Source organism: Carassius carassius, chromosome 25 (assembly GCF_963082965.1).
Source record: "Carassius carassius chromosome 25, fCarCar2.1, whole genome shotgun sequence".
Classification (NCBI taxonomy): domain Eukaryota; kingdom Metazoa; phylum Chordata; class Actinopteri; order Cypriniformes; family Cyprinidae; genus Carassius; species Carassius carassius.
The window spans coordinates 8,608,197-8,659,219 of NC_081779.1; the positions used below are offsets into that span (position 1 = coordinate 8,608,197).

At 43.0% G+C, this 51,023-nt stretch overlaps 2 protein-coding genes and 1 pseudogene across 2 annotated transcripts; 2 read left to right on the top strand and 1 right to left on the bottom strand.

Moving 5' to 3' along the window:
* The first annotated feature begins 459 nt into the window (after positions 1-459).
* Positions 460-9,238, top strand: LOC132104087 (C3a anaphylatoxin chemotactic receptor-like). The gene is made up of 3 exons (XM_059509302.1): positions 460-626; positions 1,293-1,812; positions 8,285-9,238. The coding sequence occupies exons 2-3, from the start codon at positions 1,294-1,296 to the stop codon at positions 8,777-8,779; spliced, it is 1,014 nt and encodes a 337-aa protein (XP_059365285.1). The 5' UTR covers positions 460-626; position 1,293; the 3' UTR covers positions 8,780-9,238.
* A 15,979-nt stretch (positions 9,239-25,217) lies between these two features.
* Positions 25,218-28,542, bottom strand: LOC132104860 (uncharacterized; annotated as a pseudogene).
* A 1,050-nt stretch (positions 28,543-29,592) lies between these two features.
* LOC132104088 (C3a anaphylatoxin chemotactic receptor-like) lies at positions 29,593-32,152 on the top strand. The gene is made up of 3 exons (XM_059509303.1): positions 29,593-29,887; positions 30,436-30,961; positions 31,057-32,152. Exons 2-3 carry the CDS (start codon positions 30,437-30,439, stop codon positions 31,552-31,554), a joined length of 1,023 nt encoding a protein of 340 aa, XP_059365286.1. The 5' UTR covers positions 29,593-29,887; position 30,436; the 3' UTR covers positions 31,555-32,152.
* The last annotated feature ends 18,871 nt before the right edge of the window (positions 32,153-51,023 follow it).

Genomic DNA, 51,023 nt, shown 5'->3' on the forward strand with positions numbered 1-51,023 from the left:
TTTATTCCACAGGTTAAAGTTAAATCACTTTAATGATGCTTTTCTTTCGTACACACAAATCTTTTTTTTCTTCTTCTTTTTTTTTGTTCACAAATCGTTAATTGAAGCACTGGAGTTGTATTTTATTTTTTTTATCAGCTGTCTGGACTCTGGACTCTGTTTGGATTCTGACGGCACCCATTCACTACAGATGATCCATTGGTGAGCAAGTGATTTGAATGCAAAATTTCTCCAAATCTGTTCCAAAGAAGAAACAAATTCATATTCATTTTGGATGGCGAATTTTTATCGATTGATTTATTTTTCAGCAAATATCCCCTTAAATTCCTTCAGAGACATAGCATAGTAAACACATTATGTAACTATGTTTCTGTGTTTGCTCATCTGTCTCCTCCCTCTTCCTGTTTGTCTTCTCTTTATCTGTAGAAGACACTTAATAATCACGTTCACAGTAGAAAAGGGTTTAGAGAGAAGAAGAATAGCTGGAAGTGATGTTGATGAACCCATCACTTATTTATTTGCACTCATACTCGGTCTCTGCTAGACACATTCACAAATTACTGTGAAGTGGTGTTTTTTCAAACACTGATTGTGCTAACTAGTTCTTTGAGCAAACTTTCACTGAGGTAAGAACACCCACATCAATTGACTATCCAGTTACTAATTAATATTTTTTTTAACTATATTTTCCAATGCAATATATGCTGTGCAATGGTTTTGTTGCATTTTTGTATTTTTTATAATACTCATTTAATGAGCTTTTTCAAACATACGCTGTTAAATTGCCCATCTCTGCCTTAAATTGTCATGCCACATATGCGTTTTTCTTATCCGTTTTAAGATGAAAGGAAAACCACAACCAACTCTGATGCAATGAAAGTTTAAGATAGATATTTTGCAACAGACTCAGAGTAAGAGCTGGGTGGCTTCTTTCATGTGAGAGCCCCATATGGCTGGTTTAAGCTATATTTAAAATAAATAACAATATTTAAACTGTAATGTCAATTGTACTTGAATAATATTTTAATAACCACCCCATAAATATACAAGGAAAAAGTTGTATATAGAAGAAATAAATTGTAGATGCTCATATACTCATATTTACTAATTTCTTGAATTGTAGTTCTTAGGAATTATTTAAACATATTTTACACCTTAAAGGTATAATTTCACATGTACATGCATTTCCTGAGAATTTAACTGGTGAATCTGGCTAATCATTTCATCTGTGAATTAATTCAAATGCTCAGTTTAAACAGAAATACTATATATAACTTTTATTTTTCTCTCAGAATGGCCTCCAATAAAAGTCTTCCTTCGCACTATACAGTCAACACTGATGCCATTATGAATAATATTACCATTGTCCTCTACACCATTACCATTATCATCGGCGTCACTGGGAACTCTTTGGTCATCTGGGTGGCTAGCAAGCGTCTGAAGCCCAACGTCACTAATGTATGGCTGGTCAATCTCGCTGTAGCAGACCTGATCTTCTGCTTTACCCTTGTACCTTCACTCCTCAAAAAACTTTTCTATGAAGACTGGCCTTTTGGAGCCTTTTTCTGCAAGTTCAGTGGTTTCTTCAAGTACACCAACATGTTCTGCAGTGTTTTTCTTCTGGCTGTCATCAGTGTGGATCGAGTGCTCTGCATCTGGCGTCCAGTGTTCACCAGAGAACGACGGACGTTATGTGCTGCTCGTGTGGTCAGTGTGGGAGTTTGGATCGTGGCGGTGATCTTTAGTTCACCATACTATGTTTACCGGCAGGTCTACCCTGGTGACAAAAATTTGAGCAAGTGCTCAATGGAGGTCAGAACAACTTTGGAATTCTGTCTGAATTTAAAAATGGTTTTGAATAATTATCAAAGAAACTATATTGGCATAAATCATAATATTGGATTCAATAATAGGTTGAATAATTTAATTATATAAGTTACATTCATTGATAGCAGACAAAACAGGAAAACTATGAATTTGATTACATTCACACACATTTTGGTTATTTATTGGATTTACAGCCGCATTCTATAACTGAGGTCTCACCGGTACATTTTTAGGATACTGTACACAACTGTATTTTCAAAAAAGTCAATGCTGTTTGAATGGAACATACTGGACATCTAGTACTGAATGTCACATTATACAGTGCAAAAGAGCACTGTTGGGAGTCCAAGCCAAGAGTCCTGCATGCAGGCAGGTATTCCGATGGGTGATCCGCTAATATTTGAAGTAACGGGTGGAATAATATTTATGTTTCAGATTCGGTGTGGGTCAGACTGGTGACAGGCATGGGGTCCAAAAGCCAAAATGATTTTAACTCATTCCATTACGTTTAGGCAGCTGCTTTCATATGGTCCCATGCTTGTGTTCACGCTCTGTCTGAAGACCATTAGAGGCTTCTGATTACAGCGCGATTTGCAGCACTGAGTATTGTAGCTAGTTGCCCTTCCACTGATTGACAGTTGTAGTGATTATACTAAAGTCGGCATGAAAAAGAAGTTGCGTTAGTCTTTTCTTCCCTATTGTGATGTATATCCGAGTGAAGCAGCTTCTGGAATGTAGGGCGGGACTTCACCCTTCTGGGAGTTTGATAAAGAGACAATCTGACCAATCTGACATTTTGTCTGACATACAGCTCAAACAGGAGCGTAAGATTAACCTCAGTGGACTATGGTCAAAGCCCTTGGAAGGCAAGCCTGAAACCTAAAAAAGCATAACGGCTAATGCTAATGCTGTGGATAAAGATATACATTGGCGGTACGCAGGGAAGGAGACCAGAGGCCTTTGTACGATTGGCTGAGGCAGAGAGCTGCACGGGTCCGATTTTGTAAATCCGCACCCGCCCGTACCTGCAGTGCTTAAAACCGCATCCGACCCGTTTTCCGACAACAGCACTAATTAAAATCCGCACCCGACCCGCTTAAAATAGAACCGGCACCCGACCCGCACCCGAAATCAAATCAGTTAGGCCAATCACATTAGACAAACTTTTTTCGAATTTTATTGCCAGGTCATACAGAAGATCCATCCATCCATCATCCATCCATCATCTTCCGCTTATCCGGGGCCGGGTCGCGGGGGCAACAGTCTAAGCAGAGACACCCAGACTTCCCTCTCCCTAGCCACTTCTTCCAGCTCTTCCGGGGGGACCCCGAGGCGTTCCCAGGCCAGCCGGGAGACATAGTCCCTCCAGCGTGTCCTAGGTCTTCCCCGGGGCCTCCTCCCGGTGAGACGTGCCTGGAACACCTCCCTGGGAAGGCGTCCAGGAGGCATCCGAAATAGATGCCCGAGTCACCTCAGCTGGCTCCTCTCGATGTGGAGGAGCAACGGCTCTACTCTGAGCTCCTCCAGAGTGACCGAGCTTCTCACCCTATCTCTAAGGGAGCGCCCAGCCACCCGACAGAGAAAGCTCATTTCGGCTACCTGTATCCGGGATCTTGTTCTTTCGGTCATGACCCACAGCTCATGACCATAGGTGAGAGTAGGAACGTAGATTGACCGGTAAATCGAGAGCTTTGCCTTTCAGCTCAGCTCCTTCTTCACCACGACAGACCGGTACACCGACCGCATTACTGCAGAAGCTGCACCGATCCGTCTGTCAATCTCACATTCCATCCTTCCCTCACTCGTGAACAAGACCCCAAGATACCTGAACTCCTCCACTTGAGGCAGGAACTCTCCACCAACCTGAAGTGGGCAATCCACCCTTTTCCAACTGAGAACCATGGCCTCGGACTTGGAGGTGCTGATTCTCATCCCAGCCGATTCACACTCGGCTGCAAACCGTCCCAGTGCACGCTGAAGGTCCTGATCTGAGCAGGCCAACACGACAACATCATCCGCAAAAAGCAGCGACGAAATCGTATGGTCCCCAAACCGGACATTCTCCGGCCCTTGGCTGCACCTAGAAATTCTGTCCATAAAAATTATGAACAGAACCGGTGACAAAGGGCAGCCCTGCCGGAGTCCAACATGCACCGGTCTGAACAGGTCTGACTTACTGCCGGCAATGCAAACCAAGCTCTTGCTCCGGTCGTACAAGGACCGAACAGCCCTAAGTAGGGGGCCGCCGACCCCATGCTCCCAGAGCACCCTCCACAGGATGTCGCGAGGAACACGGTCAAATGCCTTCTCCAAATCCACAAAACACATGTGGACTGGTTGGGCAAACTCCCATGAACCCTCCAGCACCCTGGAAAGGGTATAGAGCTGGTCCAGTGTTCCATGACCGGGACGAAAACCACACTGTTCCTCCTGAATCCGAGGTTCCACTATCGGCCGAATTCTCCTCTCCAGTACCCTGGCATAGACTTTCCCGGGGAGGCTGAGAAGTGTGATCCCCCTATAGTTGGAACACACTCTCCGGTCCCCCTTCTTGAAAAGAGGGACCACCACCCCGGTCTGCCAGTCCAGAGGTACTGTCCCCAACCGCCATGCGATGTTGCAGAGGCGTGTCAGCCAAGACAGCCCCACAACATCCAGAGACTTGAGGTACTCTGGGCGGATCTTAACCACCCCCGGTGCCTTGCCACCGAGGAGCTTTTTAATTACCTCAATGACTTCAGCCCGGGTGATGGACGAGTGCTCCTCCGAGTCCCCAGCCACTGCTTCCTCAACGGAACACAAGTCGGTGGGATTGAGGAGATCCTCTAAGTATTCCTTCCACTGCCCGACAATATCCCCAGTTGAGGTCAACAGGTGCCCATCTCTACTGTAAACAGTGTTGGTAGGGCACTGCTTCCCCCTCCTGAGGCGTCGAACAGTTTGCCAGAATCTCTTCGAGGCCAACCGATAGTCTTTCTCCATGGCCTCACCGAACTCCTCCCAGGCCCGATTTTTTGCCTCCACGACTACCCGGGCTGCAGTCCGCTTGGCCTGCCAGTACCTGTCAGCTGCCTCCGGAGTCCCACAAGTCATCCAGGCCCGATAGGACTCCTTCTTCAGCTTGACAGCATCCCTTACTTCCGGTGTCCACCACCGGGTTCGGGGATTGCCGCCTCGACAGGCACCGGAGACCTTATGGCCACAGCTCCGAGCAGCCGCAGCGACAATGGAGGTGGAGAAAATGGTCCACTCGGACTCAATATCTCCAGACTCCCTCGGGATCCGGTCGAAGCTCTGCCGGAGGTGGGAGTTGAAGATCTCTCTGACAGGGGGCTCGGCCAAACATTCCCAACAGACCCTGACAGTACGTTTGGGTCTGCCGAGTCTGTCCAGCTTCCTCCCCTGCCATCGGATCCAACTCACCACCAGGTGGTGATCAGTTGACAGCTCTGTCCCTCTCTTCACCCGAGTGTCCAAGACATATGGCCGAAGGTCTGATGACACGACCACAAAGTTGATCATCGACCTCCGGCCTAGGGTGTCCTGGTGCCACGTGCACTGATGGACACCCTTATGCCTGAACATGGTGTTCGTTATGGACAAACCGTGGTAAGCACAGAAATCCAATAACAGAACACCGCTCGGGTTCAGGTCAGGGGGGCCGTTCCTCCCAATCACGCCCCTCCAGGTGTCACTGTCACTGCCCACGTGAGCGTTGAAGTCCCCCAGGAGAACGACGGAGTCTCCAGTCTGAGTACTTTCCAGCACCCCTCCCAGAGACTCCAAGAGGGCCGGGTAGTCCGCACTGCCGAACTCCAACACATGGCGGCTGAGCTGGGGGGCTATTAGCAAACCCACTCCAGCCCTCCGCCTCTCACCATGGGCAACTCCAGAGTGGTAGAGAGTCCAGCCTCTCTCAAGAAGTGTGGTTTCAGAGCCCAAGCTGTGCGTGTAGGTGAGCCCGACTATCTCTAGTCGGTACCTCTTGACCTCCCGCACAAGCTCAGGCTCCTTCCCCGCCAACGAGGTGACATTCCACATCCCTAAAGCCAGAATCCGTGTCCAGAGATCGGGTCGTCGGGGGTCTCGCCTACGACTGTCGCCCGATCCACTATGCACCGGCCCCTTACACTCCCTCCTGCAGGTGGTGAGCCCACAGGAGGGCATACTGAGGTAAGAACACCCACACCAAGCGACACATACAGAAGTTATTTATGGAAAACTCTTTTTAAAAGATATTCATTTTATCTTAATTTTGATCAATGTTTTATCAATCAATTGCCAGTATTTAATAAATAAGAAGTAAATATATAGCAGACAATGTAATAACCTTAGTGTAATTGACAGAATTACTAAAAAATATTTTGCTACCAAAAAGTTAAAAAAAATTTGTGTCACATATGCATGCATGTTTATTTTCCTCATATTAAATATAAAACGCATGTGGACTGATATTTTTCCAATGTCTGGACTCCTTTATTAATGGAGTATATAAACAGACGTTTCAATATATTGGTATTAAATGCATTTTCTGTGAATTTATATTTCACGTTTTTACTGCAAATGTCGAAATACGTGCTCTTTGGTCCATCAGTGCTTGAGTTACTGATCACATTAGAATAAAATATCTCATATTAAAATACAAAATTGACTGATTTATGAATGTATATGCATAGTTCTCATCAGTCGAAAATACAGATAAATGCTTTCATTTGTTGTATTTTTGATCCTGAAAGAAAACAGAACAACAAAAAAGCACCGTCTGAGGTTGTGCTTCAAGTCGAACGGTTCACAGCTGAGCATCGCGAGAGGCGGATCTGCGCCAGATCGCACATGTGAATGAGCTGCACAGTCAATTTCAGATGCAATTTAAAAAAACAAAACAACCCTGGATAGCCTAGATTAGGCCCATATTCACAAATGTGTTAGCTATGGAATGAAATATCTGATATTCCGATTGTCAAATATACATGCAAGTGGAAGTGTAGCCTATTGTTGTTTAAACACCTTTATAACGATCGCGTTAGTTGAGCTGTATGCGCGATATAATTTTATGACACAAATTTTGAAATAGGCTTAAATCAAACACATTTTAATTCAGATTCTATATATATATATATATATATATATATATATATATATATATATATATATATATATATATATATATATATACGGAAAACAAAAACAAAGAAAAAAAAAACAGCATTATGATTGGTCAGATCGCCTGTCAATCAAACTCCAGGTGAAGGGTGCTAAAAGCCTGGTCATTGGACGTTCGGATAGAACAAAGGTCTGAAGCATAGACTGTACTCCCTTTTGCAGCCAGCCTCCAGTGGCCAGTTGACAAATTACAGTTTAAATCACTTCCGTATGGGCTTCACAATAGAGAGTGGGAGGTTGTCGCTTGGTCTGAAGCCATAAATGAAACATACAAGATGTGCAGAGCAGGGTGGCGCAAAGATTGGAATTGAGAACTGCTGCCTTAAAGGGACTTTAATATAAACTGTCATCTGTAGTAGATCCAGTTACTGTCCTCCACCGGAGCTGCTCCCGTCAGTTTTGCGGTCTACGCACGACTCAAATGCTCAGCACTTTACAGAAGTATAGAAAATGCTGTCCGATAATAAAGATTTGACGGAAGAAACTGCACCTCAACTGAGCTTCTGTCATGTAAAATGTGATAAGATTTTGCCATTTTGGACGTCATCATCTTTGATATTCACATTTTTATCTTCTTTTACAATGGCACACACTGTATGAAAGTCAAATGTAATTTTCAGAAGACACAACTTTAAAAACTGTTTGATGGAGTTTTTGTCTACTGAAATTTTTTTTTTTTCCCAGAAAAACATCAGCTGAACAATCGGTATTGATGTTAAGCAACAGTACAATAATTTCCAGGCTCAGACCTATAAATAATTGCGGTTGTCAATCCAGAAAACTGACAGTGTGAATGTATCTTATTCATTCTTATTTACATAGAACTTTATTTAAAAACTCAATGTGAAACATCAGATGAATAAATAATGACAGTTCTCATTTTTGTGTGAACTATCCCTTTAAACGTACTTTCAGTAACACTTTATTTCGATAGTCCACTTTAGACATTCTACTTACAGTAAGTAACTTTGCAACTACATGTCAACTAGCAGTTAGTAGATTTAGTAGACTCTCAGACTATCAACTTAATATCTTCTAACACTTTCTTTGTCAACTTATTCAAATAAACATAAACCTAACCTAACAGTCTACTAGTTAGTAGACATGTGGTTGCAAATAATGACATTTAGTTGATATGCAGTTTACATGTAGTTGACATGTAGTTACAAAGTTACTTATAGTTAGTAAAATGTCTAAAGTGGACTATCAAAATAAAGTGTAATCGTACTTTCTTTTAGCATAGTAAATGTGAAATTGTTTGCCATATATTAGTAATCTGATTTACTTTGTGCAGGTGAAAGAAGCATCAAAGAGTGACAATTCAGCAAAGAATGCCTTGTACAGCATTCGCTTCTTATGTGGATTCCTGTTGCCCTTCCTGGTCATCCTGTGCTGCTACATTCTAGCTGGTTTTAGAATACGCAGAACAAGGTTTTATGGTAAAACCAGGCCTCTCCGTATTCTTGCTGGACTTGTCTTTGCCTTTTTCATATGTTGGGGTCCCTACCACTGCCTACTGCTTGCCAAGATGGTATACAAGAAGAGCCCCGCTGTTAAAGTGGGTGTGTCTATTGCTAAAGTCTTTGCGTATTTCAACAGCTGTGTGAACCCGGTTCTGTACTTCTGCATGGGACTGGATGTTAGGCAACGCTTCAGACAAAGCATATCAGGGATTTATCGCAGAGCACTTATGGAAGAAGGCCACACTTTGCAGCCCCAGGAAGGCACTAGGGAAGAAAGCTGTAATTCAATTCCAAAGACTGCAGAGATTGTTCGAGACAGACTGTAGGGCATGACTAAAGTTTAAAAAAGTTTTAATGTAATGTAATGTAATTTTTGCTTTTTAGCAGTACCTGTCAATGAGGAAATTTTATGGGGAGGTCGATTGAAGTGTGATTTTTTTCATTTTTGACAATCATACTACCAGACTATCTCTAAAATAATAAAATTAAGATTTTTTTTTAATAGAAAACTTAAAAAGAAAACATTCAATAAGAGTAGTCTTCATAATTAAAAACTTTTATTGTGAAAACCTAAAAATAATTATGAAATCAACATGTATGTTTGTGAGTATGATTTTGACACTTTTGCAGAGCAAACTGATTCTTGCTTTGGATAAGCTTTAGATTTTGAAATGATGGTTTTCACAAGTCTGCTTCTGTGACGTCTTAGCATTAACATGTAAGCCACTGTTTAGCAGCTATCTGTACATTTCCTTTCTCCAAAGCCAATAAACTGTGAACAGGTTTCCTGAGAAAGTCTCTTGATTAAGTGTAGAGTAATTCACTTCATACTAAGCGTGCCAAAACCATAGACCTTTGTTCCTCTTTTTTGATCAAGATTTCGTACACTTTTCTTTTATTCTCTGGACTTACTCAAAGTCCCTTTCAATGAAAGCCTCTTCACTCAGCAGCCATATTTGCAATGGTTCTGAGAAGACATTTCATGCAGGCAAGTCCTACCTACTTGAAATGGGGAAATCCTGAAATCTTTAAAAACTGCTTGCTACATATAACATTTTAAATCAGCAACAAAATCTGACATGAACTGTCGCATAAAAGTTGTTTCTTATGCTAAAATTGTGTATAGTGAATAAAAAAACCTTATACAGTATTCTTAGCAGGACCAGCCAATGTGCATGTGCAGTAAGCACGTCTCAGAACACTGACAACCAGATCTTCTAACAGTAGTTTGGCCGTTTTATTTACAATTTTTTCACCCATATTGTGTGTTGCACTTTCTCCCATTCATAGTAATATGAGTGCACCTGTTTGGTATTTCTAATCTTTCACTTACTTCACTGATTTATTTTATTCTACTTTACTGGTCACTAATCTTTCATTTAAACACATATAAACAAACCCACAGGTGACACTTTACAATTTACAATAAGGTTTCATTAGTTATCTACCCAACATTGACTAACATGGCAAATATTTAATATTAACCTTAGTTAACTGTATTTAATATATCAACCGAGTTAATTCCAACATATACTAATACCTTAAGAACAAAGTTTGTGCCTGTTGACATTATTTAATGCATCAGAGCTAACATGAACTTACAACAAACTGTTGTTGTTGTTGTTATTTAACAGTATCAAAGAATAATGCAAATTGTAACAAATGTACAAATTGTACTGCTCATTGTTATTTAATGTTAATTTCATAATTTACTAACGTTAACTATTGTACCTTATTGTAAAGAGACACCAAACCCTAGTTTTTTGAACAACACATTAGTAAATTGTGTTACATTTTGTACTTTATCTTATCATTTACAACTATTACCATGGATTATTTTAATAAGTGAAATAATGAGTACTTTTTCTCGGTTGTTGACAATTTTCAAATCGCTCAGGATTTATGGTTCCGGTGATGTAACATGTCTTTTTCCACATCTTAATCCGATGACATCTTTGTTTGGGAGCTTTCATTTCTGCACCTGTAAAGAGAAAATATTATGCAAGTATTAGTAAAGGTGTAATGTAATGCGTCAATGCAAACTACAGTAAATTTATGTTCCAGCAATGGACCTGTTGTTTGAAAGACTATTTACAGCACTAACTGCAATGTTAGCACAATAGGTGGTTGTGCCCAGCATGATTACTATTTAGTGTGTAGCATGCTAATTAAAGAGATTTCACCCAAAAAATTAAAATCATTTACTCCACTTCATACTGTTCATACCTGACTAACTTTATGGATTAACAGCATTCTTCAAAGCATCTTCTTTTGAGTTCTGCATAAAAACAAAAGTCAGAGGTTTGATAAAAATAAATGACAGAATTCTGGTTAACTATACATAAATAAATGTAAATAAATAAACACTTTCCACCAGTCATGGCTGTGTAGGAAAAAAAACAGTGAACCCTGCAATAAAATGCTTGAAAATACACATTCAGTAGACCCTAAGCTTGCTGCTGATCAGGTCTCTTCAGTAAATATTCCTGGTGAACACGGTGAAATGCCTGCAGACATTTTACTTAATCTTACTTTCTCATTGGCTCTAGTGCTCCTTGCAAGTCCAGTCAGAAGTATAATAAAGATGATGTCCACTGTCTTGGACTCAAAGCAATGCTCAGTGTTCACAGGTGTCTGAGTATTGTCCACCATTCCTTCAGCGATGACACTTCTCTTGGTAACTACAAAACATAGAAATATTAAAAGAAATTTGTAGCATGGTAAGAGAAATAATTAGTTACTCCTGTTGTGTCTCTACATCCTGAGTGAAGAAGCAATTAAAGTAGCAACAAAAATGATGAACAGTGATGATGTGTTTGTGTTGTAGTCACATGTATTTTGGCATGCAATGAACATTTGTATAGTCTGCTTGCATTAAGCATCTGTAAAAGCAGGACAGGGATATTGCAGATGATCTTAAACATACTGATACATTCATAACTGCAGTAACTTACATCCTCGTCATAAAAATAACAAAAATTATATATATGTTTGTTTACTTGTTTTTGACAAATTTACGCCATTAAACGTGTAGTTAACATTATAAGTTAATGGTCTTAAAGGGTTAGTTCACCCAAATAGCAAAATTATGTCATTAATAACTTACCCTCATGTTGTTCCAAACCCATGAGACCTCCGTTTATCTTTGGAACACAGTTTAGGATATTTTAGATTTAGTCTGAGAGCTCTCAGTCCCTCCATTGAAGCTGTGTGAACGGTATACGGTCCATGTCCAGAAAGGTAAGAAAAACATTATCAAAGTAGTCCACGAACGAGTGACTCGTTTAACTGAGCTGAGTCATTGCCAGATGTGGCCCGGACTCTACAGCCAGACTCAGGCCGCTTACGGTGAACAGGAATCAGGCCAGTGCTTTTGTAACGAACCACTGGACGCGCCACAGGATCAGCCCAAATAAAGACAGACACCAAAGAGCCCCTTTTGCTTTTGGGTGTTTACTGCAAGCATAAAATGGGACAGTGTTACAATCACTTGTTCTGGATCAACAATCTCTCTTCAGAGTGCTTCCCGCAAACTCCCACATATTACAAGATGTATTTTCTTTACAGTATTTTAAATTGTTCAGTTTAATTAAAATGCATAACACCAAAAGGATATTTTTATGTAGAATTAATAAGATTTATGAATTCTGAAAATTAATAAAACATTAATGAAACTAAATGAATACAACTCATACCTGCAAGCATAAAATGGGACAGTGTTACAATCACTTGTTGTGGATCAACAATCTGCAAATACATCATTCAGTTATTTACATTGTCCCATATTTCAAATATGCAGGCGAATTACAAAATCAAAGTAACAATACAGAGTTTTAGTTTCTTCTCCTAAACACACATAACGTGCTTTAAGTCATGAACTACATTACCCATAATGCACCGCCGATTACCGGCGCGCACTTCACTCTGTGCAGCAGAGATTAACCACTCGTGTCATCATTAAACAGATTTATGTGAAACTCAGATTAACATTAACAAGCGTCCTCATACTTATGAAAATTAACATGGACATTAACTGGCACTTTAGATGTTATACCGCTCATAGAAATATGACGCAATTGCACGGTTCAAGCAATACAGTTTATATACTCGATTAAACATGAAGAACCATCTATTTAACACACAACAGGTTCATTAACAGTATTACCAGCATATTTTGTTTTGATTTCGCTGTAACCTCCATTTAATATGCTCAAAAACCTTGTTTGAGTTGTCTATTACCACAGACACATACCTATTTTCAGAGTGCTTCCCGCGAACTGAAGAGTGCAACACGTGAGAAATGTACCATTGGTTAAAGAGGGGTTTATACCAAATCAGTAATAAAAGAGAACACAACACATCTTTATCATCAAACTTATACAGTACAGGGCAGTAGTGCAATTATAATGTTCAATAAGCACAAAAACCAAATGCTGGATAAAACAATTGCAATTTCCATTCTGAGTGAATTTAATATTCCAACCTTCCCTAGTTTAATGAGATGTGGATCATCTCTCATTATCAAGCTCAATCTCTCTCTGCAACTGATTGGGAAGCAGAAGTTTGATGAATTATACATTTTTCACACTATTACACTTTTTCAGACAGCAGATGACTCTGAGCCGGGTCTGTTTCCAAACTGGCAAATCCGCGTTACAGTCACGTCCGTTTCAGTGCTGTAACACGGATCCAGCCCGGGCGTGATTTCAGTGGGGCCACGTCGGTGGAAATGAGCGATTTTTTTTTTCTGGTGTTCAGAAGAGAAGACGTCAAGATGGCCGAGACAGATACAGACTGCTCGCTGTTATCCTCAAAAACCTCACCAATGTATGACACACCGTGCCATCAAACTCTTCTACTAATAAATGGTGTTTTTATTGATCCTTAGATCTATTTCAGACTGTAATGTTGGCGAACACCAAGGCCTAACTTATGTCATCAGAGGACTTGCTAACATGAAGAAAACGTCCAAGAGGTAATTATACATAATTAACGAATTTTTAGCTGAATTACTTTAATTACTTAATGTAAACTTTAGTCATTTTAACTGCTTCTATTAATTGTTATTGTTTAAGATTGCTGCGTGATTATTATAGTGAGCTAGCAATGTTAACGTTTAAGTGCTGACTCTTGAAGGATTAGATCACTTCTGAATTACAATTTCCTTATTTTTGAGGAAAACATTCCAGGGTTTTTCTCTATATAGTGGACTTCAGTGGGGTTCACTGGGGGAAAGGTCCAAACTGCAGCTTCAGTGCAGTTTCAGAGGGCTCTACACGATCCCAGCCCATCCATGTTGGATGATTTGGAAATTGGAAGAGAAAATGAGTTGGGAGTTTTTCGACCTACCCTAACTGTTTCGAACAGAACTGCACAGAGTACGCATGCACATCACAGAGCTACACATGGTAAGCTTTTGAGATTAAAAAGCTTGCCTTAAGGCAGCCGCAAAACTTACGTTTTTAAGTTGAAAGGTGTGAATATTTTTTACAGTGTATGATTCTTTAGGGTCTTGAAAAGTCTGTAACATAGTTTGGTTAAAACTTCTCAATGGTAATGTAAAAACACCTTTTTACCCTGTCAAAAACAGCTCTCTTTTCATAGCAAGCCATTTTGTAGCATTTTCCTTTAAATGTTAACGAGCTCTGCTGACCCCGCCCCTCTCTTCCGGGCTGCTCTCTCAGGGACTGTTCATACTTTAGCCACACATTTATAGTGAAACTTGCTAATTAATTAATAGGAAAAGTGATTTGCAAAGATTCATAAAAAAAAAAAACTTACACACTTCTGTAGGTGAAGCTGGATCACAAATGATTCGCGGCAACATAGGCGCATTCCCTTCGAAAACAAAACTAATCCACCACGTCTTCAATGGCGCAGATGTCGGGAGTAAATGACAACTGCTTTGTTCATTATTACATCCAACAAAAGAACGCCTCAATCACACACACTCTTGTCTACATCCGCTTCGGCGGTGAAACAATGGAGGACTGATGACAGCTCACTCAGGGCGGGTCTAAGGTTATACACCAGTCCGGTCTGCTAAAACGCTATTGTCAATCAAACTTTCATGGGAGGGGCCTGTCCGTGTGATGTCACAAAGACAGGCATCTGAGATGGGCTCGATTTGAGAAAGGGGTAAAGATTTCAGCAGAAAAAAAAAAGAAAAAACCTGGGTGGATTTTTATCAATTTAGGGCGGTTGTGTAGCCTACACATGATGCCAACAAACATTTCAGTTCAAACAACTTGTAAAAGTGCATGTAGCATCATATGACTCCTTTAGCACAGCCTAATTCAATTTGGTTTCATATAGGCCACCAAAGGCTATATTTAAAAGAGTTGGTGGGTTTTTATTGAAATGTGATTTTGAGATTTCAAAATTGCCTGTTAAGCTTTCAAATTTCAAGCAGATATTGCAATACTGGAAGATGATAGCCTATTTACCCCCAAAACTTAATTTATCCACCATGTGGAATAATGGTATTATTACAATACATGAAGAAAAAAGTTAATGTTGTAGATTTGATAGATGAAGATGGTCAGTTTATGCATTCATGGATAAATTTGCAATAAAATGTTTCTTTAGAGAATATAACACTGTGTGTAGAGCCATCCTTCTTGCACTAAAGCACTCAATACAAAATACTCATATTCATAACATATTCTGATGTAAGACAGAACTATTTAGATCATAGTCAGATGCATTATTTCCTAAATAAAATGTGGAGACCAAATATACCACCTGTTACGGAATACCACAGGAGGCTGAGGATAACAGAAAGACAGTTTATTGAGGCACAAGCAGAGGAGCGGGTAGTGCTGGGTAAAGTGATATGGAGGATAGCTGTGATGAAGTGATGAGTAGTAGCAAGGTAGAGATGTCAAGGAGGGAGGTGTACCACACACATGCACGGAGATGGCTGGGAACTTCTGGAGATCGCTGGAGAGAGGTAAGCAGAGATAGAGTTAGTCCTTAGAGTTAGCATACAGGTAAGACCTTGTTGCGAACAAGACCGGACGCTGACTGGGTGCGTGTGTGTGGTATTTGTAGTGCAGAGGTGATTGGATGGTGATGAGGATCAGGTGGAAGTGCTCAGTACTCAGGTGAGGGCGTTTGTTGTGAATTAATGGAGGTGGAACCTGGCATGTCTGTAACACCACCATAACGAATATCTCATATTTGTCATAACATCATTATATTATATGTAGTTGTCTGTCATTTAAATGTATTTTCGCTGTCTTAGAGGAGAGTGCCATTAAGCTGATATGAAGTGGGTTCTCTTACGAGAGCTCTCTCGTACTGCGTCTTAGCTAAGACGCTACGGGAAAAGTCTCTTTTCACGAAATACTGAAGCAAAAAATTATCCTTAATTTTGTATTTTTGAAAAGCGCATTTGCAGCAGTACACAGCCATAGGCGAGACGGCTCGTTCGCTCATTGGCTTGTTCTGCGGCAACTGCACAGCCTATCGAGCGCGGGCTGATGCAACATCAGACCAATAAGAGCAATTTTCGTGTGCAGGCAAGCGGGCAACCGTACAGGCTTGCGCATTGCAAACAACGCTGAAACAGTCACAATCTCTGGAAACTGAAACAGCGGCGCGCTTAGGTGAGAGCCCGGCCTTCTTGCCACTTCCCGCCGAAACGGGTGTGGCCCAACCTATAAAAGGAGCTCGAAAAGGCTGACTCACCTGATTTTTCATCTCTTCAGCGAAGCTCACGCATCGCTGGATCACGGAGGAAGCAAGCGCCGTCTGAGAAAGCACATCAGCAGGACGAGCCATTCTGAAGCTGCTGGCATCGCCGCCTTCCATTGCCGTTCCTGCTGCGCTATCCGGCGCCTATATCCTTTCAATCCTGTTATATACAAGCTGTTCTTTATGTGTGTGTGTGTGTTCGCCCTGCGACACACACTCGTAAAAGAGCTCGCGTCTTTTTTAAGATGCCTTCCTGCGGCTCGTCAGAGCCCCACTCAGCGAGGGAGACCGGTACGTCATCTGTGTCTCCTGCCTGGGTGAAGATCATGCAGCGCTCGCTCGCTGACGGCGGATGCCCCCACTGCGAGCTGTTGCCATGGTGACTCTGAGGACTCGCCTGGCCTTTTTCTCTGAGCCTGCATTCTCCGCTGCGCTGAGGCGCCGTAAAAGCATCGCTTCCAGCGGATTCCGGAACCGTCTTCAGCTCAACCGAGCTCGCCGGTTCGCCCTGCTTCACCGGCCCCCCCTGCATCGCTTCCCGGTGGGCAGCGCCCGCTGTTTGCCGGCGCGTCGTCCGAGGAAGTCAATCTCAAGGCCGCGTCGGGGGAAGAGGACACGCGCTCTCTGCTAGCTTCGGGCAGTGAGGGCTGGGCGAGCTCCGAGGATCTCGCGCCTTCTGCTCAGAAGCCCAGCAGACGAGCTGACATCGATAAGGAGCCGGGGCGAATGCTCGTGTTGGCCGCGATGAGTCTCGGCCGCGAGTGGTTTGCACCAGCGCCCCCCCCTCTCGTTCCCGGCTGGATGGTATTTCCCTTTCGGATGAGCGTACTTCTCAAAGCCCGCCTCATTTCTTCCTGAGCTTCACAAAGAGGTGGTGAAGGCTTGGAATGCTCCATATTCAGCACGAACTCGTTCGTCTGTCTCACTAGCATTCTCCACACTGATGATGCTAAAAACAGGAACTACCACTCACTTCCGCCGGTGGAACAGGCGATAGCGACGCACCTTTGTCCGCCCTCTGCTGGACGGCGGCAAAAGCGGTGTTGCCATCTAAAGCCTCCTGTGTGACGCTGCGTCGGCACTACTAACGATGGCTGCTTCATCGAAGCGCAGGTGTACGAGTTCCGCTGTGGCCGAGCTCTCACCCAAGCGCGCCGCTGTTTCAGTTCCAGGAATTGTGACTGTCTCAGCGTTTTCTGCAATGCGCAAGCCTGCACAGTTGCCCGCTTGCCTGCACACAAAGGCCGTTATCACAACAGCTTCAGCAACGCAGCTCGAGACCCCCGTTCTCGCTCTACTGGCCGTCGCCCCGCGCCGCGGGGACCGCGGCAGAGGATTACGGTGAGGCCGGGAGCCCCGAAGCCATCCTGGGAAAGCCATCTACGCATGCTGCATGACGCTGAGTCGGCACTACACACGATGGCTGCTTCATCGAAGCGCCGGTGTACGAGTTCCGCTGCGGCCGGGCTCTCACCTAAGCGCGCCGCTGTTTCAGTTTCCAGAGATTGTGACTGTTTCAGCGTTGTTTGCAATGCGCAAGCCTGTACGGTTGCCCGCTTGCCTGCACACGAAAACCGTTATCACGGCTACCCAGATATTTCCCGAAAAAGGTGTAATTTCTGGTGTCCCGGCCACGGCCGATGGTGCTATAAATGTAGTGACGATGCCCACTGCTCAGTGCCCATCTCCGCATATAAGCACAGCCCTTCACACAGGGCTCGCGCCTATAAAAGCGACTCAGGTCGATCACGCGCACTACATAGTAGACGTGCCCACTCCTCAGTGCCCACAATCACTATGTCACACGCGTCATGTGGTTTCTGTAAAAACGAAACCCGTGCACATTCGTCCGGCCACGGCCGATGGTGCTATAAATGTAGTGACGATGCCCACTCCTCAGTGCCCATCTCCACATGTAAGCACAGCCCTGCACACAGGGCCTGCGCCCATAATGTCGACTCAAGTCGGTCGCGCACACTGCATAGTAAACGTGCCCACCCCTCAGTGCCCACAATTACTATGTCACACGCGTCATGTGGTTTCTGTAAAAACAAAACCCATGCATGCTCGTCCGGCCACGGCCGATGGTGCTATAAATGCAGTGATGATGCCCACTACCCAGTGCCCATCTCCACATGTAAGCACAGCCCTGCACACAGGGCTAGCGCACATAAGATCGACACAGATCGGTCGAGCGCGCCGCATAGTAAACGTGCCCACTTCCCAGTGCCCACATACACTATGTCACATACGGCGCGGGGCTTCTGTAAAAACGTGCACGTACATTCTGCACAGGCAGACAGCGAGTTGAAAGTGGTAAAAGTGCACACATGCAGCCCACGGTTACTCGCAGATATATCGAGTCCCACGGGACCCGCTCAGCCTCCCTCCAGTCGGTTAAGCGCCGGAACGGGGTCGAGGAAGAGCGATCTGCCCGCTGTGATCAGCGCGATCCCCGCCTCAGATGCGCAGCACACTCGAGCGCCGCCGTTGCCCAGTCAACAGAGCGCGTTTCGCATCCAGCCCTTAGCCATTCATGCAGATGCATGGTCAGTGCTTCCAGGGGTTTCGGATTGGGTGCTAGGCATTATAAAGAGAGGCTACTCGCTACAGTTTTCTCGACGCCCACCGTGCTTTTCAGCGCGCGTCGAAACTACGGTCAAAACAGAAGTAGCACACATACTTCGGGCCGAAATATCAAAACTGTTGAGCAAAGGGGCTGTAGAGCCTGTGTCTCAAAGCGAGGGGGGGCTGTACAGCAGATACTTTCTGGTGCCCAAGAGAGACGGGGGTCTCCGGCCCATACTGGATCTAAGACAGCTGAACAGGCATTGATGAAACGCAGTTTCAAAATGTTCACAACCAGGAAGCTCCTCGCGCAGATTCGCAGAGGGGACTGGTTCATGTCAATAGATCTGAAGGACGCGTATTTTCAAATACAGATAGCGTCAAACCACAGGCGATATTTGAGATTCGCCTTCGAGGGCCAGGCATACCAGTTTGCAGTCCTGCCATTCGGCTTGTCCGTAGCTCCTCGTACGTTTACGAGGTGCATGGATGCAGCGCTCGCTCCTCTTAGACTCAGAGGCACACGAGTGCTGAATTATTTGGACGACTGGCTGGTTCTGGCCCGATCATGAGCAGAGCTCATGGACCACAGAGCCGTTTTACTCGATCACCTCGAGAAGCTCGGCCTCAATGTCAATTGGGTGAAGAGTTCGCTGAACCCCAGTCAGACGATCCTGTTTCTGGGTATAGTTCTGAACTCGTGTTCCATGACGGCGCGGCTGTCACCACAGCGCGCGATGGGCATTCAGCGTGCAGCGAGTTCTTTCCGCTGTGGCGCGACTGTGTCGCTCAAACACTGTCAAAAGATGCTGGGTTTCATGGCCTCAGCATCTCCGGTTCTGCGGCTGGGCCTGCTCCGCATGCGCCCCCTGCAGTTCTGGCTGAAGGCTCGGGTGCCGCGCAGAGCGTGGGCGTCTGGCCGGCTGCATTTCAAGGTCGATCAGAGCTGTGTTGCGGCTCTAGCACCTTGGACAGCGAACGGCTGGTACCGATCAGGTGTAAGCCTGGGGACTTCCCCGAGTGTGAAAATGGTGTCGACGGACGCCTCCACTTCGGGATGGGGAGCGCTGCTCGAAGGCAGACCGTCCTTTGGCCTATGGTCAGAACGGGAAAAGCTCCATCATATCAACTGCCTGGAAATGCTGGCAGTGGAGAACGCGCTGACGCGCTTTTGTCCCCATATCAAGGATCACCACGTCATAGTCCGTTCGGACAACATGTCCGTGGTGTCCTACATAAATCGCCAGGTCGGTCTCAAGTCCCGAAACCTGTGCAGGCTGACGGAACGCCTCCTGATTTGGGCTCAGCGCAACGTGCGCTCGCTGAGAGCAGTGCATGTGCCTGGACTGCAGAATCTGGGTCCAGACAGGCTGTCCAGAGGCAATGTTCCTACGGGCGAATGGTCTCTACACCCGCAAACAGTCCGGCTGTTGTGGGAGAGATTTGGCATGGCGGAGGTGGACCTCTTTGCGTCCCACGAAAATGCTCACTGCCCCGCGTTCTTTTCCAAGAACGAAAGCGCGCTGTCACGGAGATGGCCGTGTTTATGCGTTCCCTCCCGTCTCCCTCCTTCCGCAGGTGATAGAACGGGTGAGAGAAACGAGATGTTCAATACTGCTTGTAGCACCTCTTTGGAAGAACCAACCATGGTTCCCAGATTTGATGCAGTTAGCAGATGTCGCCCCGTGGCCGGTACCGTTGAGGAGAGACCTCCTCTCGCAGGCCAGGGGCTCGATTTGGCACCCTCAACCGGAGTTGTGGTCCCTCTATGTATGGGCACTCAATGGTTACCCGCTGATCTCGCAGTGGGAGTGCTAAATACCATCACTCAGGCTAGAGCTCCGTCGACACGACGTCTGTATGCCTCGAAGTGGTCGGTGTTCTCCAGCTGGTGCACAGCTCGAGGTTATTCACCCCTTAGTTGTGAGGTGACGGAGGTCCTCTCCTTCCTTCAGGAGCTGTTGGATAAGGGCAGAGCCCCATCCACGCTCAAAGTTTATGTGGCTGCCATCGCGGCGTTTTCTGAAATGGCGTCCGGTCAGTCAATAGGAAGGAATGATTTAGTCATCCGGTTCCTCAGAGGAGCTAGGAGGCTGAATCCTCCCAGACCTCCGTCAGTCCCTATGTGGGACCTCGCGGCGGTTTTGGAGGCCTTGAAAGGTCCCCCTTTCAAGGCTTTTTCCCTTTTCTGTCCTGGACTCTCTGTGAGTCCCTCAGGTGACTGTGCACTGTAAATCCTGGGCGTTGCTTCAGGTTTATTGGTGTGTGATCCCTGCGCGCACGGCGTTTTACATTGGGTTCCCGTAGCGTCTTAGCTAAGACGCAGTACGAGAGAGCTCTCGTAAGAGAACGTACTCGGTTACTAAACGTAACCTCGGTTCTCTCTAGAAGAGCGAACGAGTACTGCGTTCTCTGCCGTGCGCACGATTCACTCTGGTTCGCTTCGGCGATGAAATAAATCAGGTGAGTCAGCCTTTTCAAGCTCCTTTTATAGGTTGGGCCACACCCGTTTCGGCGGGAAGTGGCAAGAAGGGCGCGAAGCCCTTGGTCTGATGTTGCATCAGCCCGCGCTCGATAGGCTGTGCAGTTGCCGCAGAACAAGCCAATGAGCGAACGAGCCGTCTCGCCTATGGCTGTGTACTGCTGCAAATGCGCTTTACAAAAATACAAAATTAAGGATAATTTTTTGCTTCAGTATTTCGTGAAAAGAGACTTTTCCCGTAGCGTCTTAGCTAAGACGCAGTACTCGTTCGCTCTTCTAGAGAGAACCGAGGTTACGTTTAGTAGCCGAGTACGTTTTCATGACAAAAAAAATCTAGTTAGAATCAGAACTGAAAACAAACTCTGGATGAAAAATAAACAAAACACTCCCAATAAATGTCCAAACAGCAATTCCTTCACAGGATTTATTGTGTTATATCTTACATTTAGCATTTGATGTTGCATTCATAGGAAACATTATAATTGTTACCATGCCCATCTGCTGTTTAAAGCTCCTCATATGAGTGTCTGTCTGCATGTAGCCTATAATTAAGTTTAGACAGTTTGCAAGAATGTTTAGCTTCTTTCTAGATTGGCCTTTGGCAGTTCGTCAGGAACTGACCAATGTGTATAGGCTTCAGCATGCTAAGGGCATGCTAATGCCAATGCCCTTATAAGGCACTTCAAGTTAGTTCATGGCCTTTGTCCAGGAAAAAGCGCTTTTGTTTATTAGAAAAAGAGGACTTTCAGACAGTGTTCAGTGAAGATAGTCCAAAGATGACAGTGTGAACTAAAGAACTTCATGCTGAACATTGCTAGAGAATGCAGAGCAATCCCAGTCTGCCTTTTATAATGGGAGTAAAAAAGTCTTGCCTTTTAAATTTGTAGCAATATTTCTACACCACTTTACTTTTAATATAATGTCTGTGAGTGTCTTATGTCATATTTAACTTAATATGAGAATATGACTATGTTAGAATATGAATATTGATATGACTTAATATAAGATTTTACAATATCTGCACTCTTTGAGGTGTTAATACACAGTTATTAACACATTTATATTAATTTGTTATCTTATTTTTCTTGGTTAAACTGAATGTACGTTAGTTTCCTAAAGGAAACGATGTTATGTAACAAAGACTAGCATAATTATTTTGAGACTGTTTAAGTGGTAATTGTTAAAAGTAATGTTTTGCATGTAATATTTCAGACTTGTTGAGCTTTGTCTTCATTGTGTCTGCGCTGGGAGTAAATTACACAGAAGCCTGCTTTTGTGAGGAGGAGGCGATTTTCTCAGCTTCTTCAGGAGAGAGACAGTTTTAAGGCAAGTAACTTCATAAATCAAAATGTATTTTTTTTTTTACTAAGACTAAAAGAATGTTTGTTTTTGTCGATGTTGAATGCCAGAGACAAGATAACTTAATTCTTTTGAGACTGATGTGAGTTATTTTTAGAAATAAATTTGTTTCTTTTGAATCCTGTTTATTTCACATTTTGATGTCCCTTTTTTCTGTGCAGAACTCAAACTAACTTTGAAGTTAAGGACACATAAGCCTGCTTGTGTGAGGAGGAGGCGATTTTCTCAGCTTCTTTGGAAGAGAGGGAAAGACCATTTAAGGCAAGTAAACTTCATAATTCCATGTTATCAATTACTTATTTATTTTCTAAGGGGTAAAAGAATGTTTTAGTTTTTTTTTTTTTTGGTAGATGTTGACATTCTTTTGAGAGTGATGTCAGTGTTTTTTTTTTAGAAAATATATGTTTCTGTTGTCTCCTGCCTGTTAACTTAACATTATGAAGCAACAGCTGTGCTTATGATTTACATGCTTATTTCATGACACCATTGATGTATGTGTTTTTCATTGCAGAACTCAAACCAAATTTGGAGTTGTCTGATTTGGAGAGTCATCATTCTTGGACTTCCCTCTTAAGGAATAGTTCACACAAAAAATAATTTACTTGCCCTCATGTCATTCCAAACCTGAAAAACTTTTGTCTGTCTTTAGAACACAAATTAATATATTTTCTCATAATTTTTTGTTAATCCATTGAGAGTCTAGATAATCTGTATTTTCAAGCCTCATAAATACAGATTTATTATTGTAGAAGTAATCCATTCCAATATTTATATATGAATAAATCTTAAATTATATGATAATGAACTCAGAATGTCTGTTCAGAAGAGTCTCCCAGACTTGCAATGGAGGACAAAAATTAAGAGAATATTAAATATATTTATTTGTGTTACAAAAATTAGCAGAGTTTGTATGGGTCTGGAACAACATGGGGGAGAGTTTTCATTATTTGGTGAACTAAACCTTTGAAGAGCAGTCCTCCACCTACAGTACATGAAAATTTGTGAGGTATGTGAATATCATGTCTGCATTAATGTTTCAGTAAAGAAGTAGCTTTCTGAAAGCAATATATTTATTCAAACAATATTACATGCCCTCTCACTAATGCTGCCATTATAGCCTTCTGGAGCGCTGCGGTAGACAGTGACATTAAACATTCACACAAAGTGTTGAAATTATAAAACGTTAGGTTACTAACGTGACCCCGGTTCTCTGATAACATGAAGTGAGGTATCTCACTATGGGACCGCCTCAGGCGTGGGTGATCGCAGAAGGACCAATAACACCACGTCTGCCAACAATGGCAGACCAATCGCTGCACGGATCAGGGAGTCCTGCTCCCTGTATATAAACCGCAGCTACCTGCCATTTCGTCATTCTCGCATATCTCTTCTCCGTGCAGAACAGGCAAGGAGGGCAATGTTTGTGAGATACCTCACTTCATGTTATCAGAGAACCTGGGTTACGTTAGTAACCTAACGTTCTCTTTCTAACATTCGTTCGGTATCTCACTATGGGATATAGACAACTCCAGTATTGCCGATATGCTGACGAAGCAGACTAAGAAAGGCTGAGTAATTATCTGAATCATAGCTCCCGACGGAGGTGAAAACAGAATAATATGGGGAATTTGCCCTTTAATAAAATTGCATTATACAACCTGACTACTCTGTCACATCCAGTCTATAAAAACAAGCAAATGTGTGCGGAGAAGACCAGCTGGCTGCCATGCAAATATCCTGAATAGAGATGCCTCTAAACAGAGCCCAGGAACTAGCCATACCTCTAGTAGAGTGTGCTCGTAGTCCTATTGGGGGCTCCAAATTCGAATTATTGTAACATAATATGATTATGATTACATAATATGACCACCCAATGGGAAAGGCGTTGACGGGAGATAGGTCTTCCTCTGTAAGAATCAGCCCACGAGACAAACAGCTGATTGCTCTAACGAAGTAGGAGTAAGATGTGTTCTCTGAACGTACATATGCAGGGTACGAACAGGACATAAAGAGTGCAACCTCTCCTCCTCTGGGGATGCAAAGGGTGGTGAATGAAAAGCTAGCAGGTTCACTGATTGAACTGCCCCAGCGTGATCAAACACTTTGGGTACGAACGCAGGGTTAGTTCTAAAAGTGACTTTTTGAACACCCGGAGCGAACATCATACATAAGGAGTGAACTGATAAAGCATGTAGTTCACTCACCCTTTTTACTGTAGTGAGAGCGAGCAACAGAGCCGTCTTTAGAGCTAGTAGCTTCAAGGCAATTTTATCAATGGGTTCAAAAGGGGCTTTTGAGAGCGCGTTCAGAACCACGGACAGGTCCCAGGGTGGCACCAGCGTCTTTGATACTGGGTGTAACCGACGTGCACCTCTCATAAATCGACAGACGAGAGGGTGCTGGCCAATAGTACCCAAGTTAATACCCACGTGACATGCCGAGATAGCCGACAGATAAACCTTAACCGTAGAAAAGGCTCTGCCCTTATCTAGAAGGTCCTGTAAAAAGACCAGCACATCCGAAACTGAACACAAGAAAGGAACAATGTTCCTTTCTGTGCACCAACCCTCAAACAGCCTCCATTTGCCACTCCAAACAGCCACTCGCGTTCTGAATTGTCTCAATCACTTTTGGCGGTATCCCAGCTGCATCCAGATTTAGCCTCTCACGGGCCAGGCCCAGAGAGCTAGTTTCTGAGGGGAAGGGTGAAATATTTCCCCCCGTGCTTGTGAGAGGAGATCCCTGCGTGCTGGCAACGGCCATGGCTGGTCGTAGAGCAGTTGCGCAATCTCCGCCACCCAAAGTCTCCCCGGCCAGTATGGCACGATCAGAATCATTACATGTTTTCGTTCCCGAACCCTTCATAGTGTCGGCTTGATCAGGCTCAACGGAGGGAAAGCGTAAAGTAATACGTCTGGCCACTCATGGGCTAGAGCATCCACACCCAACGGTGCATCGTTGCCCACCAGAGAGAAGAACTGGGGACATTGCACATCTTCGCGCGATGTGAAGAGATCTACGGCGGCCTGGCCGAATCTCTGCCACACCATGATCATAACTTGGGGGTGGACAGTAAGTCTGCTCCCCTGTTCATTATTCCTGGAACATGCGTTGCGCGTAATGACAGGAGGTTCCTGCTGCTCCACATAATCAGGTCTTTCGCTAACAAATGGAGCTTGTGAGAACGCACTCCTCCCTGTCGGTTTATGTAGGCTATCACCGTTGTATTGTCTGTCCTGACCAATACGTGATGATTCTTGAGAAAAAGCACAAAATGTCTCAGAGCTAGTAACACTTTAAGTAGTTCTAGAAAATGTATGTGCTTCTCTCTCAGTGCCGAAGATCAAACTCCCCTCACTGTTCTGCCCTCGAACACTGCCCCCCAGCCCGTGAGAGATGCATCTGTTGTCACCACTTTCCTCAATAGTACAGGACCCAGAGGACATCCTGTCCTGAGAAAAAAAACGGTGCTCTCCAATGACAGAGAGCGCTCATGCATTCTGGTGAGACTCGCACTCTGCAGCTGAGACGGCTCGTGGGGCGAATGCCCTGTGACGCTGTCCAGTTGTGAAAATCCCTCATTCTCAGCAGTCCCAGGGGAACCACTGACACTGTTGAGGCCATCAGACCCAGTAGTCGAAGACACATTCGGAAAGAGACTAAACTCTCTCGTTGAAAGCGAGTGTGTGTGTGTATAGCTTTCTGATTGATGCGGAGACGGTGCGCAGATGAGCAGATCGTCCAGATATGATGAAACTCTGACTCCTCCGTTCCTTAACGGTGTCAGAGCCGCTTCCAAACATTTGGCAAATACCCTGGGTGCTAAAGCCATGCCAAAGGGGATTCTCATATACTCGTATGCTGTGCCCTGATAAGCGAACCTTAAAAATATCTATGTGAAAATATGCGTCCTGGAGGTCCACTGAGGTGAACCAATCCTCTTGATGAATACTTTGACACAAAGTTCTGAGCGAAAGCATTTTGAATTTGTATTTTCTGAGGTGTTTGTTGAGGACCCGTAAATTTAAAATGGGTCAGAGACTTCCCCCTCGTTTGGGAATCACAAATAACAGGAGTAGAAGCCCATCTGGCTTTCCTCCATTGGAATCATTCTTATCACTCCTTTTCTCATTAAAGAGAATATTTCTTCCTCTAAAACCTGAGCTGCTTCCCCTTGGGCCACTGAAATCACCACTCCATTGAACACAGGAGGTTTTACAGCGAATTGAAGTCTGTATCCTCTGTCTATCATGGTTAAAACCCAGGGATGAACTGCGCATGCGGGCCAGTTCTCCACTTGAGTAGCAAGTGAGCCCTTCCCGGCTTCGCTCACTGGCGGTGCTGTGGCACCGTCTAAGGAGTTATATTTGTTATTTTTTGTGATTGTTTTTCTTTTTTGTGATTTCTTTTTATTTTCATCCCGCTCTGTGCCCTCGGCCCTTGGCCTAGATGCAACAGAGAAAACTTTATTTGTGAAGGGATGCTTACACACTTTTGTCTTTCCTCCCTTAGAACCAACCTCGTAAGTGGAGGGAGAGACAATTCTTTGGGGGACGCCAGGTGAACATGTGCCATTTTCCCATGAACACTGGACTTTGAACTGCCTATATGAACACTTTGCACATTTAGATTTCTTTCCGTTTCCCCGCGGGAGGGAAGGAATCGTTTTGAAGGGATGGGACAGAGAAATCCTGAGTGCTGTCTCCAAACCCTTCTTGTTGCCAAACTGATGTCTCAGGTCGACCGTCTCTTTTTGTTCCCCTGAGGGGGGGCCGACTGGTGTTTCGCTGCTGCGGCTGTGAACGATTGTTTCGGTTTCACGAAACCAGGCTTTGACTGAGAGCCCGCGCTTCTCGGCTGTTGTGGCGGAGCAGGACGGGAAGGTTGATAATCTGAATGACCTCCTCTACCTGAAGGCCTGAAATTCGGACGGCTTTGGTGATAAGGACGAGCTGCCGGCTTTCTGGGGAGACAGACCTTGAATGCTTCTCCCTCTTTTTTTCCGGAGGTCACATTGCTGACACATAGCTGTTACCGTCGCGCCGAACATGGCCTTCGGATTGATAGGGGCATCCAAAAACTCCACTTTTCTTTGTCAGAGAGGCCTGACAAACCCAGCCATAGCGATCTCTCTCCCACAACCGCTAAGCCCATACTCCGACTGCAACTTTGAACTGCTCCGCGGGACGTGTGCAGGTTTAAATCTGCAATGACGCATATCTCCTCCCAGAGCACTGGGTTAGGAGAACCGGAGTCCAGCTGATGCCCCATCTCCTCTAATAACTCTGCTTGATAGGCTGTAAGGAGGGACGTCGCGTTCAAAGCACGTACAGCCAGTGCAGAGGATTTATAAATCTTTTGAAAAACAGAGGCGGCGAAGCGCTCTGTTTTCCCTGGCAATGAAGCCCCGGTTGAAGAGAGCGCTGCCCTGCGGCTCGGATGCAAATGACTCGCCACAGATGATTCTACAGGGGGAGGATCTGCCATCCCCAAATTCTCCATTCCCTGAACGTCTAGCCTCGAGAAGCCCTTAACAGGTACTCGGTGGGAAAAAGGCTTATCCCAAAACCTCTTCATTTCAGCCACACAAGCCGGGACGGCTGGAATAAACTGCCTCGCTGGAGGAAGACGTGACGGAAGTCTCTTTCCATCATTCAAGTCACTTTCAGCTCCTTTATCTGTTGGTTGGGATGGCCAGTCGATCGACAGTCTAGCCGCAGCCCTGCGACAGACCTCGATAAGATCTGTATCCGTCTGCACAGGGGAGGGTGAGCTCTCATCCTGTGCACTCTGCGGACGCGACTGCATCTGGGGAAGAATAGCATCTTCATCATCGTCATCCTCATCCTCGAGGATGGTCAACAAAACTTCGTCATCGTCATCTTCCTCTCCCGCTAACGGGTCTCCAAACAGCGGGGGAAGGACGGGTGACACCTTCTCCATCATCTCACCCCAGGAGCTGGAGGCCTGTGGACAATCCATCGGTTCCTCTCTGGAGCTGTGCTGCAACAGAGAGCTCTTTTCCTACTTTTTTTTTGGTGCTTGGTGAGCGTGCCAAAAACTCAAAAAAAAATAAGTAGAGAAACTTAAAGTAGAAAACTCACCTTGACGCATTAGTTATCTTACTCTAAGTGTTAGGTTACTCGACAAACGTTAAGAATATATTGCGTTTGGGACGTTACCTTGCGGCTCCGTCGATAAACTGTTTAGCAATAATTCTCCAAGTCTGCTGAGGACAGCTTCCGAAATCTTCACGGGGAAGAGAACGAGAATGATGAAATGGCAGGTAGCTGCGGTTTATATACAGGGAGCAGGACTCCCTGATCGCTGCAGCGATTGGTCTGCCATGGTTGGCAGACGTGGTGTTATTGGTGCTTCCACAATCCGCCACGCCTCAGGCGGTCCCATAGTGAGATACGAACAAATGTTAGAAAGAGAACTGACTATTTACCTATCCTTACTGATGTGAATACACCTCTATCTGAAAATGGATAGAGTTTAATTAAATGTTTTCTTTTTTCAGATGTTTTTCTCTTTTTAGGCCACTGATGAAGAACAGGTGGTGACTGGGATGAATGCTGGTCAAAGAAGAGAATGTCCTTTCCCCTAAACTGATGCAGCAGTGGTTTTAAAGGAGGACGCTGCCCTGGATGATGTAGAAGATGTCACATGTGCTGATGGGGCTTCTTCATGACTACATCAATTATGCTAAAGAGATCATGAAAATTGGCAGTGATCTATGATCTGTATTCATGGACTATGAAACAACCCGTAAGTGTATAATTTGTAAAAACAAAATGTTAAATGCTTGTTCTGTGTTGTTTAGTAGGAATGGAGTTTACACTCTGTCATTCATACACATGCTCACATTCTTTCACACACACATGCGTCTGTTAATGTTATAATATCAGTGTTAATGTTGGGGTTTATTTGTGTACTGTCATGCCAGAATAGTTTGTAAAGAACTTTACTAATTGTACAATTATTGTACAATAGTGTTTTGTATAGAATATAGACAAAAATTTGTAGACAAAATTTGCACATCTCCTCCCACTTCCTCCCTGTCTTCCCTTGTTACCAAAGAGCACACTTTAGAATGACTGGGCAAAAAATTGAGTGAGAAAAACCTGTTTATCATGAAAGAAAGGCAGCTGCAAGTGATGTCAATGAAGTCGCTTGTATTTTAATTTGTGCACTGATGATACAGTCACTATTTGACACTCAAACATAGCTGAACATATTGACAAAGGATTTTGTAATGCTGTTTATCCTGAGATTGAGAGTTTTGGCTAATTATTGAAAAAACGCTTTCTGACACTGTGTGCAGGTAAGAACTTAACAATTCATCACCAGATTTAGTTCACCATTTTGAAATACATTTTACAACATAAGGATTAAATGTGATTTGTTGCATGAATTAATGTATTAAAGAAATATAAATAAAATACTACTTAAATGAAAAAATATTAAATATTTTTTATAATACATTTGATTTTAGATAAAATATAATAAAATACATTGATTAAAGTGTGAATAAAGTGTGAATGATATCCTAAATGTAATGAGAGATGAAAAGTCTTTCAAAAAAGTTTTTCTGTTAACCCATGATTTAGCAGGAAAATTCAAAATCTATATCTGATCTATGTAAAGCCTTTCAGTTTAATAATGTGTACCCTCTTGGTTGCCAGACAAGACTCATCATGTATATCCAACTGTGATGTGAAGCTTGTGAGACTTGCATGTAACCACATGCTTATGATGTGATTGTGTACAGATCAAAAATTGAGTGCATAATCATATGAAAGTTGCTGTAGACCTACAGAAGAAAAACTGGAAAAAAAAATTTTTTTAAGGACTTATCTGTTTTGCTTGTAGAATGATCTCCAATACAACTCTTTCCCCTCAATCCAACTCCAATACCTCAATGTCCTATGAGAAAACAACAGTAGACATTGTCTTCTACTCAATCGTAGTTCTCCTTGGCACCACTGGGAACTCTTTGGTCATCTGGGTAGCTGGATTCCGAATGAAACCCAACATCACAAATGTTTGGCTGGTCAATCTCGCTGTAGCAGACCTGATCTTCTGCCTGACACGAGTCATATCACTCATCTCAAGTCTGTTCTTTGACCACTGGCCTTTTGGAGTTTTTCTCTGCAAGTTCAATGGTTTCTTCAAGTATGCCAACATGTTCTGCAGTGTTTTTCTTCTGGCTGTCATCAGTGTGGATCGAGCTCTCTGTATCTGGCGTCCAGTGTTCACCAGAGAACACCGGACGTTAAGTGCTGCTCGTGTGGTCAGTGTGGGAGTTTGGATTGTGGCAGTGATGTTCAGCTCACCGTACTTTGTATACAGACAGGTCTTTCTTGAAAAGAACAACTTGAGCCACTGCTCATTCAAGGTCAGAATGGCGTTATAAATTACTGCATGTGTCAGCCTTCGTTAGCTTGCATAAATATTCATTTTAGTATTATGTATTCATAATTGTATTTTCAGGTGAAAGGAGCAGATGAAGAAGATGGCAGTTCAGCAAAGTATGTCTACTATTTCACTCGTTTCATCTGTGGATTTTTATTGCCCTTCCTGGTCATCCTTATCTGTTACATACTAGCTGCTGTTGGGATACACAGAACACGGCTCTCTGGAAAATCAAGGCCTCTTCGGATTCTTGTCGTATTGGTCTGTGCCTTTTTCTTATGCTGGGCCCCCTATCACGTTCTAGGACTGGTCAAGTTGGTGAATAGAAACAACAAGGCAGTAAAAGAAGGATGGGCTATGGTTTCAAACTTAGCCTATTTCAACAGCTGCATTAACCCGGTTCTGTATTTCTGCATGGGACTGGATTTTAGTCGATGCTGCAACCAAAGTTTGTCTGGGATTTTTCGCAGAGCTCTTATGGAGGAAGGCCAAAGTCTCTCACATCAAGGGACTAGAGAAGAAAACTGTCATTCTATTCCAAAGACTGCAGATGCTAAGTGTGAAACTAAATTTTAAGAGATTAATGTCTAACATCAAGATTAATATCTAACAAAAATGAAAGGTTAACGCACCTCAGTGTCTTCTAGCTAGCTTGAATTAGTAGATGGAGACTTTATATTGCAAAATGCTCAAATTAAGGTAATTTATATGTAATTTTTTCAAACAAATGTTTATGTGACAATTGCACATTTTTATTTTTATGTTTGCCTACACGTTTGTTTGTTAATTAACAGTCAGGAAGAGAAAGAGGAAATTATTTGTGACCTTAATATGGGGAAAAGGGCAAAAGTTTTGAACCAGGATTGCATTATGACTGGGGTTAATCTTAGTCCATTTTTTTATTATTCAATTTTATTCCTATAATATTCCTGTAATATTGTTTTGGAGTTTTTCTCTGCAAGTTCAATGGTTTCTTCAAGTATGCCAACATGTTCTGGCATGTTCTGTTTTTCTTCTGGCTGTCATCAGTGTGGATCGTGCGCTCTGCATTTGCCGTCCAGTGTTCACCAGAAAACGCCGAACGTTATGTGCTGCTCGTGTGGTCAGTGTGGGAGTTTGGATTGTGGCAGTGATGTTCAGCTCACCGTACTTTTTGTACTGACAGGTCTTCCTTGAAAAGGAAGATAACAATAAATGCACAGTGTTTGAAAAAGGTGTCTGGTGCAATTACTCTTCATTAGAAAATATCTGTTAAAGACTTTCAATAGTTTATTTGTTCAAATTCTGATGTCTAATGTGGTAAAAATTATAAAAAAAAACCTAATCCTTTAACTCTTAATGGCATTACTGAGCACACTTACGGTAAATAACTCAACTAACATCTGCAGTGACACTGCAACATTAAAGATTGAGCAGTATTTAAAAATAACAAACTGTACAAATATGTCCCTAAGACATTTGAATAATAAATACTGCATTGCTCAGAAGTGAAGTTAAGAATAATTTTACAGAATATTGTGTGATTTTGATATAAAATATTTTTGAAAAATGTATTTACATATTTGCCTAATCACTCATATGAGATGGAAAGTAAGATATTTGGATATGATTCCTTTGCAGTTTTGAAAGAGTTGCTTTTGAAATAGGCTACATCATAAAAAGCCATCTTGAAAGTAGAACATTTAATGACGTATGCATAGTACATAAGGAACAGCTTATTAAATTAATGGTTCAGTTACCAGAAATTTAGATGACAAGTTAGTAAACTGTGCTCAAAAGATGTATGCAAATATAAATTGCATTCTGTATGGGAATCAGATGGTAGCTAGATCTACAGAACATAGCTGCTATAGTTATTACTTTTTACAAATGAGCAAATTACAGTTGCATATTGTATACAAATATATGTCAGATTTTGAAGCTGGTAGTAAAAACATTGAGTAGGCTTACATTTGTAATATTACAATCTGCAATCATATATTTATTTATTTACATATATCATATTTACATCGCAAACTAATGAAAATAATCTTTACATATACTGTAAAAGTTTCCCTTAAAAGGCAGTATTTTTTAATTAACCATTTAGCTGAACATTAACTTTTTAACTTTAGCTTTGGTCTTAGCTTTTAGCTTTTAGTTGTATTTATAACACATTTTATTTGTATCATAAAAATAGTTTCATGTCAAATAATAAATGGCAGACTGTACCTCCACACGCCCCTGAAATCACAAGACTCTTCCATGGTCTACCTTGTTGTTACATTTTTGTTGTTTAAGTACCAAACTTGAACATACAATATAAATATATTAATAATACATGAATGTGCCAAAGCCACACTTCACTTACACCATTTGTGTTTACGTAAACAAGTAAAGATGTATACTTTTATGCATGTCTCCTCCCTCCCACTGAAAAGAGGAGAGGAGAGCAACTGAAAGTGATGTCAATGAACAAGCCACTGATTTAGTTATGAACGTAGCAAAATTACATTTTAACAGTCAAACACAACTGTCAGTGGGTGAAATCTGTTCTAGTCACGTCTGTTCATGTCTCGTCAGGTCTGTTCAAGTCAAGCCTAGTCAAGTCTGATCAAGTCAAGTCTTTGATTGGATTATGTTTGGATCACTCTGTAAATAAACTGCACTTGGGTTCTCACTACGCTTGCCTTCAGTTGACTGAATCAGTACAATTAACATCATTTCCTCACCGGATTGTCTACAGTTCTGTATAGTTTTACTATTGATTTGCTATGCAGTCAGTGCAATAAATGCTTACTAAAATTGTCAGGTTAAACATCTCTCACAGAGCAAAGGATTACCAAAGCCTCATCAAAAGTCTGACTAGGTGCAAGAGCCGGCAGCTATGCCCCCCACAGAGGATTGCAGAGTGGAGAGTAAGGGTGCGGAGGAAAGCCCCGCCCACTGCTCCACCGCTGAGGGTGAGCTTCCACTGGACTTGGCTATTTATGAGCTGTTTGTCTGCCCTGAACTGTCTGTCTTTTCCATTATGACCACTGAGGTCGTTCCCCTTTCCCTAGCGCTCCCAGTGCTGGGAGTTGCTATCTGATGTGTGTGGGCAGCACAAACCATCCCAAAACCCACTGCTAGTCACAAATTTTTCCACATTTTTACCGACAAGAACAGCTTGAGCCACTGCTCACTGAAGGTTACTGCATGAATCACCTTGCATATTATTATGTAATTAATTATATAATAAACTGTAGCAAATATGTAAATGTGCATTTATAATTGTATTTTCGGAAGAAAAGAGCAGAAGAAGCAGATGGCAATTCAGCAAATTATGTCTACTACTCCATTCGTTTCATCTGTGGATTCTTGTTGCCCTTCCTGGTTATCCTTATCTGTTACATACTAGCTGCTGTTGGGATACACAGAACACGGCTCTCTGGAAAATCAAGGCCTCTTTGGACTCTTGTCATATTGGTCTGTGCCTTTTTCTTATGCTGGGCCCCCTTCCACTTTGTTGGATTTGGAAGAAGGCCAAAGTCTCTCACAGCACGTCACTAGAGAATAAAGCTGTAATTCCATTTTTAAAGGCTGCAGACACTGAGTGTGAAACTAAAATTTAAGATAACTTTTTATAAGCAAGTTTTTAGATGAGGCTGATAGTATGAACATATTTCTTGTCTGCTTGCATTGTATCTTCTGTAGTTTCAAATAAGAGCCAAATAAGCAGATTTATTGTACCATTCTTGTCAGATTATTTTCTGGTTTGAAATATATTTAAAACAAAATTTTGTCAAACAGCTTTGAAAATGTGAGCCTTTCCCTATACAAATAAATAGAAGCTGTTCTTGTTTGCCTATTCAAAAATAAAGAATAGTAAAAAGTCAAAATATAGTAAAAAAAAAAAAAGTTTAAAATTCAAGGAGATATAATGCATTTTCTCAAGTATTGTTGACGTAACTATTGTTACAAGTATTTTAACATGACAAGTAATAATAATGAACAGAATGAACAGAAGTTTAAGTGAACAACAAATAAAATAATTGCGTAACATTAACCACATCATTTATTTATGCTACAGTGCATGTGGGGAACTCATGAACCCTTAACATTTCAGCAATATTGTTCAATAAGAAATGGACAACACTTGGAGGAATTGTGTTGGTTTGTTGGATGTTGGGTTTTTATCGAGTGCAGCGTTAGTTCAGTCAGGCCACGGAGGCATAGGCTGCGACCAGCTGATGCGGTCAGCTGTCAAATCGCTCCAATCACTACCATTCTACTATTAGACATGGGACATATATATGTGGGACTACTGCTCAGTAAGTATGCTCAAATGGCTCGCAACCCTCCCTCCCTCCCCATTATAAGCATGAGCATATTACCGTGCACCTTCTGGTTGTTGTCTCTTTGTTTCAGATCACTAAGTCTTTCAAGTCCCGGTTGGCATGGACCTCACTGCTGAGAGACACTCATCCACATAACCAAGCTACAGGATAGACGTCCCACTGCCACATCTACACGATTACCACTGTTTGCTTTTAAAGACATTATTAAGTGCCTTGATTGTATTTTCAAGCTGATGGTTCCGGGGGGTTAATGTTTAAGCTCTTGTATGTCCAATTAATTTGTAGTAACTTGCCAAAGTGGTCCTGTCTGAAAAATAGTTTTGTAATAGGAAGTATGACTGCCTTCAAAAATAATAAATAATAATATTTTTTTACATGGTAAAAAGATTTAAAGAATTGTTCAAATGAGGAATGACAATTTCTATGAATATTGGAAGGAAAGCAAAAACATTCTGAAATGAATATTAGAAAGAGCTGGCATGATCAAACGAATCCCTGATCAAATTGAATAACAGCAAAATACACAAATTTACAGGTATATAAAAAGGCAAGCCCTGCTTAAATCTTTTTTTACTCATTTTTTCTCTCACAACTGTTTAACACAGGATGTGCCAGACTTGCTGACTACATACTTGAGTTGATGTGAAACTGTGAAACAAGTATGATACTCATCGCCACATGGTGAAATAATTGCGCATGAACAGTTGGTAATAGACTGCAACACTACAAGTTGAATGATATTGCAAAACAGTACCATAGAACTACATGTACAAGCTCTAACTTACTACATAGAAAGACTCTAAAAATGTTAGTCATAATGTATTGCAATGATACAATATATCAAGAGAGATATTTCACAGGAAATGATTTAATGTGGTATTTTAATGAAGAAAATGATGAAAAGTGAAATTAACTTTTGTGAAGACTGGTCTATTTATCTGTGCAGAATTATACAAATATATTTGCATGTGTAAAAAAGTCCTTTAATGCTGTTTTAAACTATTAATTTGTCAGTGTATTTTTGCATTTTAGAGTTTTGAGGTATAACATTAAGGTCTAATGGAGGTACTGAAGATTCCGTGCCAACACTTTCTGTTTTTTGCAGTTTTATCTTATTCAGGTTAGCGACTTCCAACCTCTCTCCTGGATTCATACAATCTGTGGGCACACATGTAGAATATCCCTGCAAAAGACAATTTTTAAGTCATAAACTTTTAAATAACTGTGAATATTTGTAAACTAAAAATAAAGTTAATACATGAAAGAATAAGCAATTATATTTACTTATATTTACAGCTTGTCATAAAGATGGCTGTAAGAGTGATGTATTTTTATGTATTTTTATGAGTCTGCATGCACATCCTGGTTTTATTTTTTTGTGATAGTACTTTATCAAGACATCAATCAAAGTCCTTTCAACCACATCCTTATTTTCATCCTGCAGCATGAGAACATTTCATGACTTTTAACTTCTGTGAGTCAATGCAATCCTTAAAGCAACAGTATGTACATTTTCTACCTTGAAATATCAGTTTCAAAATCGTTCTGATGGCACACTGACTTCTAATAAGATAAATGACTTGTTTATTTTTCACGATCCTTAAAACGTCTGTTCAGGGAGTATGTATGTTTTTTGTGACGATACGAAATTCCGTGAAAAAGGTGATTTTGTCACCTCATAAGATATGATACATGACTTACTTAAGCTACTTTTAAAATAGTTTTCATGGGTGGTTTTTTTATGTTTTGTTGTTCATCAAAAGTGAGTTGTATGGGTTTAGAATAATTTTTTTGAGTAAATTATTCCTCCAATGTCGTTACAGAAGGTTCATGCTGGAATAACTGAAAAATCTAAAAGAAATCTGTTTGAGTAACATATAAAATCATCAGTACATTGTCAAGTTAGATGAAAAGCATGTAATGAAAGAGGAAACAGAGAAGATTAGACCAAACGCAGAGCTCCTCAAAGAAAGGATGGCGCTGATAAAATGTTATCAGACAAAAGGAGAAGTTCAGGTGCATGATTGATGACTGAAGATGGCAGAATGAAAAAAGGGTACTTAAATCATTACTGCTTAGATTTTCATTGTACCACTGACTGACACCCAACTTCTCTGCCTGAGATCATAACTGTCTTCTCGCCTGTGTGTATCTGTCTTACACACAGTAATGGATGTAAAAAAACAAAAACAAACAAAAAAGTAAATGGGTAATATATATAAATCGGGACTTGCTCTTCTTTAAAAATGTACATATTTCAAGCTTTCAAGCATTATTTATTTTGTGTATAAAACAACAACTCCCCATATATTGTGATGATGTATAGGTATATTACCTGGCATGTCAGCACTCATTTTATTTGCTGCTGAAATAAATAAATTAAAAAGTTCTCAGTAAGCTTGTAGTACAGGAATTTGAATCTTTAAAGCTGCAATTTGGTAATAAATTAATAGTTATCATTCATCTTAAGTAAAAGTGTCATTTAGAACCATATTGGCTAATAGTCTTATATGACACCTCTATTGGTTCTCATTTTGACAAATGTGTTAATTAAGCTTGTTATCTTTTAGAATATGTGCCAAAAGAAGTTCTATGTTAAAAAGCCAGAGCATAGTTTTTGACAAAAGTGCTACATTTTTACATATAACATATTTTCATCCATTAAGGATAAAACGCTAAAACAACAACAACAGACATATAATCAATTTACATATTCCAATAAGATTAAAAAAATATATATTATTTTATATAATCCTGTATTTAAAAAAAAAAAAACCACTTGGCCTTATTAATTTGTGCATGTTGGGTGTAGACCAGTTCTGTATTAGTGCCTTTTTTGCAGCTGTAAAAACAGCAAACAACATTCTTTTTTGTATTAAGCTTATACAGAAGCAGTAATCATCATAAAGAAGACATAAACTTGGCTTAATCATATAATAAGTTTGTAGTAAAGAGGATAAAACAAAGTTTAAATGTGTCCACAGAATATTGACAATAGAACACTCCCAAAACATAAAAAAGAAAAGTACCTGATGACACAGCATTACAGATATGTTGTAAGTTGGGTGTAGTTTCATTTGGAATATTTTGTAAGGAGTTATAAATTCCATTTGAATAACTTTGAAATGTATAAAATGATGAGCCAAGTTTTTAGGTTAAACTGAGGTTAGACCACTTTTTTATCGTTGCAGCCTCGCACCTTTGAGATGGAGGAGTCTAAGGTGGCCTTTATCCTCACCTTGCTTACTGGAAGGGCAGCTTTGTGGGGAACGGCAGTGTTGGAGAACCGGGACCCATGCTGCGCCTCGTTCCATACTCTCGCGGTGGAAATGGAGAGGGTGTTCGATCTAGTGGTCGCTGGCAAGGAGGCTGCCAGAAGTCTCGTGGATCTTAAACAGGGGGACTGTTCCGTTTCTGAATACTCCATTGATTTTCGCACGTTGGCAGCCGAATGTAAATGGAACGAGGAGGCGCAGTGGGGTATGTTCCTGCATGGGCTGGCCAACCATGTTCAAAAGGAGATTTACATGCTAGAGTTACCACCGAGTCTCAATGGATTGATTGACTTGGCTCTTTGGGTGGATTCCCGCATTGAGCGACTGGGGCAGCACAACCGTTCTACACATTTCCTCTGCAAAACTGGAGATGGCAGCCAATGCAGAGAGAACACTGCTGGGCCCAAGCCCGGTAGTAAACTTAGGGCTACTATCGGGTGGGATCTCTGCCGGGAAGTCCTCATCATCCACTCTCCTTCCGGTGAGACTGAGATGGGCCAACAACAACACCTACTCCTGCCTAGCCCTCCTGGATTCCGGAGGGTAACTTCACCGACACACAGGTTGCCCAGCAGTTGTAACTCCCCATCACGTCTCTTTCACACCGGATCTCCGTCAAGGCACTGAATGGTCAAGAACTCCCAAACATCACCTTCACTACTGGACCCATAACCCTAATCACCTCCGTAAATCACACTGAGACCATTCCCTTCCTTCTCCTGGACTCCCCTGTGGCACCCATTTTCCTTGGTCACCCTTGGCTGGCTAAACACAATCCACTAATCGATTGGGGTTCCAACTCCATCACTATGTTGAGCGAACGTTGTCATGAGTCCTGTCTGGTGTTTGCTTGTTCTTCTGTGTCTGGTTCTGTGTTTCAGGAGAAGGCAGCAGTTTTGTCAAAATGTGCCCGCAGAGTATCTGGACCTAAAGGAGGTGTTCAGTAAGTCTTGCGCTACTTCTCTTCCTCTGCATCGTCCCTATGACTGTGCCATATAGTTAGTACCAGATAAGTCCCCGTCTAAAGGCAAACTTGAATCTTTTTCTATTCCTGAGACGGAGGCCATGGAGAAATATATTTCTGATTCTCTAGCAATGGGGTTCATCTGCCCTTCCTCTTTTCCAGCGGGGGCGGGATTCTTTTTTGTTGGTAAGAAGGATGGTTCTCTGTGACCTTGTATTGATTACTGAGAGCTGAACAATATTACGGTGAAGAATACTTATCCTTTGCCGTTGATGTCTTCAGCCTTCGAGAAGTTGCAGGGAGCATCCATCTTCACAAAACTTGATTTACGAAATGCTTATCATTTTGTCCGCATCAGGAAGGGGGGTGAATGTAAAACCGCTTTCGACACCCCCAGAGGGCATTTGGTTATGCCTTTCGGGCTTTTCAACTCTCCAGTGGTTTTTTAAGCTCTCGTGAATGACGTGTTGCGAGACATGGTAGATCAATTCATATATGTTCACCTGGATGACATATTGATTTTTTTCTTCATCTCTCCAGGAACACATTCAGCACGTCAGGCGAATACTCCAGAGGTTGCTAGAGAATGGGCTTTTTGTCAAGATGGGGAAATGCGTTTTCATGCACATGTCTGTTTCTTTCCTAGGTTACATCGTCTCTTCTGAGGGAGTACTTATGGATCCTGACAAGGTTAAGGGTGTGATAGATTGGCCAATCCAGATTCCTGTAAGGCCCTACAACGGTTTCTGCGGTTCGCCAATTTCTATCGCCGTTTTTTTTGGAACTTCAGCCAACTAGTCGCACCTCTGGCCACCTTGACCTCCCCCAGAACGATGTTCGGGTGGTCCGATACAGCCGAAGCTGTATACACCAACCTCAAAAGTTTCTTCATTTCGGCTCCCATTGTAGTCGTCCCTGATCCCACATAACAGGATAACATGCATGCATTTGCTCAGCATTCTTTCTTACTCTTCTTACTTACTTCCTATGTACATGTATATATATCCAACTCAAAAATCTTGAGCGCCATCTAGTAGTGCATTAATTTAAGGACATCACATATTCCCCTCAATTCTTTCTGTAACTAACAATTGGCATGAAATAAAAATGAAGAACATCAGAGCTGTAATGTATCAACAATTTCACATGTATATGAATATGAATTATACACTAAGAAACTTATTAACTGAATGCAAATGAGCATTTAAAATCAGCAACATGAACCAAACTACTGAATTTTCCTGTGAGTAATAATAATAATTTTTATTTTTCTATAGAACTTTTAAATGTTACTTCTCAAAGCACTTTACTTTACATAACAAATAAATTAAAATACACGATATAAAAATGTATGAAAAATAGGAAAAAAAAATCATATAAACCACATTAGAAATTAGAACAATATAAAATTTATATAACAAAAATAAGAAAAATCTATCCTATAGAAATACGTTTTAAGACAAGATTTAAAAATGTTATGAGAATTTGACTGCCGTATTTCAGTAGGAAGAGAATTCCAAAGTTTTGAAGCTAGAGAAGAAAAAGCCCTATCCCCCAGCAATAGGGAAAGACAACATTAGATGTAATCTGGGGATATTTCTAAGATGAAAGAAAGATGTTTTAACAGTATTCAGAATATGTAGCTCAAATGTTAAATTTGAATCAAATATTACCCCTTGATTTTTTTTGTCTGAGATTCCACAATAGAGTCATCAACAAAGATACCATTCCAGCTTTACCCAACTGGTGGGGTGAACCAATAAGCATAATCATAAGCATTAATCTTAGAAATCCACCCATCATAACAAAAAACATACTGTCTATGAGGCAGGACCTAAACCACTTTAGTAAAGTATCAGAGAGCCCCAGTTTATAAACGAGTAATAAAAAGAGAATGATCTACAGTTTCATAAGTGGCACTGAGATCAAGAAAGACCAGAATCTGAAGCAATTAGCAGATCATTTGTAACCTTAACCAATGCTGTTTCAACACTATGTACATTACACTGTAATCCACGGAAGCCAGATCGTAAAGGCTCAAATAGGTTGTTTTCAGTTAAATGAGAAATTAACTGAGTAGCAAAAACTAGCTCCAAAATTTTTGCAAGAAAAGGGAGATTGAAAATGGGACAAAAATTATTTAAAAATTATTCAAAAATTATGCCCTTTTTGGAAAGAAAAGTGACCCACATGATGCTTGTGGTCAAAGCAAGATTTCATGACATCCTGACGTGATGAAACATGCTTCTGCAGTTGTTTAGGCTCATGACCAGATGGTTTTCAGGATATTGAGGCAGGTATGCATTTTCCTTTCGTGAAGTAATTCGAAGGGCAAAACGCCTGTCACAGCATGAGGTGTAATGCTAGATCTGCAGAAAGTCGGTCACTGTTGTTTTCCATGGTGCTGATTAGGATTGCTGATTGAATTGTACTTTTTAGAACTTGCTGTGTGGAACTTGCGGTTGCTGTGTTTACTAGGGGCAGTGCCGTGAAGGCATAGGCAAGCTAGGTGGTCGTCTAGGGCGCCACCAGCTGAAGGGATGCCAGTGAGCACTCGTAATGGCACTATATTTAGCAGGGTTGTGGTAAAGAGTGACACGGTCACCCTGAAATATGATTGCCTCCCTCATTAGATCCCCAACATTATTGGACTAGAGTACTGTTGTGGCGAGTGGGGCGGGGCCGAGAGCCGTGGGAACGGAGCAAGGCCGGTGGAGTACTTGGGAAATGAGCAACACCTGCTCCACTCACCACAACTGTCAATCTGAATGCCTGTATGCCATTGTAGTGCTGTCAATTGATTCCTGATTGTTGAATGCAAAGTTTGCATTTGGATCGTTCAGCAATGCCATTAGATCAAAGGGCTCTATCAGTGCTTTGGAAAGGTAACGCTTTTTTTTTTTTTGCCATGCAATAAAGCTAAGTTCAAAGGCCAATTTAAAAATTGGTACAGTAAGTAAGTGCACAGGATCAATATTTTGTTTAGTCAGTATAAGTGGCAGTTGATAAATCATGTTGCGAAATCATATACTGTATAAAAACAAAGAGGACTTTGGACTACTGGGCAACAGTCCAGTTCTTTTTCTCCTTAGCCCAGGTAAAACACCTCTGACATTGTCTGTGGTTCAGCAAATTCCTTGACACGTCTGTGTGTCAATGCTCTTGATGCCTTGACCCCAGCCTCAGTCCATTCCTTGTGGAGTTCACTCAAATACTTGAATCAATTTTGCTTGACAATCCTCATAAGGCTACGGTTCTCTCGGTTGGTTGTGCATCTTTTTCTTCCACACTTTTTCCTTCCACTCAACTTTCTGTTAGCATGCTTGGATACAGCACTCTGTGAACAGCCAGCTTCTTTGGTAATGAATGTTTGTGGCTTACCCTCTTTGTGAAGGGTGTCAATGATTGTCTTCTGGACAACTGTCAGATCAGTGGTCTTCCCCATGATTGTGTAGCCTAGTGAACCAAATTGAGAGACCATTTTAAAGGCTCAGGAAACTTTGCAGGTGTCTTGGGTTGAGTTGAGTATTAGCTGACTGGGAGGTAATTTAATTCGTTGAGATAGTGAATTAGTGGTTTTTAGTTAAATGTGAGCCAAAATCTTCACAATTAAAAGAACCAAACACTTAAACTACTTCAGTCTGTGTGCATTGAATTTGTTTAATACACACGTTTCACAATTTTTGTTTAATTACTGAAATAAATTAATTTTTAAAGCCATATTGTTACATAGGGCTATACATGGATCTAGTGGCAAAACAATGATATTACAGATAATAAATTGTGCAAAATTTTTATATTTTAGCGGTCAATTTACAAATAATGCATTCAGATTTGTGGTACTCACAATGGGCTGAATCTCCACAAATTTGTGTCATTACTATGACAACCAATTTGAATGTGACAAGAAAATGGTGTCTGAAAAGAATATACAGGTGCAGGTCATATAATTAGAATATCATCAAAAAGTTGATTTATTTCACTAATTCCATTCAAAAAGTGAAACTTGAATATCATATTCATTCATTACACACAGACTGATATTGTTCCGAATTCTCCATGTTTTGTGTAGTGACAAAGATGCATACAGAATTGGCGCTTCCCGTAATGGTATAGTACACAACCTGCACAGTTGCGGATCCTAAGCTGATTAATAGACTGAGAATAAGCGTAATGCTAGAGAGTTGCATCAGCCGATCTGATCGGGAAGTTCTCTGGATCGCTCGCATTATAAGGACATTATATGAGTAACGGACAAGTAAGTCCAGTGTTATTTGAATATTAATGTTATACTGCAAGTATAGTTGTTGCAGATACTGTTTCTAAGTTTATTCATGTATATTAACGTGACCTATTTACCGCACGTGAATTACGCGCTGTATTATATGCTGTCAATCATTTAAAGTTAAAAATAGCAATCGATCACTGTGAGTAGTATAAGTAGAAGATACTTTATGTTGTATGTTGTCTACACCTGTCACGGCTTACGCTGCTGGAAGGAACACGAAGCCGAGGGATAAAAAAAAACAAGGAATTATTACAATCAAACATAAACAAGGTAAGTAGTAAATAACAGGTGGCAAGTGGCAAGTGGCAAGTAACAGGTAACAAGTTGACAAGTAGACAAGTTGACAAGTAACGAGTAACGAGTAGACGAGTAGACCCGACAAAACAGAACTGAAAGGACAAGGCATTTATACAAAGGATAATTGGGAAAACACAGGTGGATGGCATGACTTAATTAACAGGGACAAAAACACACAAAATGAGTCCAGGTGTGCGACAGTACTCCCCCCTCCCGGTAGGTGCGTCCTCGCACCGTAGAAACAACAAAGGGAGGCGTGGGTGGGAACTTGGGAGGAGGTTCCGGTGGAGGACAGCCTCCCAGGAGGGGGCCAGCAGACAGGGACCACAGAGGAAGGAGCCAGGGAGGAGATGACGGAGGGAGGAGCCAGGGAGGAGACAGGAAGGATCTGAAGCAGGAGGTACCCAGCAGGACCCAGGCCACAGCCATCACGGCCCAAGGTGGGGCCGACGGTGGAAGGAGCCATGGAGGAGGTATGGTCACCGACTCCAGGGACTCGACCCACGGCCACGGAGCAAGTGGAGGAGGAGCCCGAGGCGGAGACGGAGAGCCGAAGAGCCAGGGTGACGGGGAGGAGCCGGAGGTCCTAGGCGGAACTGATGGCTCTGGTGACTGACGCGGCGATGTGGATCCGGAAGGCCGCGGTGAGGCCAGAGTGACCGAGGACTGAGGTGTAGCCGAGGGGATGAAGGAGCCTGACGGAGCCGGAGGGACGGAGGGATGAGGCGAAGCCGGAGGAGTGGAGTCCCGAGGCATAGGATGGACGATGCCAGACCAAGACGGAGCCGGAGGGACGAGGGAGCCAGGCAGAGCCTGCGGACTGCCGGGCCACGGCGGAGAGGAAGGAGCTAGGAGCCATGGTGGAGCCGACGGGTCAACGGGCCGAGGCGGAGTCCAGGCCTCAGAGGCTGGAGGCGGAGGTGAGGGAGACGCCGACCAAGGCGTCGCTGGAGGAAGGCGGTCCCGCTGAGCTCGCACCACAATGATGGTAGGCTGAGGGCGAGCAGAGGGGCAGCCAGACGACAGCGGAGGAGGAGGCAGGAGTGGGTGGGAGGGTGGGAATTTTGGAGGAGCAGGCATTGGAGTAAGCTCTGGGGCTGGAGCCCTTCCTGGGCTTAACGGAGGATCAGGAGCCCGTCCTGGGCTTAACGGGGGTTCAGGAGCCCGTCCTGGGCTTAACGGGGGTTCAGGAGCCCGTCCTCGGCTTAACGGGGGATCAGGAGCCCGTCCTGGGCTTAAAGGAGGATCAGGAGCCCGTCCTGGGCTTAACGGGGGAACAGGAGCCCGTCCTGGGCTTAACGGGGAATCAGGAGCCCTTCCTGGGCTTAACAGAGGATCAGGAGCCCGTCCTGGGCTTACAGGAGGATCAGGAGCCCGTCCTGGGCTTAACGGAAGATCAGGAGCCCTTCCTGGGCTTAACAGAGGATCAGGAGCCCGTCCTGGGCTTACAGGAGGATCAGGAGCCCGTCCTGGGCTTAACGGAAGATCAGGAGCCCTTCCTGGGCTTAACAGAGGATCAGGAGCCCGTCCTGGGCTTACAGGAGGATCAGGAGCCCGTCCTGGGCTTAAAGGAGGATCAGGAGCCCGTCCTGGGCTTAAAGGAGGATCAGGAGCCCGTCCTGGGCTTAACGGAAGATCAGGAGCCCTTCCTGGGCTTAACAGAGGATCAGGAGCCCGTCCTGGGCTTACAGGAGGATCAGGAGCCCGTCCTGGGCTTAAAGGAGGATCAGGAGCCCGTCCTGGGCTTAAAGGAGGATCTGGCATAGGTGAACTGGAAACCCCCTCATTTTGACCCATTTGGCGCTCCACATTATGCTCCCTCGTGATGGGCAGTGTCGCCGGCTCTCGCACCTGGTCTGACGGGTTGCTCTCTGGCTCTCCGTCATCGGTGGGCTCGGGCTTATGCCTCGTACCGTGGGGAGATTGTAGGCTGGGCTCTGGGTCCAGAGTGGACCTGGCGAGATCCTCCATTGGGCCGACCGTGAGAGGTGACCCATTTCTCACCAGATTCCACTCTATAAAGGCGGCGAAATCCTCCCGAGGACCATCTTCGGGCGACAACGCTCTGCACCTGGAGTTCAGGCTGGCGTGAAAAAAGGTGCAGAGCGCGTGGTCCGGGTAGCTGGTGGCATTAGCGAGGAAGAGAAACCGTCTCGCATGGTCCTCGAGAGACAAAGGATAAAATGTCCCTCAGAGAATTGATGGAGAACATATCTGCAGCTGAAAGGAAGGAGTCAGCTGAGATTGCACATCTTACAAGCAGACTGTCTCTTTATGAGAAAAGGCAGCAGCGTTGACAGGATATGTTAAAACGCATTAATGCTTTCCTACTGGAGGAAGAAGCAGACAACCTCTCACTCCAAGAAGCTGATATAGCATCTCAGAAGGGAGTACTTTCCCCTGAGTCTGATCACAACATTTCCTCGACTGCTCCACACACCACAAAGACACCAGCTGACTTTCCAGAATCTCAGCCTGATATAATGAGCCCTAAACAAACGAGAACCGAATCACCTCTGATTTCATATGTTCCACTCATGCAGAACATGGCCAATAGTGCCATAAGAGCTCAATCTGCCCAGCAAACACTTCCACTGAAGGAAATGAGTTCAGTCCACTCAGTTCCATCATCATGCTTGGTTTCTCCACAATTCCCTACAGCTCCTGATACTGCTCTACAAGGACAGTTACTCCAACAAAAGCAATATGAAAATAAGTCACCTCCTGAACTTAGATGGTGCTTAGGAGTTGAGGGTGCCCCCTTTTGGTCCAAGCAGCAATGGGCTACTAATCCTCCAACTGGATTACATTCGATGCAACACACTGTACCTTTGGTTTATACTGACTGTCAGCCCAATTATTCTTATACACACAGAGATCAGTACCCAGCACAACAAGTAACTTGGCCACAGTATAGCAATTATCAGGCTGTTCCTCTTCCTCCACCCGCCATTAATTTATATGGAGCGCCAAAACCTTCCATACCAGATTTTGCTATAGACAGTGAAAGGGATTTCGCCAATCTGAAACTAGCTTTGGATAATCTACTAGACTCTCATCCTGAGCTGTCAGAAAAATACAAATACCATGTGCTGCTTGAACATCTGAAGCTTCCAGAGGCTCAAATGATTGGACAGTCTTGTCGACATGAAGCTCGGCCATATACAGCAGCAATGCAGGCTCTACAGTTGCATTATGGACAGCCAAATCAATTAGCACAGAGCGAAATAGCAGCCATACTCAACACTTCAGATGTGAAAGTGGTGATGCTAGTAGTTTCCAGTCATTTGCACTGAGGGTTCACCTTCTTGTTAGTATGTTGCTGTCCCTGGAAGGCCCGAGAGGCATTGAACTCAGCTGTTGTTCCCATGTAGACAGGCTCCTCAGCAAACTTCCCAAGTATCTCAGAGACAACTTCATTGAGTTCCTACAGCTGCAAGGCAAGCTGAATGTTGCCAGTCTCAATCCATACAATCTTCAGGACTTCTCTGGTTGGCTGCAGGGTAAAGCTCAACAACAGTGTCTATCCAGTAGACTAGTTGAACGTTATCAGAAAGAGAAATCCTCCTACTCACTTCAAGGAAGGGCTTCAACACAATCAAAAAGACAGGGTGCTTCAGTCTATCATGGCACAGAGCCTCAAATTGTCAAGACACCTAGGTTGGAACCTCAGCCCTCTCAATTGAAGAAATCCAAAGTCCATTGTCTTTTCTGTCACAGCAAAGAGCATTACATAACCCAGTGTGCTGAAATAAAGGAGCAATCTGCAGAAAACCTCATGCAATGGATAGCAGAAGGGAAACGATGCTGGAAATGTGGCCGTTCCCACCGTCCAGAGGACTGTAACCTAAAGAAACCATGTGGAATCTGTGGGGAGATACATCTCCAAGTCCTCCATGGAATCGCTGAACAGCGAGCCAAGGTTAAGCCCACCAGTGCGTTTAACAGTAAGATCTACCTCACACCTTCTAGTCCCTCAGGCCGAGTACTACTGAAAGTTGTACCTTTGTTTCTACATAGTAAGTACAGAACAATTGCAACCTTTGCAATATTAGATGATGGGGCTGAACGTGCCATGCTTTTACCTGCTGCAGCTCAACAGCTTCAGCTGGAAGGGAAAGAGGAAACCCTAGCCTTACGCACTATCCGTCCTGATGTCACATTCCTAGCTGGCTCAGTTGTAACCTTTGATGTATCCTCCAGAACTAATCCAGGAGTCAGCTACAGAATTCATAATGCATTCAGTGCAGATGGATTAGATCTAGTGGAACAGAGCTACCTAGTTAAAGCTCTACAACGTCGATATGCCCACTTGAGAGATATTCCACTGCAGTCATTCATTAATGCTCAGCCCTTGTTGCTGATTAGCTCAGATAATAGCCCTCTGATCACTGCGGTGAAAACAGTTCATGTAGGTACTCAGGATGGACCAGTTTCAGTCTTTACAAAACTAGGCTGGGCTCTTCAAGGCCCTGAAGGTCTTAAAAATCGTGCAAATTACACCCATCAGAGTCTTTTTATCACCACATCAACAGCCTCTAAAACCCTCTATAGAGATGTTGAGCGACTGTGGCAGCTAGATTCTCTACCTTACCGCAGTGAAAAGCTGTTGGCTCGTTCAAAACAGGACCAAGAGTCTATCAAGACCCTAGACAGCAAAACCTGTAGGGTGCTAATCGATGGAATTCAACGATATGCCACTTCCTTATTAAGAACTGACAATTCCCCCAAGCTGAATGCTCCTCATGAATCTGTGCTTGCCAATCTCTGCAGTATTGAAAAGAGACTCAAAGATCAACCAGAGAAGGCAACCGCCTATCGAGGTAAGATGAATAGACTTATTCAAGCAGGTTATGTAAAAGAGATCACGGTTAAAGAAGCTAATGAATCCGAGGAGTCATGGTATCTGCCACATCATCTTGTCTACCATAATGGAAAGGCACATTTAGTGTTCAATTGTTCATTCGTATACAAGGATACATCTCTCAATGAGCAGCTTCTGCCAGGACCAAACCTGGGACCATCCCTCATTGGGGTCCTACTGCGATTTTGACAGCACAGTGTTGCAATCTGTGGAGACATCAAGGGTATGTTTCACCAGGTTCGCCTGTTACCCGAAGACAGACCCTTACTGAGATTCCATTGGCGTGATTTGCAACGAGAGATTCCTCCGCAAGTATATGAATGGCAGGTGCTGCCATTCGGGGACAACCAGTAGTCCCTGCTGTGCTATTTATGCACTGCAGAAGCACATCAAAGAACACCCACACAGTACTTCTGACCTCATCCAGACTGTCAAATCCAGTTTCTATGTTGATAATTGTCTGGAGAGTCTACCTACTGCTGCAGCATCCAAGACTAGGGTGGATGACTTGCGGGAAATAATGGCGGATGGTGGATTTGAAATTAGGCAGTGGACGAGCAACCAATCATCAGTAGTGGCACACTTACCATCTGATTCTAGATCCCAGGACATGGAACTGTGGCTGAACAACAATTGATGTGACCTTCAAGAACCCACATTAGGACTCTGTTGGAATTGTGGAACTGACACACTGGGTTACAGATACCGACCTATCGAGCATTCAGCACTGACAATGCGTACAGTTTACAAAATTCTAGCGAGTCAGTATGACCCTTTGGGTTTCATTACGCCTTATACTACCAGAGCTAAGATTCTCATACAGCAGCTTTGGTCAAAGAAAAGAGATTGGGATGACCCAGACCTCCCTGCAGATCTGCGTGAATCTTGGAATGTTTGGGAGAGTGAATTACCACACATCGGTACAGTTTCAGTCACACGTTGTTATGTTCCTGAAGCAATGGATAAGCCTGGACTTGAGCATCACCTCCATGTTTTCTGTGATGCATCAGAAAGGGCTTATGGAGCATACCTCTCTACAATTCATGAGGGCCTCACCAATGTCTCATTTATTATGGCCAGGTCAAAAGTGGCCCCTAAATGTCAACAGACCATGCCACGGTTAGAGTTGTGCGCAGCGCTGGCCGGAGCACAGCTGGAAAATTAATCCAGGCAGAACTGTCATCCTAGTTACAACAGACCATATTATGGACAGATTCTACAACTGTCCTAGAATGGCTACAGTCGGAGTCATGCCGGGTTCAAGGTATTTGTCGGCACTCATGTATCAGAAATACACGAACTGACAGATCAGCGATCATAGCGTTATGTCAACTCACTTAATAACCCAGCTGATGACTTGACACGAGGCAAAACACTTCTAGACCTTACTATTCCCAGCAGATGGAGTAAAGGGCCACCTTTCCTTTGGCAAGCTCCAGATAACTGGCCTAAGAGACCACACATCACTCAGCCATCTAAGTCCAATGGATTGAAAGGTCTGACATTCTGCAGTTTTGCACCAGTACCACAGAATATTCCAGATGCAAACCAGTTTGATTCATGGAAAGATTTGGTCGAGGCTGTACGTCAGCAATGTCACGGGGCGGCAGAGCCAAACCAGACTCAATTGATTAACAGTTACCGTGAAGAAGAAGCTTATCTCCTACGAGCCTGCCAAGCACAAAGTTTTTCAGAAGAGCTCGTTTCTCTAAGACCAGGCCGGCCAGTTCACATTAGCAGCAAACTCAGAAATCTAGCACCAGAGCTGGACCCGACAACAGACCTCATCAGAGTAGGTGGGAGGCTAAGGCAGTTACAGCAGGTCAGTGACCTTGATATGATCCATCCCATTGTCCTAGACCCTTGTCATCCCGTTACCATGCTTCTTATTAAAGACTATGATGAACGGCTGCTACATGCTGGCTCTGAAAGATTATTTGCAGATATCAGAAGACAATATTGGATCTTGAGAGGTCGACAAGTCATTAAAAGGTACCAACTTCACTGCCCAGATTGTCAAAGATGGAGAGCACAGCCT

Bases quoted from the DNA above. Each gene is read 5' to 3' on its own strand.
- LOC132104088 (XM_059509303.1), top strand. From the start codon at position 30,437: ATGATCTCCAATACAACTCTTTCCCCTCAATCCAACTCCAATACCTCA. The intron at 30,962-31,056 runs GTCAGAATGGCG...TTGTATTTTCAG, and splicing joins TGAGCCACTGCTCATTCAAG to GTGAAAGGAGCAGATGAAGA.
- LOC132104087 (XM_059509302.1), top strand. From the start codon at position 1,294: ATGGCCTCCAATAAAAGTCTTCCTTCGCACTATACAGTCAACACTGAT. The intron at 1,813-8,284 runs GTCAGAACAACT...TACTTTGTGCAG, and splicing joins TGAGCAAGTGCTCAATGGAG to GTGAAAGAAGCATCAAAGAG.